The sequence below is a fragment of the Limanda limanda genome, chromosome 12 (assembly GCF_963576545.1).
Source record: "Limanda limanda chromosome 12, fLimLim1.1, whole genome shotgun sequence".
In the NCBI taxonomy this organism is placed as follows: Eukaryota; Metazoa; Chordata; class Actinopteri; order Pleuronectiformes; family Pleuronectidae; genus Limanda; species Limanda limanda.
This window is the reverse complement of record NC_083647.1, coordinates 9,260,814-9,319,206: the sequence shown is the minus strand read 5'-3', so window position 1 is coordinate 9,319,206 and position 58,393 is coordinate 9,260,814. Positions and strand designations below refer to the sequence as shown.

The 58,393-nt window shown below is 41.8% G+C and overlaps 5 protein-coding genes across 8 annotated transcripts; 4 read left to right on the top strand and 1 right to left on the bottom strand.

The window, feature by feature from the left end:
* Positions 1-3,128: 3,128 nt before the first annotated feature.
* Positions 3,129-5,292, bottom strand: fam167b (family with sequence similarity 167 member B). The gene is made up of 2 exons (XM_061082603.1): positions 4,851-5,292; positions 3,129-4,396 (listed from the first exon to the last, which is right to left on the bottom strand). Exons 1-2 carry the CDS (start codon positions 5,163-5,165, stop codon positions 4,133-4,135), a joined length of 579 nt encoding a protein of 192 aa, XP_060938586.1. The 5' UTR covers positions 5,166-5,292; the 3' UTR covers positions 3,129-4,132.
* Positions 5,293-7,430: 2,138 nt separating this feature from the next.
* zgc:154055 (uncharacterized protein LOC556036 homolog) lies at positions 7,431-13,315 on the top strand. The gene is made up of 10 exons (XM_061083164.1): positions 7,431-7,763; positions 8,663-8,771; positions 8,896-9,021; positions 10,132-10,305; positions 10,391-10,608; positions 10,737-10,898; positions 11,157-11,298; positions 12,020-12,240; positions 12,347-12,498; positions 13,078-13,315. The coding sequence occupies exons 1-10, from the start codon at positions 7,573-7,575 to the stop codon at positions 13,176-13,178; spliced, it is 1,596 nt and encodes a 531-aa protein (XP_060939147.1). The 5' UTR covers positions 7,431-7,572; the 3' UTR covers positions 13,179-13,315.
* Positions 13,316-13,893: 578 nt separating this feature from the next.
* tdh2 (L-threonine dehydrogenase 2) lies at positions 13,894-17,532 on the top strand. The gene is made up of 8 exons (XM_061083163.1): positions 13,894-14,196; positions 14,832-14,874; positions 14,951-15,021; positions 15,117-15,266; positions 15,350-15,522; positions 15,619-15,709; positions 15,799-16,068; positions 16,622-17,532. The coding sequence occupies exons 1-8, from the start codon at positions 14,004-14,006 to the stop codon at positions 16,765-16,767; spliced, it is 1,137 nt and encodes a 378-aa protein (XP_060939146.1). The 5' UTR covers positions 13,894-14,003; the 3' UTR covers positions 16,768-17,532.
* A 1,525-nt stretch (positions 17,533-19,057) lies between these two features.
* Positions 19,058-29,893, top strand: srrm1 (serine/arginine repetitive matrix 1). Of its 4 annotated transcripts, none has more exons than XM_061082362.1 (17): positions 19,058-19,138; positions 20,020-20,109; positions 21,607-21,729; positions 23,804-23,974; positions 24,238-24,338; positions 24,444-24,668; positions 24,877-25,062; positions 25,192-25,290; positions 25,452-25,660; positions 25,849-25,929; positions 26,686-26,775; positions 26,986-27,115; positions 27,220-27,306; positions 27,394-27,876; positions 27,977-28,151; positions 28,731-28,901; positions 29,054-29,893. In XM_061082362.1, exons 1-17 carry the CDS (start codon positions 19,118-19,120, stop codon positions 29,171-29,173), a joined length of 2,562 nt encoding a protein of 853 aa, XP_060938345.1. In that variant the 5' UTR covers positions 19,058-19,117; the 3' UTR covers positions 29,174-29,893. The 4 variants fall into 4 exon arrangements, with proteins under 4 accessions (XP_060938345.1, XP_060938344.1, XP_060938343.1 ...); XM_061082361.1 differs by having other exon boundaries at positions 25,171-25,290; positions 26,689-26,775; XM_061082360.1 differs by having other exon boundaries at positions 25,171-25,290.
* Positions 29,894-36,251: 6,358 nt separating this feature from the next.
* clic4 (chloride intracellular channel 4) lies at positions 36,252-56,645 on the top strand. Its single transcript, XM_061082564.1, has 6 exons — positions 36,252-36,576; positions 49,380-49,489; positions 51,635-51,760; positions 52,515-52,621; positions 53,662-53,843; positions 54,814-56,645. The coding sequence occupies exons 1-6, from the start codon at positions 36,508-36,510 to the stop codon at positions 54,976-54,978; spliced, it is 759 nt and encodes a 252-aa protein (XP_060938547.1). The 5' UTR covers positions 36,252-36,507; the 3' UTR covers positions 54,979-56,645.
* The last annotated feature ends 1,748 nt before the right edge of the window (positions 56,646-58,393 follow it).

Below are 58,393 nucleotides of genomic sequence, written 5' to 3'. Positions count from 1 at the left end.
CAGTTAAGAAAGGAGGCTATGATAGGCTCTACGTTTTTGTGTTTGCTCCTCTCTAGAACATTTGTGAGTCAGTGACCTTCAAGGTGTGGAACACCATCGACGTGGGCCTGAGGTCGTGGGTCCACGATGGGGTTCCACAGATCTCATGGTACGGTGGCCATGAGAGGTCAATACACTGTAACTTACCTTACACGTGGAGTCTATTTGCACATGTTTTCATGTGTTAAACTCTCAGGGCCTCTGTATCATTGTGCGTGATTTAAGTATGTGATAAGACTGATAAGACAGAGGAGTTCAAATAACACCAAACTAATCTTAACAGTATTCTAATCACATATAATTTAGGAATAGTTCATATTCTTGTCTCAAGCTTCCGGTTCATAATCAAAACAATAAAGCTACAGAGGCTATTTCAATCTCTCAGACTTGTGGTTTGTATCATCTGTGTGGTCAGCGAAGCATTCAAAAATAGATTTTGGCCTGTTTTCTCTAAGCAAAAGTAAAAAAAAAAAAATCAGTCGTAAAAACCATTGACCAAATGTCAATGAGTGGATGACTTTACATATCGTTGTTTTGACCAAAGCTTCCTGTCTAATGGAGGACAAACTGTGGCCACATTGGACCCTGAGAGGAGATATAAAATAATATCTGAGCTTTTGCCTTTTCTACCTCTGAGACGACGCTAAGCTGTTGACCGCATCTCTTCTCTTGTGGTGAGTGGCTGCTGCTGCTGCTGCTGCTACGGAGCGTGCACCGACAGGAAGTCAGTCCCAACAGTACAGGAAGCGCACAGAAATGTGTGCTCAGACGACGACCATAAAAATTCTCACTTGCAATGAAACCACCTCAGTTCACACGGTATAAACACATGAGGACAGGTGAAGTTGTTTCACTTTTTGACATCGACTTGAAGTTCTGTTACTGATCTTTTTATTGAGCTGAGCGACAGAAAACAAGACGCAAAGCTGACACACCGAGTTGCATGATGAAATTAAGGTGCGCCACATACCTACACCATCTATGGAGCTCAGTTTGTAAGAGACTCTTTCAGCCTTTCAGGGTATTCCTACTTTCCTTTTCAAGCACAGGCGTCACAACTTTCAAATGTGGCTGGAAATCACGTTCTGTTACGTAATCAAAATAAGATACGATCGATATGCAGTAAGTTTTCCAGCCCTCCCACCTCCTGCTTCACGATGCAGGTGCTGGCCTCTTTTATGTGAGCGAGTGTGCTGCTGATGCTTATACACTTAAAACACAAACTTTTCCAACTTCAAACAGTTTCCCAATAATCAGATAGATAAATGTGCTTTATTTGCACTCTGTTATCAGTTTCTGCTCATATAATGGAATGTGTTATTTGATGGGAAAGGGTCGAGGGAAACTATCTGCAGGGCAGAGATGAGTGGCACAAGAAACATTAGTCCACACTGTTTATTGTAACAGCATTCACTAAGGATAAAGCCTTAAGGTGTCATACCTCTGCCTCTATGCGTTCTCCATATTATACTCATTCCCACTATCACGGTCTAACGTCACACATGAGGTCACCCGTGTCCTGAAGTATGCCTTATTATGATCATATCAACAGTCCCACTCGTGCTCTCATTACGCACAAAGACCACACTCTTGCCAAGGCATATTTGGTTTCTCCTTTGACTAATTATCACTTAACAATGTCTGTGGCTCTGCACATCCCTCCAGGGCCCCATTCATATGTATGGATATTACACCAGGTCATGAAAGTCTCGTGGATGGAAAGAAGAGTCTATTGTGCATGGGGAGCTCCGGGACCCAGGTTGGATGACATGAGGAGGACCTGATGGAGCATCTGGTGACATTTGGCCAAGATAAGAATCATAGTAGAATGTACTCAGTCAGATGCACAGAATTGGTCCAAACTGGTACTTTTCAACCATGTAATGACGTATATTTTAAAGCAAGATGATACAGCCTTTTACTATAACAGATTTCATATTAGTTTGATGGCTTTTTTACTTGGAATATTGACAATGGTGGAGCTTTCACCCTGAATGCCTGTTGTTGATCCATGTAACTTTGGTGAGCAGAGACTGATAAACACAGAACTGACTGATAGTCACAGGTTAAATTGCCAAAATCAGGTCCAGCAAGTTCAAGAATATTGCCGATCTGTAGATCAGTTAAAAAGACTGTCCAAGCCTGTGTCAACAGATTGAAACGCTTTGTTTTTTACATACAGGTTAATCCCTGAATCATATACGATATCTAACTTTGACCTCAAGGGGTCTCTCAATCAAAACAACAATAAAAAAACCTAGTGGGATGATGTCATGAAGCAGCGTAGAATCATGGGAATGTTGTCACCACCATTTCTTGTCCCATAATCTTTTTGGTTCGCTTGTGCTTTTGCACTTTACTGGGAGATGACGAGAGAATGTGGAACAAATAACTGTGATTCTATAAAGCTGCTTTCAGACTCTGATCCAGTGTATGGATTTATCCCCCTGTCCTCCCCCTAAAGCCCGTAAAAATCCAGGAGTAGTCAATGTGTGAGCAAAGCAGGGGATCCCCCCATCGAATTCACCACATAGAAGTGGGGGGTTGATGATGCTTATAACGTGCGACAGACGCAAAAATGAAAAAAAGAAAAGAAATGTCACCTGATGAAAAAGCGGTGACACACGCAGAAGTCACAGACGAAGATGGCAAGATAGTTTGTGGTGATAACAGCTGATGATGGTGACAGGCAAAGCAACGGGTTGGGTGGCAATGCACCTTGAAGTTGGTTGCCACCCGCCAATAAACCAAGAAGAAGAAGAAGAAAAAGAAGAAGTAGAAGATGTAGAAAAAGTAGAAGAAGAAGAAGAAAGCAATGGGTTAAGAATATATGATATAAATGAAATGTCCTGGTACCTTAAATAAAAATTGTGATTTCTTTGAGTTTGAATATTGTTGGAAACATTTTGGGTAATGTAAGTACATATTTTAATGAAGAATTGTTGCATCGGACATGGAGCTTAACAGAAATCGTCACCACGTGTGGCTGCAGGGGGCGCTGTTCTTAAGTTAATGTTACATTGTGCTGCTTTAAACTTCAGTGTATGGGTATGCCAATATAATACAATTGCACGGATACAACAGACAGATATAGTAAAGTGTGTTTAATATTGTAGTGCATTTGCAAGAGAATGACAGTTTACATTTTAAGGCATTTTTCTTTTATTCCAATTTGTCTCATATATACATTCATTTTACAGTAGCATGATTTCACAACATCAATAAGAAAACTTTAGTATGTTTTTCTACATTCAAAACAACTGTAAACAAGTAAAATATCCCTCAAGAATAACAATTTTATTCTTCTTACTTGTTAACTGCATAACTCAATGCAGACTATATTTGGTCAGTGTCCAGCCATTCGTAGCTTACAGTCTGTGCTCTGCAGCTTCTGGCCGTTGTAATGGAAAACAAAATGCATCACATGTGACCTCCTGGGTTGTGTCACTGCAGTGGTGAGCGTATAGGGGATATTTTTAGTGTGTGTGAAGAATGGGTGTAAAAATGCTGGAGTGTGACCTCCCACCTCCTCTGAGAATACTGGTAAATGGACAGTGCACTGACGGATCAGCAGCTGGAATATGTTGCTTAGAGTGAAAGCTGTTACTGGAGAGCTTTTTTTGAACTGTGCCAAGACCAGATTCGAGCAGAAAGGCCACCTTCATGCCTTTTATTTCAGTCAAAAATATCACTAGTGATCTAAACTGTATCACAGTATGGCTTGTTTTTTGCAACCTTTACACTTCATACGTTTCATTTCTCTACTTTGGTTCATGTGGCATTGTGCAAACAACAGTCAATAGAGCAGCTCAGGCTCCATCCAGCAGGAAGGTGTGTCAGTATTAAAGAACTTTGCCCCTGCAGGTCTGTACACACAGGCTTACCCATGCACATCAAGCCATTGTGCACATCAAATGAGTCCTTTTCATTTCCACCCTGCAGTAGCTGGCAGCCTCTCTCCACTCTGGCACCAGAACACCTCCAGAGGAGTAAACAGCCAGAATAATAATAACAATGAGAATAATGTGTCTACACAAGCTCAGAGGAGTCAGAGGAGTGGACTGGAAGATTCTCAGCAACATTAATGAAGCTTTCAACACAGTGAGAACCGCCTGGAGTTGATGTTCATCTTGGTGAGGCCCAGGTGCTTCAGCGGGGTGGACAGGGCGAAGGCGGCCTTCATGGGGATGTCACACAGCAGGTCCGACTCCTCTTCGCACTCCTCCAGCTCGTACGTGGCGTTGTCCAGCATCTCCTTGTGGCGGTCGCACTGCTGCTCCACCTTCAGCCGGTGGATCTCCCCACGCAGGCGGATGAGCTGGCGGGCCAAGCGGTTGTCCTGGACTTGCATCTCTCTCTGAGGAGGAGGAGGAGGAGGTGGAGGAGGAGGAAGAGGGATCAGGGGTGAATGAATGAATGAAGGAGGGAAGAGGTTGGAGATTATGGGAATGGGCGGGGATTTGAGGAGAAATTAAAGACCAGCAAGAGTTGGGAAATTTTGATTATTTATACTTTAATCTCATTTTATCTTCTTATGCAAGCGTGTTAATCACTGGTGTGTGCCTTATGGGGGTAGCTGCCTGGGGCCTTGGGAGAACAGACATCCAATTCTCTCAAAACTATTTGTTTAGTCTAGGAGGACTACATGAAGTCACTCATACTTTGAATAAAGGTCTGGCATCCATGGAGAGGATATCACTATATAGCTATTTCACAGATATAGGAAAGATATCATTTTGTTTTGTTGGTGTTAAACAATTTGAATTTAACAAAAGTGAAAAATAAAAGCATCAGGTTCAGTGATCACTCACCAGCTCTTTTCTCAGAAACTCCAAAGCATCATCAATAGTCTCAAAGCCACAGATGTTGCGCACGACCAGTTCTGAGTTCTCATTGCGTAAAAGCACAGGCACCGAGACGGCCTGCCCCCCCGCAGAGTCCGGACTCCCAGTGTCCTTGTCCACTGGGACGCTGTCCTCCCACGGCCGGCTCTCGACGCGCTCCTGCCACTCCACATAGGACGGTCTGCGCGTCTGGAGCTTCAGCTTCTCCGTCAGCGCCTTCACGCTGTCCAGGTCCTCCGCGCGTCCCTCGCACGACTCCTCTCCAAACGCTTTAAAATCCATCGTGTCAGACAGTGACAAGATCACAAGTCCCGGGAATCCACGTCGAGTTCAGGCTGAGTTCACTCTCTGGTGTCTCAGCTCGGTGATAAGAGCGCAACAGGTCCTCCTCACCTCCTTTATAGGGAGCGACCGCCCATCCCGCAGGACGCGCATGCAGGCTGCATCATTTTATAAGCTTCTCCTGGAAGGAAGCCAGATCCCTTTGACCTGGCAGCATAGACTGCGTGTGTTTTTGTCACATATTTACTGAAAATGCTCAACGAATTCATATATTCAAGCAAATAATATCATTTTGGGATGTTTGAGTCAACATGTTCATAAAAACTGTCGAAATCCCTGATTCCACAACATCTGTTGATGACGAATTGAGTGTTGGAAATTATCTTAGTACACAATATTTTTCAGTAGCATTTTAAAGTAAGTGTTATGTCACTTTATACCTTATACCTTATAGTCCTTTTGTTTCCCCAAAAATATTTATATTGTTTTCTATTGTTTTTACACAAGTCGTAACTGTTAACCTGTAAAGTTCCTTAACTGTGTTTAAACGGTGCTATATAGATAAAGTGTATTAGGCTATTATTATTATTTTATTATTAGTAGTAGTAGTAGTAGTAGAAGTAGAGGTAGTAGTACTAGTAGTGGTAGAAGTAGTAGTAGTAGTAGCAGCATTCAGTGGTGAGGGACATAATCCGATAATTTCCCTAGTAGCATTACAAAAGTGTAGAAAAGGTCCATTACAAGTAAAACACAAGTACTATAAATAATACTTTTGCTAGAATATAAAAGTATCATTCGTAAAACGACTGAAAAGTAAAGAAAGTACTGTGAGTCCAACATTATTGCTGCGTCGATGTGAGTTGCACTTTATAATTATTTGTTTCTGTTATGTATATATTATGCATATTTAATTTAATTTTTGAAAGCAAATAACTATAATATGGAGGCCCAACTATTTCCACAGTTGAGTTTGCACATTCCCGTTAACCAGTGTAATAACTGTCTTGATCAGGTTGTATGTATTTCTCATGAATATGCATCATTTTTGTATTTCTTCTTATATCTTTTGTATATATCTATATATTACCTTTTGAATCCATTCTATTTTTATAGGCATTTATATTTAGATATTATTAACCAGGCAGAAACATTGTGGGGTTAAGAATTCATTCATGCATATGACACTGAAGTCTTTGAATATTTGATTCTGCAACAACTGTCAAATAAAAGTAGTGGCATTAAAAGTACGTTTACAAAAGTATGTATTGACTTAAAGGCTGAGTGTGTAGAATTTAGTGACATCTAGTGTTGATTTGTTTGTTGCGAATGGAATACCCCTCACCTCACCCTCCCCTTCCAAACATGACAGCAGAACTGTGGTAGCCTTCAGTCGTCATCAAAACTCAAAAGGTGTTAAATTTAACTGTAAAACATGGTGGCCTCCGTACAGAGAACCCGCTCCTCGTGTGTATATAAAGTGTTTAAATAGAAAGGGAAAAGAAAACCATTCTTACAATTTAGATGAAACACACATAGTAAAAACATAACTAGCATTATTTTATATTCCGTTCTTGCCAATAGATCCCATCCACCTAAATCGTACCATCCAGTCTTACTGGACCTTTAAACAATTTAGATTAACTTCTGAATGCAGAACTCTTCATTTTTAAGCTTTTACAAGGTTTTTTTGTGTTGTTTCTAGTTCTACTTCCGTGATTTAAGGTTTTAAACCAGCTTTCTATATGTGCGTCTGCTGCCATCTAGTGGTCGTTCACCATAATGCAAGCCGATCAGTGCTGCTCCCCTCCCTCGCTGCTCCCCCCACAGTGTTCACAACTTTTTACCAGCTTGCATGTGTGTGTGTGTGTATGTGTGTGTGTGTGTGTGTGTGTGTGTGTGTGTGAGTGTGTGTGAGTGTGTGTGTGTGTGTGTGTGTGTGTGTGTGTGTGTGTGTGTGTGTGTGTGTGTGTGTGTGTGTGTGTGTGTGTGTGTGTGTGTGTGTGTGTGTGTGTGTGTGTGTGTGTGTGACACATCATTGCTGCTGCTGCCTCTCAGGAAACGTGCACTTCCGTTTTTACTCAACCCAAGCAACTCTTTAGTTTCTCTCCCCCTACATCACCAGATCAGTGTCGAGCTCAGCAGCCACCTGAGTTTGAAAAGGTGCAGATAGATTATGTGGCCGAGTATGTACAAGTAAACATGAATCTATTAATAGCCTCCTTATCGCCAAACAAACAGTGCAGGAGCTGCAGTGTTCCCCAGCCAGCGTTGCGCACAGAGGAGGAGGATGCTTTTGCTTTCATTCTCTCAGAACCTTAGAGGCGAGGAGGGCATTTGAAGTTGGAGGGCTCCACCCGCAGTGAGAGATTTGGCTCTTTGGGTTTATCTCGTTTTTTGGGGGGAGCTGATGGAGTTTTCTGAGCACATCAAGACCGCCAATGTGGAGGATGTAGTGCTTCGGCAGCCCCTGCACCCGCCGAGCCGAGGCACCCTGTGCATCACCGGTCACCACCTGCTCTTCTCGGTCAGAGAGGAGGAGGGAGGCTCATCGCGACAGGTTCTCCTGCTCCTCAGGAACATCGATGCCACGGAGAAAAGGTGAGATCACTGCATCTGATCAAGTATGAGGATGTAAAAACAGTAGAGGGGAGAGAAGATGGTCATTTGGTTCCACGTGGGAAACATGCTCTTGTTATAAGCAGAATTAATTTATCGAGTCTCTTAGTAAGTGCTTTGTGGATGTTTTAGGACTAATTTATTCTGAGGATTTTTACAAACTTGTCCATGGTCACATTCAACAATAACTAACTTCAGGATTTGAACATTGGACTTGATTGTGTTACCTGAAAACTTTTCCAAAAAGTGTCCAAATCTGAAGAAGCCTTTTTGATGAGATGTGAAACACAATCAAGTTTATTTGTACAAACTCCCTGATACCATGACCTGTATGACTGACAATCTTCACAGATAAATAACAACAATAACTAACCAACAACAAGTTTTTGTGCCGGTGAATCATCCAACATCTAATTCATGTTATCCCTCAAATCTTTTTTTTAACCAGTGTGGAAAATCTTTTTGGCTATTCCGGCCTCTTCTCTAATGCAGGCCGCAGTGAAAGGTTGGACATTTGTGTTGCAGTGTGTCTTCCCTGTTGCTGCTCTTACTGCTCACAAGTGCTGCAGAAGGAAATGTGCCAACAACATTACAGCAGCTCTCTTGTCAGACACACACTCACACTGTGGGTTGCTTGCTTTTAACATTCTGTTGACGTTAACCCTCATGAAAGCCCATAGCTGTTACTGCTTGCAATGTTCTTTGGTCAGTAACAGAGTACAAAGGGTTGTGAAGTCATTTGTCAGCAGGCTAAAGCTCTCCTTCCACACACAGGTTTGCCTTCCTGTCCTGCTGCAATAAAGACTTTCTGCACTGCTGTTGAGTGTTGAGTGTGGACATTTTTGTTTCCAGGGCTCATAAGTGTGTATTTGTGTTTGTAGGATAGCTGGATCCTCAGGGACGATAACCATCAAGTGCAAAGATGTGCGAGTGCTCCAGCTTGACATCCCAGGCATGGAGCAGTGTCTCAACATTGCACGCTCTATCGAGGTGTCACAACTCATCAAATAATCCGAAAGAAACCTCAAACATTTCCTCTTTGCACTTTTTGCTTTGATTCATATCATCTATTTTGACGTCCTACAATGATCTGTTTCTCTCCAACTCTCTGTAGACCCTGTCCTGTCTGGACTGTGTGTCGGACATGTATCCTTTCTTCTACAGACCTCCTGATTCCAGCCTGCAGGACCAGTGGGGTCTCTCATCCCCTGAAAAGCACTACAGTCAAATTAAGGAGCTGGTAACCAACATAATAGAACTACTCTTACTTATACAAATGCTGCTGCTGTGTAAATGTAATACCACATGCATAAAATACATAATCACCCTACAGAGTCTCACAGGCAACCTTTCCCAACAATAGTCCTACACTCACATGACAGGAAAATGCCAGGGAAATGGAATGAATGAAAGTAGGAGGTCAACATTCAGGATATCCTTGTCGCTTAGTTTTCATTTGTTTTCCCCTAACTCCAGAATGTGTTGAACAGAGAGACATCTTCCTCTGGGAATAGCACGTTGCGATGGTGAAGGGAGTGGACCATGAGGGCAAGCATTGTTGATGTATTTTATAGCCACACTGTTCCCAGAACATGGGAGATATTCACGCTTGCATGTCTTTGTCGTTTCTGCCACTTCCACGGGAGTTGGGCGATTTTGTTGAGTTTGCAACTGTAATTTGTGAACTGTGACACATGGTTATTCTTAAAGACAATATAATATACTGTTACGATTTGTCAAATGGAGTTTTAAATGGATAGTTTGACTTTGTTTGAAAAAATTGGTTCTACTGAAGTCCCAAAAGATGTTTTTTTTATTCCTTTTGTTCATCTATCATCTTTTGGGACTTCTGTTTTAGCAGTTTTTTTGAGCAGAAGATCATTATCTAGTGGAAGAAAAATAGTTATCTTGTATCTTGCTTTTTTAAGTTGGGTTTATATACATTTTTTGATTTGTTCATTTTATTTCTGACTGTGGTGTTCTAATGTGTAAGATGTGTGGTGCTTACGTCTAAAAAGGTTTAAAGCACACCTTGAAAAGTCTTTTTATTAATATCTGTATTTTGTAATGGAAAATCTATCAGCTTTACATACAAAGTCACCATGATGTATTTATTGTAATTTTAGCCAAAGATTTCAGATCAGGTTTAGAGGTGTGCACCTTCTATATATTGTAAGTTTCAGGTCAAATGTCAGAAGTGAAACCCTCTCTCTTGAACACGTCAGCAGTTAGCATGTGCAGAGGGCCGTGATATATAATGAGTTTTTACAACCCACATACAACTAGCCACAGATATTTATCTGTGTTCTGTAATTGGTGTTCGTCAACCTTCTCTCTCCTCTGTTCGCAGCATGATAGGTGGAGACTGAGCACTGTGAACAGGGGATACTCAGTGTGTCCCACCTACCCCCCCGCTGTCATCGTTCCTAAAGAGATAAATGATGACGTGCTGCTAAAAGTGGCCAAATTCAGACAGGGAGGACGCTTCCCTGTGCTCTGCTACCACCACAGGAAGAACGGCATGGTGAGACGTTTGTGGGTTTCTCCTCTGGTCTGAACATTCAAACACATTGTGTCAAATAATTCCAACCGAAACTAAAACTTCTCAGGTAATCATGCGCAGCAGTCAGCCGCTGACAGGAGCCAATAGGAAGCGCTGCAGGGAAGACGAGCTCCTCCTCCAGGTTGTGATTGACAACTCCGACAAAGGTTACATTATTGACACCCGCTCTAGTCAGCAGGCTCAGCAGGCCCGGATGATGGGCGGGGGGTTTGAGTCCAAATCATGCTACAGCGGCTGGAAGAGACTGCACAAGCAGATGGAAAGGTCTGTGTGTGTGTGTGTGTGTGTGTGTGTGTGTGTGTGTGTGTGTGTTTGTGTGCACTCTAGAAGCTTTTCACCATGTTATGATTTTGATCTGTCCCATCAAATGAACCTCTCTCCCTTTCAAACAGGGGTAAAGCCCTCCAGGAGAGTCTCATCAAGCTGGTGGAGGCCTGTGGTGACGGGTCCCACAATATGGACCGCTGGCTGAGTAAGCTGGAGAATTCAAAGTGGCTGTCACATGTCCAGACTGCTCTGTCAACGGCTGGTCTGCTGGCAGAGTGTGTGGAGAGGTATGATCTTAGACCTCTGCTGTGTTTACACTGGGATTAATGTGTATTTGCTTATCCTGTTTGCAGACCTGTTTGTACACTGGGAATAATGTGTATATTCATATCATGTTTCCAGACCTGTAAATGTGTTTCCATTCAGGACTTTTTTCTCTTGAATCAAACTTTGCAGGGGGGGTTGTACAATAGATATTATTATGTAGAAAATAAGATATTCATGTAGAGTTTCTGGACTGTGGTGTGTCTGTTGGTTTTGTCCAGGGATGGTCATTCAGTTCTGGTTCATGGCTCTGAAGGGACAGATTCCACTTTGCTCATCAGCACTCTGGCTCAGCTCATCATGGACCCAAGCTGCCGCACTCTGGAGGGCTTCCTGACTCTGTTGGAGAGGGAGTGGGTGCAGGTGTGTGTCTCTCTGTGTTTGTGTGTGCGTGTGCGTGTGCGTGTGCGTGTGTGTGTGTGTGTGTGTGTGTGTGTGTGTGTGTGTGTGTGTGTGTGTGTGTGTGAGACATCTAAGTGGCGCCTGACATATTTGTTGGTTGTTATTGGCCTTATGGAGATGGAACGAAGAAGCTGCAATTAAGGATGAAAAACAACATTTACTGTGTTGTTCAGTGTAAAAACCTCCTTTTTTAGTTGCAGATCATATTCACCTAAGAGCTAAGGCAGTGAAAGGCAGTTAAGCACAGGAAGCGGGGGTGTAACATTACTGTGGAAAACAGAGGAACTAGAGTCATCATAGTATCAAGATTCAAGACACAGGAGTCATATGGAGAGGGGACACAGTTCATGATTATTGGTTATTGTAGTTGCAGTGTTGAAATACATCAATGCACGTGTAAAAGTTGACCTGTAAGGTAAGTGATCCAAATGAAATTATTTCTATTCTGTGCCCCAAGGTAAGTATGAGGCCCTGGCTAAAGGGTAAAAGGGTGACTCTTGCACTAACTACTCAAATGAGGTCATAAACAATCAATTTGGAACATAGGACAAGATGGAGAATATCCCTTGTATGTATGTTGAAAAAGGCAGAAAATGTATAAATAGAAAAATGACACGTGAAACTGCAATAAGTAGTGTGTTTGTATGTACCCTGTATGTACTGTGTGTGTTTCCTGTCTCAGGCAGGACACCCGTTCCAGCAGCGATGTGCCCACTCGGCCTTCTCCCACGCCCGTCTCCAGCTGGAGTCCCCGGGTTTCCTGCTGCTGCTGGACAGTGTTTGGCAGCTGTGGCATCAGTTTCCTCTGGCGCTGGGCTTCTCAGAGGCGCTGCTCCTCAGGCTGGCGACCGAGGCCTACGCCTCCAACTACGGCACCTTCCTGTGTAACAGCGATCAGGAGAGGTCAGCAGTACATCTCCACATATTCTGACACAAAACCTGCTGTGTCATAGTAACCGCTATCTTCACAAGCTTCATGTTACCTGATTCTGATGTCTCCTTTCCACAGGTGTTCTATAGAGGTGAAGGAGAAGACTCACTGTTTGTTCCAGGCCGTGCTGAGTCCAAAGGAGAGAGAGCCTTACTCTAACCCCCTGTACGAGCCCACTGAGCTGGCAATCTGGCCCTCGGTCCACCCTCAGTCCCTGCAGCTCTGGAGAGGTGAGCTTTGATTGACAGACATAATAAATCCTATCTTTATTAAAGGGTGTGGACTTTCAGTTTGAGAGCAGGACTTGTTAGACTAGATTTCTTCTGCTTGTGCTCAGACTGCTTTTGGGTCTCCTGTGTCTGCTTTCGGATTTCTCCTCTCTGCTTGTATTATTACCTCTTATCTTTACTTCTGTCTATAGATTCACTTCTTTAAGAGTCTCGTATGGGTGGTCCATGCGCTGCTGCCCTCCATGGCATTATATACACGCTCAGCTAACACGCGCAAAACAATGGCAGGACAATTTAATTTGTCAACACAACACGTGACCTTCTATTGGAAGCTGAAGCGCAGGAAAAATCTGTCCAAGCAACAAAATATCTCAGTGCAAGCGTGCGATTTTCCTGCTCTAAAACTTAAAGACCCTTGAGGGCCCTTGAAAGATTTGAAACAATCCCCATAGAGCTCATAATTCTTTTGAACTGTGTGTTAGCTTGATCAGTAACATTCATTCAATATTGTAGCATCTAATTTAATCACATTGAGTTCCCTGGTGTTGATTCTGACTCAAGCTCACGTCTGATCCTTAGGCTTTTTCCTGAGGTGGACCCCACAGACTCAGCACCTGGAAGAGGCTCAGGAGGAAATAAGAAACATGGTCAATGAGTGGGGGAAGCTGGTGCTCAGCTGATAAACCCCCTGAATAAGCCTGACTGTTACAATGTGCAATGCCTTCTGACTGTGAAAATATTTTTCAGAATTCTTAACAACCATTTTATTGTGATTGTTTTGGTAGTTTGTTTACTTTTTCATAAAACAGTTTTAGAAAAAAAATATTGTTGGTGTTTAATGCTTTACAAACCTCAAATTTAGAATATGTTATGCATCATTCCAGTGAGGTACTTCTATATATATTTCTGACATATATTCACCAATAAATAATATCAATAGTGGGGGGCTACGTAACGGACACACCCCCCAGTCCTGTTAAGCTCAGCTAAACACTCTTCACAATACAAATCCCTGTGCACAGCAAGTCAGCATGTTTGCACTCTCGGAGCTTTGCAGGCTGGAGACTGTAGTCCCGTTCAGTCAAGAGCCACCAGCCCGGGTGATTACACAAATGTGGACAAGAACCACATAGCCCAGCATGACTCTCCACACCTGCTTATGTATCCAGTGGTCACTGGGCGAACTGAAACGGTGACCAATCGGATGGGCTGGTGATCTCTTCACTCTAACATTTATGCCTCCGAAGCTCTTTATCAGCATTTATCTTGTGATTTAGTTTAGTGGAATAGTTTTGGATTGACTGCAACTGCTGGTGTTGGATCAAGAATCATCTGTGTGGGATTTCTGATTTTCTCAGCACACAGGTAATGTATTTTTTACATATAATCCATATATAATACTATTAAAAATTATCTTGTCTATAATTTTTTCTTAAGATATTTATCTTTAATAAATATGGTCTCATGAGGTTCTGTTTATCTTTTCTAAAGAGCTGCTGCTGGACATGCATCCGGGCGTGAGGGTCCATGTGCCCACTCTGGCCCTGCTGGGCATGTTTTGCCGAGGTTGCCTGAGCAGAGCGCAGAGTTTGCCCCGTCGCAGCTTCAGCACTTTGCACAAGCGAATGAGCAGGTGGAACAGTGTGGAGACCAGCAGCCCGCTACCTTCTCAGGAACACCCTCGTGTCCTCATCACAGGTTAAACAAATCCACATTTGTCTGTTTATAGCACATAATGGCTGCTGCTTTCTGACACTCAGGGAAGTGTGGACTTTACCTGCCCAAAAGCTGGACCCTGGAGGCTGCCATTGTTTTCTACCACTTTCACTGTGCAACCAATGTTTGGCTTCTGTTGGCAGTAGAGCTGTTACAGTTTGGGGCAGGATGCCTTGCTCAGAGTCATCTCTGTGGAGCCGAGAACAGCATAAAACACAACCAGGCACATACTAAGTTTCAAACAACAGGTTACGTAGAAGTTCTGGAGTGAAGGTTTCATATGATTCAGTGACATGAGTGGAATACTACGGACACATGCTGTCCATTCTGTCTGTTCGAGTTGTTTTCACTCTGCACCAGCACCAGGACCCCATTTTGACTCATCACAATAGAGTGCATGCACACAGTGCTAGTCACATAAAAGAGCCAATGAGTGGCACTGGGTGAGAATAATAGCCTCTGCCACTTTTTGTCCCATGATAAAGCTTTGGAACAAATGAATGCGTCTCCAGCTTAAGCATGGTGCGCCAAAAACGTTGATATCACGTTCATACTGAACTCCGGGCATGTTTTGTTTTTTTGCAAAGATGATATATTCAATGTGTCTCTGTGTACAGGTGGCCTCGGGCAGTTAGGTGTGGGGCTTGCACAATCACTGAGGTGAGTTATTCATAAATTCCTGAGATATGGCAGTTTGTGAAAGTTTGAAATTTGACATCTCCTTATAAATGTCTAGAAAACTGTATGGACAAGAGAACGTCATCCTGTCAGACATCAAGAAGCCTCCGCCTCATGTTTTCACCAGTGGTATGCAAAATATAAATACGTTTTTATGGCTTTTTGTGTCCTGTTTTTCCCTTTGTTAAAACTTTTAAATGCTCTTCCCTCTCTTTTCCCAACAGGTCCATTCGTATACGCTGATGTGTTGGACTACAAGAACCTTAGAGAGATTATTGTAAATAATCGAATCACTTGGCTCATCCACTACAGTGCTTTGCTCAGTGCTGTTGGCGAGGCTAATGTGGCTTTGGCTCGCAAGATCAACATCACAGGTCCACTGGATTGCATACGATATTTACAGGTAACACATTTTCAGAAAGATTGTCGTGTTTTGACTCTATTCTCTATGTTCTAGGCCTTCATAACGTGCTGGACTTGGCCTTGGAGAACTGCCTGCGCCTCTTTGTCCCCAGCACCATCGGAGCGTTTGGCCCCTCCTCTCCACGTGACCCGGCCCCAGACCTCTGTATCCAAAGACCTCGAACCATTTATGGCGTGTCCAAAGTGCATGGGGAGCTGATGGGAGAGGTGAAATTATTTCTAGTACACATACAAACACACTTATGATGCCATGATTGAATTTATAGATTTTCAGATCTCATATTCATGTTAATCATTCTTCAGTATCTCCATCATAAATATGGCCTGGACTTCCGCTGCCTACGTTACCCAGGTGTGATATCGGTCAACAGTTCTCCTGGAGGAGGAACCACAGGTATTGCTCAACTTAACATCTGCATATACCACACTCTGAGAACCTATATATGTGTACAGCAAAACCAGCCCAGACCTCTTTCTTCACAGACTACGCAGTTCAAATCTTCCACGATGCTCTCAGCACGGGTCACCACGAGTGCTACTTGCGACCTGACACTCGTCTACCCATGATGCACATCTCTGACTGCCACCGTGCCACAGTGGAGTTCATGCAGGCTCCGGAGTGCCAAATGTCCCTGCGTACCTACAACATAGCTGCCATGAGTTTCACTCCGGAAGAGGTGGCCCAAGAAATACGCAAGCATCTCCCCCATCTCAAGGTCACCTACAACCCAGATCCTGTCCGCCAGACCATTGGTACGACTTAACGCGTGTGGTACACACACTTTAACACAAAACCTGGATGGGATGATAAAGTTATGCAGCATATATATAGACTGGGGTAGTATCAAACTGGAATGAAACCAGTTCAGCTGCATGTAAATCTATTAAGGGATGTTAATAAGTGACATGTCCTGTTTCGGTAAAATGTTACATGTACTTTGGTATTGAAGAATCACAAGGGCATGTTTGTAATTAAAAGTTAAAACTTTTAACTTTCATGATAAAAACAGCAACATTACTGGTAAGAAAAGATTATTGTTAGTTGTGTACGTGAAAAAAAAATGTTTAAGTGATAAAAGAAATTGAAAAAAAAAAAAAACTATTGACAGTACAGTGGCATTTTAGGTACCAATCAGGTTTCAGCTTGGGCCAGTGCCCCCCTGGCCCCGCCCCTAGATCCATGGGCTCCCTGTCTTTTACGTTTTTTATCCTGTTTTGTTTTTGAATTAATTGTGCAGTTCATATCCTCATCTTCATGTGAACTACTACGAATGGTCTTAATGTGATCATGTTTGTTATTTTGCAGCAGACAGCTGGCCGGTCAGGTTTGATGACACCAACGCTCGCAGAGACTGGGGCTGGGCACCAGACTTCGGGCTTGAAGACCTGGTGTCCGACATGTTGCACTTCATTCGAAACAAGAGGACCAGTAAGGGTTTGCCAGTCAGCTAGCAAACCCTGCTCCACAGAGACTGACCAATGCCCTACCCCTACACGAACAATACACTATCTCTCACTTCACTTTTCAGAAAGTTGTCAGCCACCTATCCTGTGTTTCTCTGGAACATTACAGCAATGAGCCACGGCCTGTTTGTAAGGTGGGGATTCAGTCAGAAGCCCTCAGAATACAGTGGCCATGATGGGATTTCACAAGCATGCACACAGTGACACACACCTCAGTCTTTTTCAGGGAATAATATGCTGTCAAATCTTCTCTCCATCTTTGTTGTTTGTAATTGTGATCGTGGTACCAGCATCACTCATTTGCAAAAGAAATTGTTTTGTTAGCTTCAGTGATTTCCAAAAATATCATACAAATCACGTGCGTGGACTCACCAGTCTGTTAAATGTCTGTTACAATGTCCAATACAATATGGACCAGTCGCACATTGAAAGTATCAAAGCTGTTGGACACTTTGGTTCCATGATCATCTGGAACGGCTGGCCCAGTTAGCTCTGGACTGAAAATACACATCATGTTTTCTGGCTGTTTCATAATATCAAGTGAAAATCACACACTGGACAATAACCCACTCCCCTTGCTGTGGCATCGAACAGGAAGCCTTTAGTTTACTTTCTTCTGGCCAGCAGTGTGATTTTGATTATGAATATGCACCAATAACAAGCCTTATTGACTGTAGATTACTTTTGGAAAACTGTCTAAAATGCAGTGTTGTTTGAATCAGACTTTGAATAATAAAAAATGTAATTTACTTACATAGCAGTGATCATTATATATTGTTCAAGGTCATGTATTCAAGAGAATGTAGAATATACAAAAATATATATTATGATGGTTTCTGTGTGCAATGACTATTGTATGAGTATTTACATTTTAATGTATTGGATACTTGACTAGAACTTGATTACATTTCCGACAATAATATTTTTACTGCAGTACATTCAAAACACAACTATAAATACTATATATTATTAAATATTGCTTAGCCTCCGTATTCTATATTGATTAGGGTGGTTACCGGATGTAATTTTGAGATACTGATAAAGCATATTTAGCTATTTGATACTTCTATACCACTATATTTGAGACAATAATCATACTTTTTGCACCACTACATTTATTACACTACCATTAATACCAAATATGTTTAAATACAGAACTATTATATTTTTGAGGTGCTAGTACTTTAAAAGGTTTACTTTGAGCTATTGGGTACTTCCACTCTACAACATTTTAGGCAATCATCATGCTTTTTACACCGCCACATTTATTACACTACTCTAAATACTATATATCATAAGATATTGCTCAACTTAAGGTCTAGAATTTGCAAAAATATTGATTATAGTCTTGACTTCATGCAATTGTGAGTAGTGGTACATTTTTCACTATTTTATACTCGACTACATTTCAGACAACCCTCATAATTTGTACACTACTACATTTATTACACTACTATAAATATTATATATGTTAACATCATACTATCATTGTTTAAATTTGCAGATTCTATATGTAAAAGGTACAAAAGATTGATTATAATGGTAACTGGGTGCAATTTTGAGGAGCTGGGAATTGAGTATTTAAATTAACTACTGTTGGGTACTTCTATTCTTGCACATCTCAGACAATTTTCATACTTTTTTCAAAACTACATTTATTACTAAAGTGGTAGATTTATTATAATACCATAAATATTATATATCATTACATGTTGCTGAATTTCATGCGTAGTATGTGCACAATGTACAAATGTATAGATTATGTTTGTAACTGGGTGTATTTTTGAGGTACAGGTATTTGAGTATTTCCATGTTGAGATATTCTAGACTTCTCTTCAACATTACAGACAATTATCATACTTATCAGACCATTACATTTGTTATTGATACCACGTAAATCATGATAAATAATACATGATCAAAAGCTAAAAGATGATGCACTGTCATGGATTGAACTACAAAGCAATTTATGAAGTATAGTTACAATTGACCAGTTAAAATTGAAATAGTGCTCACCATTTAAAGCATCAAAGCATAAAAGACATTATGATATGTGATTAAAATTAACAGGAGTCATTCTGCAATATGAAGGCTTTTACATTTCAAATGTTGTACTTTCACGAAACTACAAACAGACATGTTGTCAGTAGTAGTAGTAGTAGTTGTTAGAAATATAATTTATTTAATTTGATGTGTTAACAGGTGATGGACCCTCCTCCTCCTCTGCTGCCATTACAGTACATGTAGTGCCTGTTGCTACCTCCAGGGGTGCCATCTTCATCCGGCTCGCCACACACACGTCTTTCCCAGCGGCGCTTGTTATTCATTTTCTCCGATAATGGACGCGGGATTCTTCCGCGTAAGATCTTTAACTGTACTCCTTTGCTTTCGGTGTCTTGTGTGTTAAGCTGCTTTGCCTTGTGTTGCTTGTTTAGTCCAACGATGTGCCACATGTGTTCAGGTGCAGAGCCGTACAGTCAGAAACGCTACGGTCAAGGCTTCGTCTATCAACTGGTTTCGGTCTTGGCTTTCGCCAATTGTCGCAGTTTAGCTGGGAAACTCCCAAGAGAAAATGCGCGTCTCAACAACAGTTAATGTTTATCATGATTCGTCCTTCTGCAGCGTTGCTCTGCTTACACGCCTTCAATTTACCAGGTTAATGCGCAGTAGGTCACATTTGCAGGAAATAGACGAGCCAACCTTTGCTAGCTAGCTACTTTGGCTGCTTGGTTAAAGATGGCGCCCGGGCGGTACATCGTTTCTGTCTCCATGGGCTCGTCACGACCACTGCTTCCCTTGTATTATAAAGTATACATGGGCTAAAATGTATATAACACAATACCGATGTGGTTTTCAATATAATCTCCTTGTGTTTGGTTAAAGTAGCCGCTAGACTTTGGCTAACGTTAGCCTGTCTGTGGCTAATGCTAGCCTGGATTTGAGGATTAAGTAGGCTAACTGCTAGTTTAGCTAACATTAGCTTACTGGTGTAAAGCTCATCTGACATGAGCTTCATCACCTGCACCAACATTGGCTGATAGTTTAATTATCGATATGAAATAATGTATCGGCACAAGCATTTCAGTGTTTGATAGCCTATATTGAACCATGTGCTGTTTTTGTTTTTCCAGTTTAGCCTGTTTGATAGATTGTGGTTGCATGTCTGAAGCATGCGGTGAAATATGCGTAGATATGATATTCTTGAACAAGTTAAATTAAGATGTGTTGTTTGTTCCTCAGGGCACAAGTGCGGAGCAAGACAACCGTTTCAGCAACAAGCACAAGAAGCTGCTGAAGCAGCTGAAATTTGCAGAATGTCTGGACAAGAAGGTACAAGATCATCCATGTGTTATGTTCAATGCTTTTACAAATGTATTTGTTCCTCCAGATGAGAACTTGATTTCATACGATGTGTGATTTGCCAGTCAACCTTGCCTTTAGACATGTGTTTTAGATTGAGTGAAACTACGAAGCACTGGGCTCCCAGAAGACCTCATTGATTATCTTCACTAACTTTATTAGGGCCCGAGCACAGATAGTGCCAGTGGTAATAGATTACTTTGATTCCTTTGATATCTTGTTTGTCTTAGATGTTGTAAAGGTGAAAGATTTATATGATCTGAAGAGAAACGAGTGTTTGACCTGAACAGATCTATTAGTCTATATGTAGCGATGGGACCAACTACTGGCAAAATGAAAGTAAGCCTTAAATTCGATTTACGTTAAATGTTCTTCATGTGGTCTGCACTTGATGGTGTGGACCGTAGTGAGTAGTGGTGGGGGAAAAAATCGATTCTGTTCATCATCGCGATATTTTGCGCCCGCGATACTATCGATACTGTAGCACAAAGTATTGCAATATATATATATATATATTTTTTTTTTTACAATTATATATGTAACAGCCCCTGGCTGGCAAAGCATGACGAGGAGAGTTTCAGAGTTTAAAAGATACCTAGTGTGTATGCGGAAAAGATGTTCTCCACTGCAGGAGATATAGTAACGGCCCAGAGGAGCACTTTAACATCTGAGCTTGTTGACCAACTCCTTTTTCTGAAAAAAAATGCCAATATTCCCAAATGAAATTAACATTTTGTGTCATGAACTTGCAGCCGACTGGACTCTAGTAGTACACATTTGTTTATTTTTCTCAATTTGATTGAAGCTCTAGGTTACTCTTATTTTTATGATTATTCTCAGGTTTATGTTACTCTATTATGTCTGCTTTATGTTACTGTATTGTATTTAAATAATTGTAAGTTATGTGCTGGGAGCTCAGCGTTCATGTGAGAGGTCTCCTATTCAGAAAATAATTACAAAGGTCCTGTGTCCTGAATGTTCAAGGACAAAGTTTTTGCACTACCCTTTCTTAGTTTTTGCACTTCAGTTAATGTGTAGAAGACAATGTTGTTCACAGAATTAAATGTGACATTTGAAGTGAGGTGAGTAGTCTTATTTTCCAAATTTTTTGTAATGCCTTTGAATAATATGGGGGATATGAATCGCAACATATCGCATAATCGAATCGCAATACTTGCAGTATCGCAATACTATTGAATCGTAGCCCAAATATCGCAATACTATTGAATCATCACATTTTTGCCAATTCCCACCCCTAGTAAAGAGTGATTAGTGGGCAGGGTTTGGCATTGCGTGATGGACACAGGAAGTGAATTGTTATCCTTCCCGTGGTGCGCCGTGAGCCGTTTCGCCCGATCCCCGACCTCCCTCCCCACAGCCACATAGGTCTCGTGTTCGCAAGTGCTCGGGCCCGTTTAGTGCTGCTTCGTTGCCCTAGTTCATTTTGTTTTATTGTGTCGGTCTTAGGTGGACATGACCAAAGTGAACCTGGAGGTCATCAAACCCTGGATTACACAACGAGTGACAGAGATTCTTGGGTTCGAGGATGACGTCGTCATAGAGTTCATATTTAACCAGCTTGATGAAAAGGTAATATCTACAATTGTGTGTGTGTGTATTTGTTCGTTTCAAAACTGTGATAGCTTTGAGGGCATTGTTTAGTCTATAAGATGGGATATACTCAAATGATTGCCATCCTAGTCAAATTGAAAGTGAATGGGTACAGTAACAATTGGTTTCAAACTCATATTTGATGACATAACTATGTTTTGATTTCATGTGACAAGTTCCTTTATTTAGCAGTCTTCTAATGATGATGTGATTTATGATTTAAAAGGCCTGAACCAATATGGATGTAATACCTTGCACCAACACCTAATTAGCTCTCTCCTGAGCCCAAAGTCACTGAGCCCAACTCTCCCTTCATGATGCAGTGTGTGGTTTGAGGTGAGTTATATGCAGGGGTCAGCTATATCATGTCAGTGAAAGACATACCTGAACAATGCCATGATCATATTATCCGTAGTTATTTGTAATGCATCATTTAACTTACCAGATAAGTGTAAACGTCACAGGAATTGTAAACTGGAATCAGGAATGGTTTAACAATGTGCCATATCCAATTGTTAAGCGTAATGGATCAACTTTATATTCTTACAGAATAACTTAAACATATCTTAACACCAAGCTGAAATGCATTGTTGCAAGTGAACATTTCACATTTTTGGCACCTCTGTTGGAGATGGTGTGAAGTGTCCTGTTGCATTTTTAACCACACAAGTGATGTGAAGATGTCATGAACATATATCTCTGCATCACTGTATCCAGCTGAGAACGTACGACTGGACGTCAGCAAAAACAAGATATTCAGTAGATTAAGATATTCTTTTAAAAAGACAATCAAACCCTCTTATAATAGGCAACATCTCATTTGCATTTGATCAAATGTGTAACAGACTTAAAATCTTCAGCTATAACAAGCAGTACTTTCCATCTTGGTGTTAAGCTACATTCACTTTTTTGACCTTGTAAAAATCCTTTTGTCAGTCGAGCTGTATTGCTGAGGCTCACTGATGTTATGTATTTCTTTTTGAAGTAAGTATGTTCTTAATCCAATAGTCATATTGCTACTTAACTTAATAGAGATACATTATGTCAAATAGTTAATCATACTGCCCCACTAAGTGATTTACACATATTATCCTCAATTGATTGATATTATCAGGCTTGGGTCTCATAATATATTTGTGAATAACTGAAATTCTCTTGAGATGCTAAAACATTTGTACAAAAATATGATTAACAATAATTATGCCTTTTGCTTGCTATGAATTTTTTGGGTTGGGTGAACTGTTGAAGCTAAGTTTAAAGGGTACTCTTGCATAGTCATACAAATTTGATAATTGAATTTGATATAAGCGTATATGGCAGTTATTCTTCATAGTCAGTTGTTGAAATAAAACTTCGTTTTGTGTGACTGTGTACTCATTATTGCTTGTTCGTCTCTTGCAATTTAGATAAATGATATAACATTAAGCTCAAGGTGGTTGAGTCTCAAGCAGTAGGGAGGCGGAAGCAAGCCAAGGGAGCTCCGTGCCCACTGATCCCACGGGACTCACTGAAGACACCGGAACTGTACTTGCAGTGTTGGGTTTTAATGCACTCTGTATTGTGGCTATTTGTTTAACTCCTAAAGGGAAGACTGGAATATAGTGGGTGGGTAGGGACACAAGAATGTAAAGTAGTGGGCATAGCACTGAGGAAACCCAATATCTAAGTATTTTTTATAAAAGGCATTTTGTTATTATATTTAATGTATCTGGGGAACAAAATCAGAACTATGCATAACAGCAGTCTTGCATGCAATTGTTATATCATTAGATACGTCTCTCCTCAGCTAGCTCACATTCTCAGTTTGAGTTTGTGAGTATGATTTTAAATCAGTTTTATTTTGATAGTCCAGTATTGGATCCAGGGACATTACATATCTAGTCATTACCATAACATGTGTTGAGTATGTTAAACTGTATAGTAACAGGTTTACTTTAGTGAGGACTAGAAGGTAGGAAGCCCCATATGGTGGGTCCTACCTCCCCCTGATTGGCACCTTCTATCATTTCAATGCCTATATGGCTTCTTTCCCCCCTTCGTGTGTGTGTTGCAGCACCCAGATAGTAAGATGATGCAGATCAACCTGACAGGCTTCCTGAATGGGAAGAACGCCCGGGAGTTCATGAGGGACCTGTGGCCCCTGCTGTTGAGTGCCCAGGACAACATCGCTGGCATACCCTCTGCTTTCCTGGAACAGAAGAAAGAGGAAATTAAACAGAGACAGGTAAGCTTCTCCTTGAGATAACCTGCCAAAATATAGCTGTACGATGTAGAAAGGTCTAGTAACCCAGACAGGTAAAGAAGGTGGTGTAAATGAGTCTGACTTTGGAGAAATGTTTTTGAAAAATATAGAATAATATGTCTTAAACGGAGACAATAAAACTGAACATAGTGTTGGACACCACAGGTGATTATGTTTGAATACTGCTGAATGTTGTTTCTGAAAGTGATGACGTGTACGATCCCTTTTACTTCTGTTTTTGATAGATTGAACAGGAGAAGTTGGCTTCTCTTAAGAAGGTGGATGATGAGAAGAAGGAAAAGGAGAAAGAAAACCGAGAGAGGGCTCAGTCAAAGAGTCCAAGAAGGTTAGAAAAACGTTTATTTATATTGGGATTGGTGTATAGAAGTTGGATTTGTGTATTTATGACAGAAATGGAAATCTTTTCCTGGTTTGCCTCCTTTCTATCCAGGCGGAAGACAAGGTCACCATCACCACGCCGAAGATCGCCAGTGAAGCGCGACAGAAAACCTAGCCCCTCACGCTCCCCACGTCGCAAATCCAGCCCAGTTGGTGGCTCTTCACCCCCTCCACCCCTGATGCAGCTGCCCACAAAACCTGTAGAGCAGCTTGTGGAGCCAGATACATCAGGAAGGTCAATGCCAGAACCAGTGGTCCAAGAAGCTTCATCCACCTGGTTTGTACATTATTCCCTTTGCTTCAAATATCAAGTCTCGTCTTAATGTTGGTCTTTTTTCCATTTTTGTTTAATTAGTTGCTTAAGTCACGATTGAGTCAGGTTTCTAGGTACTGTAGTTGTTTGTACAGAGCAGATTTGTTTTTGGGTAACAGTAATGATGTAACAGGGGAAATTTGGAATGTAAACTTTTGTCTCTGTTGTGTAGTGACACAGTTTTGGAGGTGGTGAAAGCAGACTCAGTAATGGAAGTCAAAGAACCCACCCCTGAGAAAGTTCTGAAAAAAGAGGAAAGACCGCGGTCACGGGAAAGGGACAAGGAAACCAGACGGGAAAGGCCTCATCACCGCTCCCGCTCTCATTCACGCTCTCGCAGACGACGCTCCCGTTCCAGGTAATTACAGAAATGTATGGTAAACCATATGATGTGTTATAGTCTTGTCTCTGAATGAGAACTTCAGAGTTCGAAAACATTTTGAATTTGCGCTCTTTAACCTTTCAGATCTTTTTCCCCTCGCCGAAGGCCCAGTCCTAGGAGGAGAATGTCTCCTCGTCGAAGGAGTCCTCCCCGACGTGGCCCCCCCAACTCCAGAAACAGACACAGGCGCTCCCCAGTCCGTAGGTCAGTGTGAAAGCCTTTGTGCCGGTTTGAACCCTTACTCTTTTTATTTTAGTAGCATATATTGCTACAAGGTGCTATTGTGTTTATCATATCTTGACCATGCAAAAAGACTTTGGACCTTAGCAACACATTGGAGAGAAAAATGTTTTTGTGTCCTGCAGGAGGCGCTCTCGCTCTGCTTCATCCTCCCGCAGCAGCTCTGCACACTCTGGCTCTCCTAAAAAAGTGATGAAAAGAATATCTAACACACCACCTCGAAAACAGCTGCAACATCGGGACACATCCATTAGCCCTGCAGGGAAGGAAAGACGGTCACCATCTCCCAGAGGGAGAAGAGGACTGGGTTCAGCTTCTCCACCCAGATCATCTGGTAAATATTCATAATCCTCGTTTTCCATATTGGTTCTTAGAAATTTTATATAATTTAAGTCTTGATAAATTCTTTGTACTGTTCTTTTAAAATGGAAGGAGTTAGAACAAGCTCATTATTTGAAATGCTTCATAATTATAATAAAAAGTATTATTATATACCAAATTTCTTGGTGCCTTGTTTTTAAGGTTTAAAGCGAAAACCAGGAGGAAGGGGTGATTCTCCGCCTGATAACGCCAAGGCCAGACATTCTGATGGTTCTGACTCCGGTAAGAGATACTTTATTTTGAAAAACGAGTTAAATTACTATTAAACTCTTATTATTAAAACTAATAAAGGCCTTTCACCTCATCGTTCCCAAACTGAGGTGACTAATCATAATGGAGACCCCAGCAAATTTGGTTTGTCAATAATGGTCACTTTTTTTCTTTCTTGGCTTATAATCAGGAGGGGTTTAATATGGATGTTTACCTGTTAAAGTGTCATTGCAACTTCAATGTGATAAGTGATTAAATTGTTGGTTTGTATACTTTCCATACTTTGTGTATTCAGTCTTATTACAAAATACACACTTTAAATCTTAATGCCAATAACATGGAAATGATTGCAACAAGAGCACTAAGTTTGTTCTCTGTGCAGAAAACACAAGTTGACATTTCCACAGGCTTGAGTCTCATGTAAACGTTACGAACTTCTTTCCAACAAATTTCATTCGACGGCCTTAAAAAGTAGTTTAATAACCTCATTACTGTGCTTCCATTTAACATGCTCAGATAGTTCTGTGTGATAATGATGTATTGATCCAGATATTTAGTCACTACAAACTGATCAAACAATATACACCAACACAGGGGACACAAGTAGCATAAATACATGGTCACTTTGCACTATGCAATGTTGTAACCTTAAGAAAATAAATTTAAATAAATAAAAACAACTTTTTTTCTTTTATCATTTGTATCCATGGTAGTCTGTAACACTGGTTTTGTAAAAACTGATGGGACACTCAATGCTCTACATTTCAGAAGAGGGTAAAAATGAAAAAGGGGCAACAGCAGATCCGGTGCAGCAGCAGCGACGTCAGTATCGCAGGCAGAATCGACAGTCGTCTTCAGGTTAAAAGCGTTTTTATCCCTGTACTTTCCTTTCCTATACCCAACCCCTCTCTCTCTAACCAAGTCTTTGTCTGTCATCTTGTTACTTATTGTCTCATGGACTTTTGCAGCTGTGTCCTAACACCCCCAACCTTGGTGTCTTCTCCTCACAGCTTACAGTTGAGGCTACATTTGAACCGTTGCTGATGCTCTTCATCTCTGTGTTTTCAGATACCGGGTCTTCCTCCTCAGCAGATGAAGGGCCAAAAAGGCCAACAGCAGGGCCAGCTGCCAGAAACGGTGAAGTCAGGAGGAGACGTACACCTTCTCCGAGGAGGCGACACAGGGATCCATCTCCAAGGTCAGATACTAAGCAGAGAGTTTGCACTGAATGGTTAAACTTCTAAAATCCAAATTGGTAGTATCTGCATATGTTCTTATAAAGTATTTTTGTTTTCCTTGCAGGAAAAGACGTTCTCCATCTCCTCCACGGAGACGTCGCTCCCCTTCTCCCCCACGACGCAGAAGATCTCCCTCTCCTCCTAGACGCAGGTATAAGCATAAGCATGTGCTGTCATTTTGATATTAATAATTGACCATTCAGTTTTTTTTTGATAATTAAAATGTTGTGCTTCTTAGGTCTCCTTCTCCACCACCTCGCCGCCGATCTCCATCCCCTCGGCGTTATTCTCCCCCTATCCAGCGCCGCTACAGCCCCTCACCTTTGCCTCCACAGAAGAGGAAGATGTCCAGCTCTCCTGCAAAGCGCTCTTCCCCAGGAGGCAAGCGACGTCCCTCCAGGTCTCCCAAGCGCAGAAGTTCTCCTGGTCCAAGGAGACGCACACCTCCACCCTCCTCATCACCACCCAGACACAGGAGGAGCCCTATGTTGCCTTCTGGCTGGCAAAGCAGAGATGCGCGATCCCCTCCTGCAGCAGCAAACCGCCTGTCCCCATCCCCAGTGAAGCGCGGTCGCGTTGTCAGAGATTCCACTAGCCCCCAGGCATGCTTCAAAACCTCCAGCTCATCTCCATCTAACCAGCGGAGACAACAGTCCCCTTCACACAGCGGCAAGCCCATCCGCAGAGTGTCCCGCACCCCAGAGCCACGCACCAATCAGAGGTAAACAAGGAGCAGGCATTTGTCAAAAGTCAGAATTGTTTTATATTTTTGTTTATGCAACATTACTCTTTAAATGTCTTCTAATGTCAACCATTTCCAGCCCCCAGCCTATGAGGAGAGCATCTTCCAGATCAAGATCTGGTTCCCCTCAACCAGCAGCTCAGAAACGTCCAGCCCCAGCATCTGGCTCCCCCTCACCGTCACGCTCAGCCAGTGGCTCCCCCCCACCAGCCAAAAAGGCCAGCAGCGGATCTGGCAGTCAGTCCCCAAGCAAGGTTCAGTATTATATCATATTGACCTTTGGTTGTCTTAGAAGTATTAACCTCTTCATGTTTATAATTAAATCTTTGATATTATCTGTATTTCTGAAAAACCTTGATTTAAAAAAAAAAATATATATAAATTGCCTAATTTATCAAAACAATGATTTGTTAGTTACATCCACTAAAAGTTTCGTTCAGCATCCTAAAAGGTGGTAGTTTTAAACTGACCTTTATTTAAGATGATTATTTATGAAGGCAGATAATTATGCAGCGAAACATTTTTTTACAGGATGATTATCTTGGCCATCTAGGTATCCAATGTCAACTCGGTCCTTTCTTCATTGTGTTAAATACTCCTCTAATTATGAAATATGCTAAATCATCCCATCTCCTAAACAGTTATGACCTTTAATGCATCTTGAGACATAAAAACAAATTTACTTAATTGATGAACATTTCCTAGAGCTGTTGAGTGAGAGCCCTGCTGTGGCATAATCCCCCTTTGGCATAGGAACGCTGATAGTTCATTCTTGTTATGCTGGTTTTAAAAATCATTTTGCTGAGTCCTCAACGATGTTCACTTTATTGCAGAACTCTGACATTGATGGCAGCTTAAAGAAAAAGAAGAAGAAGAAGGAGAAAAAACACAAAAAGGAGAAGAAACACAAGAAGCACAAGAAGCATAAGAAGGAGAAGAGCGGTGCCCCTGGTGCTGGAGAAGGACAGGAAAACCAGGGTGTGGAGGATGGAGATTCAAGGAAGGTACAAATTAGTTTCAGTGATTTTTAGAAACCGAGGGCCTCATATTCCTGTTCAGAAAGTGTGAAAAATAATCTGACTATTTTGTTTGCAGGGCACCTTCATTGTTATCTGAGCTGCAAGTTGAGTGATGTATTTCATGATTGTGCATTTAGGAATCGGAGAGTGAAGTAGACGACAGCCTTGACGACCTGGAGAAGCACCTAAGAGAGAAGGCCTTGCGCTCCATGAGGGAGAAGGGGAAGACCCAGATATCTCCATCACAAATGTCCTGAAACCAAGGAGCTTCATCACTTTTGAATTTTCCTCTTTCTCTTGATGTTCGTCATCAACCTGGTTCAGCTTTAGAATGTACAAATTGATAATTCTCGAGTCTTTTTTTTTTCTTCTTTTTACTGGTTTGGTACATTCTGAAGAGTGTGTTGCATAAAGAGCTTGATTTGTCAGTTGGTGTATTATCTAACGTGTAAAGAAGCTTGTGTTGTCCTTTTTAAATTGTCGAGCAGGGAAATGGACGAATCTCAGAGGTTAGAGTTGGGCAGGTTTCAAATATTTTCCACAGCCTACTACACAAGAGTTCATTGAGAAATGATTGCATGTGCAGTGATTGTCTCTGATGTGCATGAACCACTTGCATTACTGAGTGTGAGGAACCATCGTACAGTAACCTCCTGTTACTACTGCCTTTCAGTAGTGGAACCAGTGGCATAGCTGTTAGAGGCTCTAACAGAATGTCACGTCCCACATTGTAACTTAATGTTTGGCATTGTCTAACCTGCTGTTTATTTCTCACTTTGAAATTTTGTTGTTTTAAAACTCAACCAGTCTGAAATTAAACTGAGTCTGCTTTAATTTCCCAAATTAATAGATATGCAATTTTACGTTGTCACTCTTGCACCAAGCTAATCTCTGTGGGACTGCTCTTTGATTTGTATTTAGTAACCCTGGCTCTTGTCATCTGGTCATCCTTTCGAAATTAAAACCTTTTTATAGGATATTTGTAGTTTCATTAATTTGTGATCTTCTCTGTCTATTGTTTATCATAATATATAGATTGAGTTTAATAAGGGGAAAAACATGAAAGGCATACATGGACTTAACTAGATTTTCATTCACTTCTCAGTAACACATTCAAATGAGGTATGTGTGTGCTAAACCAAAACATCCAATGGCACAACAACATTCAACATGTCAGAAAAATATGTCCTACAAAAAAACTGCTAGTTTCTTCATCACTGTAATAATATATAGGAGTGAAAATTACAGTTAACAATGCTCACCCCCCCATCACTTGAAGTTAACCCCTGACTGATTTCTCTAACTGAATTGTTTTATTAATTACAATTGGCAAATAATCCAAAGTAAAATAGGCAAAGGGCTAAATTGATTAAGAGGACAAATTTACAAATGCAACTAACTAAATATAACGTGTTTTCTTAAAGAGGACTATACCGCCTAAAGAAACTGGTGGATTGGGATGGTCAGGAAATGACAACATTTTAAATAAATGCAGAAATAAAAGATATATACTTAATATGATTTTATTTGTATAAAACTACAATTTATGTATTTTTGTCCTCTGGGAAATTAAGGCAAAGTTAAAGGCAAACCCTTTGTATCAGTCAATATCAATATGTGTTGCGTCATTATTTATTTTAGTCTCAAAGAATGCTGGAGGTTGTGTTTTGAAACTAAGAGCAGAGACACACTCACCAAACAAAAGATTAAAAGAGATTAAGATACATTTATTTGTCCCAAACACATGCACAGACATGCACAAGCACACTCATGCAAGAAGGGAAATTTAACCTCTGCTTTGGTGCAGGACACACAGAGCAGTGGGAAGCCATGTACGGCGCAGATGTTGGGGGAGTAAGGTGCCTTGCTCAGGGGCACAAGACAGGGTAGGGAGAATCCTCTTCGAATTTTGGACAGATCAATCCAGGTTCGTCTTTTTGTTGTTTCTCCGTGGAGTCGAGAACCAGACACGAACCAGAGACCTTTTCTGCCACTAGTCCACCGCCTCTCCCTTAGATATTACAAACCTGATGCAGATCAAATGTCTTATACCTCACTGTGCTTGCACAATCCATCAGCAATATATCAATATATATTGAATTGATATTGATGAAAATTATATAGCGATTATATGATATTGTTTATTGATCAGTTCTAATCAGCCAAAATCAATAATTATAACATTATTTCCAGGGCCGGCCCTGGCAATGTTGGCGCCCTAGGCGAGATTTCAAATTGGCGCCCCCCAACATACACACGCAAACTGTCATGCATCCACAATAACTTTTGGACTGTATACAGATGCACACACAGGCAGACAAAATTGTAAGCTATAAAAAACAATAAAAATAAATAACAAAAAATATAAAGAGTCCAAAATCAGCTGTACTGATATCATGTCATGTCGACACAAATAAACATTAATGATGTCCACAATCGGGGTGATTCTTACCTCTAAATTGTTCCTTCTTCTCCTCTACTTTGCGGTGCTTTCTGAATTATGCACCTGATAATTTAATCTTTTTTTGATTCATCTTTGACTCTAACGGCAGTCTGTCACCGCAGCGTGTCTGTTCACACAGGGAGCCCATCCAGGAGGATGTTTTAGATGCTGGCTTGCCTGTCCACGGAGCCACGGATGGTGACATCAGCAAATGTCCCTACTATGCTGCCAAAATGAGTAGTTATTATACTTATCATTGTATGCATCATGCTGCTATGAGGAACTGTTGTGAGGTTGTTGTTGTCAAGGTTTGTTTTTCTCTATTTGTGCATCCAGCGGCGTCGAGTGGAACGGCATATGCCAGTCAACTCGCCATGGCCGACCTCTGACACCCAACGGGACAGGTTCTGTTTGCGACTTGTATTGCTGCTCTGGCTGGATTCGCTGCATGGTATCTGATGTGATCCCGCCTCCAGCCTGTCATTTTGCTGCTGAGAGAGGGAGAGGGAGGAGAAACATTGAAGGAAGCCGAATAAGGAGATTGAGACCATTTCATAGTTTAATACAAACATTCTTTAGGGGTCCAAGCTAATTCAATATTGCACTTAAAAACTGTAACTGGCTATACAGCTGACAATGATGCACCTATATACATCTACATATACACAAGTACAGTTCTTTTTTTGTGTCTGGAGTCGCTCCGTTGGCGAGAAATTATCTCCAAACAGAAGTTGTTCGGACCAATCAAAATGTCAGGGCGGGCTTTATACGATGATGGACAGATTATCAACAGTTACGTCATCAAAGACTGCTTGGGTTGACTTTGTTTTCCAAAAACATGCCTGCCTGGAGAGCTGAGATGTGTAGATGCTGCCATTGAGTCTCTGTAAGTTCTCCGTGTATCCTTAAATTATTTTTACAACACCGGCAAAAATCGTTCTTCATCTTCTTCTTTTACTTCTTCCAGCGTGCGTGCAGTTGAGTTCTGTTGACAACAACTATGCGTCGCTTTAAAATCCATTCTCATATTTCGTAATTCATACTTGGCCTCCAGAAAGTTGTGCACAAGTGATAGGAATCTGAAGCTGTTTTTCAAGACATAGCAGACCTACACTTTGACAAGTGCATGTTTTATTAAAACTATTTCAGATAATTGAATGTCTACTGATGCATGTTGAAATGATTCAATTATTTGCTTTGGGTTTTTAAGCTATATTATGATTAAGGTGTAAACAGATAAGTTTGAGATGGAAATATTCTTCTTCTAATATTAATGGTTTATCTAAATTCTTCTAATAGACCTGTAGTTTATCTACTTGATGGTTACTTATGTTCGAGGTAGGTCTTTTAACATCTCATTTGTTTTGAATACACAAGTATCCACCATCGCTACAACTGGGTACCCATCGTCCATATGACTTTGACGTAAGTTTTCTCCTGTTAGTACAAAATTATAATACAAAATTAATTACACTGCATGTGTGATTTATTTTAATTTTCACCCTGACACAGTATGCTTGTTGCACATAGAGTACCAAAGGAGATGTGTTGATAGTAACATTTAAACCAGGATGCTGTGCTCTCAACGCATACTGCATGTGACTATGCAATATTCTTTCATTAGCAAAGCTCATTCAGGACAACAGCTGGAGTGCAGCTGTTTGGTCACAGCCATGGAAACCTAAGGAATGATACTGATGTGTTATGCATTCTCGTTTCTCAGGTTCCTGCTGCATAAAGATGGCAATATAGTATGATGGGCATGGACTGCCTGATATAACCCTGTAGTGTCCATGTTAATTCATTTTCATGCCAGTGTTTTTTTTTTAAATGCTAAAAGTGTTTTTGGAAATACAGAAGGGACACATACTTGAATTTCAGGGACGCAGGTTGAGCAAAGTGTTACGTGGGGAGGACTAATTTGTGTTGGTTTTGAATTCTCTTGCATTTTCATTAACCCCAGTTCTTAAATCCCTTTGTGTGTCTAACTGAACAGAACTTTATTAGTAACTGAAGAGATAGAGTAACCTTCATGGTATGAGAGGGAAAATCCAGTAGTATATCCTGCTGCTAACGGTGAAATGAAACTCCCTTCTTTTTTTTCTGTTCATGCTGAAATAAAGTGGATTCACTTGGTCTGACGTTTTCGATCACATCTTTATAAAACACCTCATTAGCTTCACACTACAAACCCTGTGGGGGGGGGGGGGGTGTTTTTTGAGACAGGATTACAGATTCATTCACTAGACTGGCACTCAGTAGAGCTCAACAGAGCCGTACAGGTTCCTTCTACCAAGTTTTGTGGTTTTTGGTCCAGTAGTTTATTACATGTTGACTGACAAATCAGAGGTGAAAACATAACCTCCTTAGCAGAGGTAATAAAACCTCCACACATTTATCAACGAAATGTCACCAACAATATTAATAATTAGAAACACAACAGGAAATTAAAAGTAGAATGAAATGTTTCTAGAATATCTAAATAGTTGACGGGTAATTTTCTGTTGGTCGACTTATCAATTAATTTGTTAAAAGCTAATTTTCGCCTGCTACTTAGTCTATAGGGTTTTTATACTGTGTTTTATTTACATTGTATATATTGGCTTATTTTTGTCGTGCACTGGTTGCTGGTTGTACATCAAATTGCCCTTGAAGGATAATAAAGATTTTCTTTTATGGACAGCTTTAGTTAATCACAAGCTGCACAAACCAAGCAAGAGCAGCAGAGGAACCCAGCAGCCAGCAGAGGGCAGCCTCAGGACATCGCATTGAAACCAGCAGCAGCAGACTGTGATTCTTGTAAGGCGTCAGAAGACAAGTTTTGAAACTACTGGGTTATTCTCTTACAATAGGTTTTTAAAGCATGTTAAATCCTCCAGTATCTAAAATCCAAAAATATAAAAGTAACTTCTAAGTAAGGTATTAAGGTAGAAAATATTTTTTCTGAAGTGTGTATAAAAAGCAGCATAGAATGACACGAACACACACACACGATAATTTGTCCATCTTCCTAGGGTGCTTAGTTCCACTTGGGAGTCAGCAGGCGGTTTGGCCTAGTGGGTAGAGTGGTCGTTCTTCAACACGAAGGTCGCAGATTCGATCCCCAATCTTTCTTGTCTTCGTGCCGGCAATATACTGAACTCTTAAAATTGGCAGGATTTCAATCACTTATTTTTAGCAAAATATATTACACTATGTAAATTTAAATTAATTAAATATAAAAAAGAAAAATCAAATTAAATTAAATGAATGAAAAAACAACAAAAAAAAACTGCGCGCGCAATTCCTGCACAATGGGCTTCTGCGCAGGATGTGCATTTTTAAAAAAAAAATTAAATTTAATTAATTTTTTTTTTATTTTTTATATTTTATTTGAAATGGTTATGGTTCATTTTTGTTTTTAAATTGACATATTATTAGATATTGTGCAATGAATAGGTGGTTGAAGTCCTGCCAACTAGCCTGAGTGCCAGACGAATTTAGCCCCGCCCACAACATTTTTTGGTCGGGAAGGTCGGTCTGGAGTCGCTCCGTTGGCGAGAAATTATCTCCAAACAGAAGTTGTTCGGACCAATCAAAATGTCAGGGCGGGCTTTATACGATGATGGACAGATTATCAACAGTTACGTCATCAAAGACCGCTTGGGTTGACTTTGTTTTCCAAAAACATGCCTGCCTGGAGAGCTGAGATGTGTAGATGCTGCCATTGAGTCTCTGTAAGTTCTCCGTGTATCCTTAAATTATTTTTACAACACCGGCAAAAATCGTTCTTCATCTTCTTCTTTTACTTCTTCCAGCGTGCGTGCAGTTGAGTTCTGTTGACAACAACTATGCGTCGCTCAACATACGTCACATACTACGTTGGTCTGATTGGTTGTAGGTCTATCCAATTGAGCTAAGAGGCATTTTTTTCCTGGTTCGGTTGAAACACGCCCCATAATCACAGCCCAATGGAGCGGTCTCAGACTCATATTCTGACTAGAATCATGAGTATGACAACGTCAGGCTACCTGCCAACACACAGCCTGCCAAACTGACCCATGAGGTCGGACCCAGCTCCTGTGTCCACTGGTGTCCTGGTTCCACCCATGGCAGCGTAGTGGCGTGGGGCTGGCTCATCCCTGCGGCCCAGGCAGCGCATTTCTCCGCGCTGGGTCAGGGCTAAATGATGCTGGTCTTCACAGGTGACTGACCTACGCAAGCCTGTAGCCGCCCCCCACAGGAGATTATGTGCTTGTGTGTGTGTGTGTGGCCGCGGCGCTTCTCGGTTCTTCGCGGCATTAAGCTGCCAGTGCGAACATGGGCAAGGAGATAAGACGGACCGCTTTTCGCGGCGCTTCTACCTCCGGTGCGTCCCGGGGTTAGAGGATGATGGTGTGACGTTAATATATTGTTTTACATTGCATGTGTCACGTCATGATAATTCAGTCTCTTGTGCCGCGCCCTTGGCATTTTTCAACCCAGGCAAACGCCAGGTCGCCTGTACCAGGAGCCGCCCCGAATTTTGCTCCTGAGGGAAGGTTGAGGTTTTAAACACTGATAAACAAAAAAACATTTTACAAATCAGAGGAAGATTCCCTTATGTATTGTGTTGCTATTAGTGAACATTATATTTAGAGAATTATGAATACATAATTTGATTTGTCAAACATCTGAACAAACGTGTCCCAGGACTTCCAGAGGAGACACCCGGAGCACTGCTTCAGTGCAGCCGCTGAGTGGCTCCCTGGCCCGGCGTCCTCCTCCTCCTCCTCCTCACCCTCCTCCCAGCAGCCAGTCCCCCACCCCTCCTCACACCCTCCCACATTCTTCTGTGTTTGCGCTGCGGATGACATCACGGCTTTAAATATTCCCGTTGCTTCTTTTTCCAGGCACAGTTCCTCTCAGTCAGCCCAGGCACACACAGCCTCCTCCCCGGCCCACACCAGCGCTGTAACGGACCCACGCTGCCTCCGCATCCCGCTCTGCTAACGACACTCCCGGGCTCCGGCTCCTCCCCGAGGGAAGAGAACAGGCGCCTCAGAGAGAGAGAGAGAGAGAGAGAGAGAGAGAGAGGAGGAGGGGAGCTGGAGAAGAAGTGGACCGAGCTGAGTCGGGCGTGGTAGCGAAGGAAAAGCTCTTTAAGTTTGAGAAGCAGCAGCATCCACCATGTCTCTGTCGGTGCCGCAGAACGGAGTGAAGCCGGACAACGAGCCCGTCATCGAGCTCTTCGTGAAGGTAAGAGAAGCAGGAGAAGTTTGTCTTTCTCCCCAAACCTCGTTAAACTTTGAATTTAACAGCTTTATTTCTGCTTCGGGAAAAACGGGGATACGCGCTTGTTCTATTCTCCCTGCAAACAAGGGGTTCGTTTGGCTGGAAGCTACTTGAGCTAGCCGGGGGCACTAGCTCTCCACTCACCCCGCGGAGGGGGTTTGGTATTTCAATGGAATCGCTGTGAGCAGATGTTCTGTGATGTGAGTGAGAAAAGCAGGCTGTAGTTTGTGGAACCCTCTCTGCCATCGTGGCCATGTGGAGCCTGCAGTGTCACCCGCAGCCTCCTCCTCCTCCTCCTCCGTCTCCCCTCCCTCCTTCAGGCGAGAAGCTGGCCGCTAACTGGTTAACAAAAGCCCGGTAGTGGTCCTCAGCAGCCCCATACAGCCATATGACACCAGATCCTCTGCTGCACATGTGTTGTTATGGCTCTTAGTGGACTGGTGCAGTATGGATTTCGGTGGGGGTGCAAACGGCCATTCATTACTGGTCATTGGAGTGCATGTTGGGTGTTTGGGTCATTAGTCAGTGTGGCAGCAAAGATCTGTGAAGGATGGACTGGTGTGGGGATGACCTTGATGGAGACAGATTACCTTGAAGACAAAGACTTGGGCCCTATTGTCTGTGCACGTTGCATGCAGATGTCAATAGGGATTCCTTACATTGGCTGATATTTAATGCAGAATTGTGCTATTTCTGGGTTATTCAGCCCATTGATATTTGTAGACACACCAGGGATCATCATCACTCTATTAACACCTCTGGTTTACCTACATCTATACTCGTGCATCAGATTGTCTCTGCCCCAGTGGTGACAGCCATGAGGATGATGATGGTTTGTGGTGGTGGTGGTGGTGGTGGTGGTGGTGGTGGTGGTGGTGAAGGAGGCTTGTGAATTTCTTTTCTTCAGCCTGATGCCTTGCAGGGCGGGAAAATGGCAGAGGAGAGAAAAGGGGGAGAATGGGGGGCTGGCAGGGGGAGGGGTGTGAGGCTCTGCATGGCTGAGGGGGGGCGTGTGGGTGGTGCTGCTGCAGTGGGGTCTCACCGACCTGAGACACTTACAAGTGATGGTGGCTGCTAGCACCCAGAGAGACGTTTTATGTAAATGCAGTCCGAAGCAATTCAAAATCTCAGATCTAGTGAAGGGACTTAGGGAGGTGGGGGGGTGTGCCCTCTGCTGAGAGCCATTCCAGTGTGACTTGAATCTGATCATGCATTTGTATCCTGGCCACCGTTATATTTCTTCTTAGGATGCGTCTTTGGACTTTCAGATTTGTAGTCTTCAACTTCTGTAGTTTGAATTCTGGTGACTTCAAACAGAGATCCCGCACTTTTCCAAATGCTCCCACTTTACTTGTACTGTTCCTTTTTGACTCTGTTGAAGAGATTCTTTGTTTTGTGAGGGCGATGGGAACAAACTTCTCAGCCTAACTTCTGGAAGTGCATCTCACAGCCTTCAGGAGAGGTTACATCATCCCCAGGCCTGGACATATGTGGGCAACACCCCCCCTCAGACCCTCCCTCTTTGGACTGCACAGCTCGCTGGGTACAGCAGTTTCTTCCATTGTGTGTTTTCTCGATGTGTCTGCGTTGGTGCCACGCTGGCCTGGTCGCTTTTATCCCTCCAGCACGTCTCTGTGTTAAGCACCGTCGTCTGACATGTCCACATCTATTATTGATGCCGTTGTTCTCACTGTGCAGTGTAGAACACGGCCATGGGAGACAATGGCAGGCCTGCAGGTTGCTATGGGCACGCTGCAGTGAGCCGGGCTTCTGGGAACAGCTGATAAGGAGCTGTGTGTGTGCTCTCCTGGCTCAGCAGTGTCAGATCTGTTAGGGCACCGCCACATATCAAGTTGACTAATTACACTCTTGAGTGCATGAGCTGCCTCACTGTCCGTCTGTATTGATTGGGCAGCGACGACATTGTTTACCCACCAACAGAAGCTGACCAACGCAGTTTAGAGACACTCTGATGATCTTTTCTATCGGCTGTGTTTACAGCAACAGTTGTCGCGCTGCTATGGGAACACTTTACATAGTTCGTCTGTGTGGGCGGGGAGGTGAAGCGCGGAATGGCCACTGTTTATTGCGCCTCGTTGCAAATGAGCACAATATAATGAGTGTTTAATGGAGGGCCGACCCTTGACCACATCACACGACAGCAGATTAGATATTGTTTTACACACGAGCAGCGATCAGTGTTGGAGAGCTGGTGAAACTCTCATCCAAGCACCCCCTCTGTTTTACTTGGAACCTCCAAACATCATATTGTTAATTTGGCAATATGAAACCATAACTCAGATTTTACTGTGATAATTGTGAGAGATACAACTCTGACATGAAACATAAAAAGGATGTTTCTTATTTTGTTGAAACATCATAATGTAAGATGCACGTGGAAATCTCTTCTAAACCAAGGTCCCTCCGTTTCACTGCATTGATCATAGCACAACCTGATTTATGTGATTTTTTTCTTGAAAGCTGCTCTGACACAACTTAGCTTGTTGTCTTGTGTTAAGTGTGAAATGTTTATAATTCTTGTCAGTATAGGACCTTGTCTGCGCCACTGATAGATGTTTGAACGTATATTCTCCCCACCTGACCTTTAAAAAAAAACAAAAATTGTTTTAAAAAAGATCTCCATCATCCAGAAATGAACACAAAAACGACTACAAACGCAAAAACAAGCATTGAGGGCCAATGGGTGTAATCAGACCTAGCATCAATAACCAAAGAAGAAAAAAGGTATATAGCTGCCATTGTTGTTGTTTTTGGCACCTTCTCATTACACAAAGAAGTGGGCATGTGCAAAGAAAGCTGTAATTTTATTGTTTCCTAAGCACTATACTTTAACATGAACACGGTAGCCAGAGCTTTTAGAATCTGCACCTTGGAAGGTGCCATAGAATGTCGAAACCTAGAGGGAAAAGTTTGTTTTGCAGAAAATATCCATATTAGTGTGAACAGGGTGTAAAACTAAAAGTTTTGATTACGTTTCTCTGATTCTGTTTTTCACATCTTACAAAGTTGCTCTGAATTAATTCAGGGCAGACAAGTCACTTGCCACCATCATCTGACTGTATGGCAGTGAACTGAATATACATGAGTTAACAGAAACAGCCGGGCTTTATCTGTTTGTGAATGCGTCTCTTGGCTGCCACTGTGCTCGGGTCATGCTGTGGCCTGCAAAGCCTTTTGTTGCTTCCGAACCTCTATGTTTTTGCTAGCAGTGATTGCACAGCCAGTGAACGTTTTGGAGAAGTGCTTTTAAGTCTGGCTGGCATAAGAGCCCATCTGCGTTTGTCCCTCAGGACAGACCCATAGGATCAGTAGGGTCGGTCTTACCAAAGCAGCACTTCTGTCACAAGGATGATCAGAATGAATAATGTGAGCACCCTCCGTGGAAGCAATTAATAGTCCACACACACTGCACTGTTAACTCAGATTAACCTTATTTTTCCATTCACATTAGAAGCCACAATGGCACTGAGTAGAGGGCATATCTCTGCCAAAGCCCAACAGTCCCCTTAAATTCTGTCAAGTTGCACCATATTGCGCACACACATGGATATCAGTCTCCTAAATATGAGTTTTTTTTTCATCAAAATTCGTTAACTACTCCCATGTAAATGAATGAAAAAAGTAAAACAATATGCTATCCCACAATATTTGAGAAGTAAATAAAATCCTGGATCCGCCCACTGATCCGGATCCGCATCAAAAGTCTTTTCTTGGCCCATCAATTGCTGACAAACAAATGAACCAATCAATAAATAAAGTAACAGACAAGGGCTGAAACATGAAATCTTTGGCAGAGGTTATGAAATGGTTAATGAAAAAAACACATCAGCCACGAGGAGTCTGTTCTGCTTAGGTTTACTGAAAAGGCCCAGTTAGGAGCTGCTCATGTCTAATTGTTCTGTCAGTTTCACCATGTGACAATCAGAGTTACTCCTCGTGATCTGCTGTTTTTATGGAAACACAATGAGCTTTTTCAGCAGTAACTTTGCTAAATGCAGTTGCATAAAATTGCATGCAAGGCCAAGTGTTACATTTTTTTTTACTAGTGCACAGTAAACTATAGGCAACCTTTGGTTGATGATGGTAATAATACTGAGTATACTCAAACCGGCTTGAATTTCAGAGACAATATTTGTACTGTTTGCACGGTCCTTTTCAGCTATAACTAGAAGGGCAATCAGAGAGTCTATACCTCAAAGGACAAATGGCCACTTGCATACATGTATTGAGATCATATACATCTGGATTCTCACCAAATTGCTTCTGTTTATAGATATTAGCACTCTGTACATGCTTCAGTTTTTCTTAAAGATCTCTTATTTTTTGAGAAATTCAGAAATGTTTTTCAAGAAAGCCATAGTTTTCAAGATTAAAGATTGAAAATGTTTTGAATCTGATCCAAAAGTGAATGAGTTCTTCCTCGACCACCCTTCCACCAAGTTTTGCTAAAATTTATTTCAATTGTGTCTACACAAACCTGCACAAAGACAAAACTGCAATGGAAACATAACCTCCTTGTCATATAGGTAACAAACCCTTTCTCTCTCCCTTGTTTCTATTCCTGGCAACTGAAATGAGTGCTGCTTCTTTTTTCATAGTAAAATCAATAGAACAGTTTATTTTTCCCGTGTACAGCAGTGTGCAGTCAGCATCATGAGTTAGGGGACAAAGATTAATTGCCTGCTGCTGTTGTAGAGTGCTGTGCTGTTACTGTGTTTTTGCTTTTTGCAGCCCCCTGCCTGTCACCTTTTCTTCTTTGTCACGATGAGATTGACGGACTCCCTGGAAACCGGCCTAATCGGTCTGGCAGTGTGTTATTACACCAATTCCAGGAGGGGCTGTGCAATTACTCTTTGCCTTTTTATGGAAGATAATTTATGTTCATGTCTAAAAAATTATAGGCTGGATCATCGCTGCACTTGTGGACATGAACCTAGTTGTGCCTGATTTACTGTCTCCTCTATTATATCATGTTGTGCCGATGCATCCAGAGGAAACGCTTAATTCAGTCTATTTGTGCTAGAGCTTGTCTCATCTGTGCTGCCTGACCAGGAAGCCTATGACTTATTTCTCCTACAAGCTCAAAGACAGGAAGTGAGGTCAACCCAGAAGAACACAGATCTGAGACATTGAGGATTGAATTCAAATTGGTGTGTTTCACTTGTTAGCTAATACGATAGCACAGGTCACTGCAGCAGTCTTAACTTGCAGGGTCAGGGGAGGAAAAACAATCCTCTGACCCTACGTCTGCCTCCTTATTACATCATCTTCACTGTAAGAAGAGGTGTGTGTGTGTGTGAGGCCCCTGTAAATAAGAGAAATCCGTCCTGCTCACTACACATGTAACTCAATCAGTCTTAACATCATCCAGACTGCTTGTGTTTCACGTGCAGCGTCCTTCATGGCAGAGCCCACTGACATACATGTACAACAAAGTGCAGTACCTCATCCTGGAGGGTAGGGTGACAGGGGGAGGATTATTGTCCCTCCCTCCATCAAGGCACAGTGACAGGTAGCCCAAATCAAATTTGTCATTGAACCCTGAGAGGATACGACTTATGGAGCTCTTTTAATAATTAATGTTACAATTCCAGTCAGCACTACTACACAAACAGCTAATATTGATGATTTTACTCTATGATTTTTGCTGAAATGACTTCCAGCTTTACACGTGAGCTGTTCCTCAACTGCTTTGCTTGTTTGATTTTCACAATGTGAAAAACAGACTGTTACTGAAAGAAAACTCAGTTGTGGGTAGGAGTGAAAGTGAGACAAGAAAAACCGTCAGCTCAGCATGATGAGGACAGTGCTGGTGGCTGTGGTGCAGGCTTTGCTGGCATGTGTGATAATGGCATGCTGGCGCTGTGTTTGTGCCCAAGGGAGGTTCACAGCTGCCATTCAAGACATTTGTCCGGAGGGAAAGTCTACAGGATTTATTTGGGCTTAAATCAAAATTTTGCAGAGACATTAACTTTTAAAAGTCTTATTTTGACTATTTCATAGTCAGAGCACACAATTGTGAGCACGATTGCGTTGTAGTCTGGATTGGTAGAAGCAGAGAATTTTAAAAGATGACGCAGACACCCACGTGTGTCTCTTACTGTAACAGTCCCACTTGTCATCGGTAAATGCAAATATATCCCTGTCTTCCTTATCGCCTTATCACTCATTTGTTGTATTTTCGGCAACCAAATGCAAATTGACAATCTGCCCCTTGTTAACACTGGCATGTACATGACCATGTGAATGTGTGTTAATGTGGAGAGACATTATTTTGGAATTGGAGCTAAAAAACTGGTCTGAACAGAAGTTGTTTTAAAAAATGTAAACGATTAGGTGAACGTAGCTAGAGACAAAAGTGGTTTTTATGTATGTGAGATTGTATAACCTAGTCTTCAGTCTGTGGTCTACGATGAGTTAGGGCTGACTTCAGTCTGCTGCTTGTTGCTTGTGTGAAACACTTGAAACAACAAGGCAAGGATGACTGATGTTTCAAGCTGATCTCCTACAAGTCTGTTTGTTTTTCCATCATGTCGGATCCCTTTTACTCATCACCAGACACTCATCCTGTGTCTAACTCAGTTTGTCTTTTTACAGGGAGGTTAAATACAGTGGTTCTATCATCACTGGCTTGACTAACATCGTTGCCATAGCAGGGATATGCAGTAAACCTTTTTTTAGACTTCAGATTCCCTTTTTCCACATAACCGATGGCTCTTAAGACGGCCCTCATGTGCTTGGGCCTCATGCACAGTAGCCCTGTGTCTGACCGGCCCTGAGGTTTCCACTGAGTGATGTCAGCCTGAGTCAGAGCCACACCAAGGAAGTGATGGTGTTTCCATGTTCCTGCAGAGTCTGACTCCTCTGTACACTCATCTCTCTCAGGACTCGGCTCTCATCACCCACCCTCTCCAGCCCTAGTCATACAAACATGAGGGCAAACTTCAACAAAATCGGCCTGTACCACTTGTTTAAACTGTTTAAACCGGAGTTTCCATCGATGAGTTGATGAACTTAAAGGTCTCACACCCTTTTTTTCAGTTGATCCATTGAAAAACAGAGTAAGGCTGCAAGTAGAGGATTGGTTGCATTTTTTGCTTTGATCGATCATCAACGTTTCCAATTATTTATTTTATGAATGGATTAGTCAAGTTTTGTTTCAGTGCTATACTCCAACTTCTGTAGCCTGGTGGATTTTCTAAAGCCTGATATCATGAATACTTGTTTCTTAAGGCATCTAAATACTTGACTTTAAATACTCAATCTAGTACTTAACTTAAACCTAGCACTAAAAGATATTGGCCTGATTTTTCCAGTCGCAGACAAGTTTTGGAAGTCGCAGTTTTAAGCCCTAGATCAGAGCCAAATCTTCATTCAGCAGTCTGCAGTGCCGTGTGCAAACTTTTAAAAAATGTGGCTTTGAACAGTCTGTACTTCATGCTGATGACCTGTGTTTTTAACCTCTGTATTTGCAAGTACCTACCCCGCTGACATCCCTTAATCACTGCTGCTGTTCTGCTGCTGGCCCTGACCTCTGACCCCCCCTTTGGAATTGGATGTATGACACAGCGTGTAGATGTCAGGAACCTAATTTACTTTATTCCCCCAACCTGGCTCATTTTAGCAAGATAATGCTGTCTCAGACAAATAGATTTGAGTCAACCTCCTCAGTGTAGTCACAGCTCTAACCTCAGTCCAGCGTTTTTTTCTCGTCCAGCTAACAGGGCGAGGCGTTGCCATGACGTTGCTAGGGCTGCCCACTCTCAAACAGACATTCCTGCTGTGTGTGTGTCGGAGCAGGAGGAGGAACGCTTGTTGCATCGTCAGTCAATTCCTTATTCGGTCAAAGTGTGGCTCGAAATTGCTGAGCAGCCCACCTAATTTAGAATATGAAGTGTGCCGGGGAGGGGAAGGCACAGCCCGTCCATGTTACTAAAATTAAGCCATGAGCAGAGACTGGGAGGACCGTTCCTTGGCTGAACAGCATCCATTGTCCCTGACGGCCGTGACTGTGATCTCACATCAAATGAGTAGAAGTGTCAGAAGGAGAAGTGGAAGAATAAAAGAGGAAGAGTAGTTGAGTTTAACCGCTCTTTAGTTATGGGACTTTTTCAAAGTGCACATACCTTAAATTGCATACGTGGCCATACTAGTTATGGCCTTGCATCATCCTTATTACTCTTAAGTCAGAGGAAGTGATAAGAGGAGTGATCTCACCATTACGGAACATTCTGTGTGTTTCAAAGAGACGACTGTCCCCCGGTCTGACTGAGGCTCATTGTGTCGCTGTGGGGCCATGCTGTCCTCTGCACTGCCTCCTAGATAACATCCGACTTGAGCCCGATAAACAGCCGCCGCTGGGCAGCTGTTTGTTTGGTATTAAATAAGCAAGCGTCTGTTGACTCAAACCCCATCCATTGAGCCTAAATAAAACATACGAGTCTGTTAGCAGTTGTCAGCTTGGGCCAGACGTTGTTGTAGCAGTTCAATATCGGGGAAAATTTCATTGCAGCTGCTTTGTAGACTTCTCTGTACCTTCTCTGGAGTTTTTCCTGCCAGCCTCCTAGTAAAAACTTTGGATTATGACAGCGTGAACCCATGAGAGAATACAGCAAGAGATAATCTGGAGGATTCACTATGAGTCTGGGCATATTGATGACATCTCGCAACAGATGCAAAACTGAGAAAAAAACCTAATATCTCAGGATGAAAAAAATAGATGGCATACACGTAAACTTTGACCACAAAGATGTCAGCTTGGAAAGGCAATGAGATTCAAGAGCTTTTGTTGATGAGGGCTGATGTCAATGTGCTGCAAAACAAAAACAAGTGATCTCCGCAGCAGCAATAATAAGTTATGTCCTTCTTGCTCCTGAATGCTGCGCCACCCTGAACACTGACTGGATAATCTCCTGCTTAGCTCTCTATTAGTGAAGATAAACTCTTTGCATCCCATTATCCAGAGTTCACAGCTTATGAATCTTACTATGTGACTGTTTCCAAGATGTGAGTCATTTACCAGACAGGTGGTAGAACAGCAGGCTCCACACAGGGCGCTGCTCTGTGTTCCTGGGAGTGCTGCTTGTATTTGGAACCGAATCACTGGTTCACGTCTTGGAAAAAGTTCATCTCTTTCAACTCGTGTGCTTTTCCTTACAAGGGCCTGTTTGAAACAATTTCTTGCCTGGCCTGTGTGTTTTTCATTGGGGTGTTTTTTTTTTTAGCACTTGCTAACTGGTGACTTTCCCAAAACTCTACAAACAATAACTGCTTTGTGTTGTTGGTGTATAGGATTTTCTCCAGAAGCCCTTTTCTGAATGTCACGCTATAATAGTGGCTCTGTGGAAAGTGTTGGTCTGGTAGAGGAGACCAACGTCTTCAGGGGTGTCCTCACCTTCTTCAACTTGGGTTTAGACCATAAGCCTCAAATAAAAATCTAGTTTCAAATATTTTCATTGATCAGCTGAGGTCATTCTTTTGGTGTTACTCAATTTTGGTTCACCTAAATTGTGTTTACACTTTAAAATGTAGGGCAGCTCTTCCTTAACAGCACAGCAGTTTATATGATGGTGGCAGCGGAAATGCAGGCCCCACAGGCATTATCACTTAAACTAAACAAAGCTCCCTCTTTGGCGGGAGTAACAGGACATTTCTGGAATAGTTTGTCTCTCCTCCCCCAAATGCCCAACCCCCTCGGCTGACGCCACAGAGGGGCCCAGGAAAAGGGGACAGGAATAAAGGGGGGAAAAGGGAAGAAGAAAGACGCGTGCCAAAGAGTAAACAGCCACCGAAGCATGCTGTCTTCCATCTACCTTTCAATGAAAGCATCTAATATTGCTTCTTCTCCTTCATGTCTGTTAGCACTACCCATGATCTCGAATTTCCTCCCTATTTCCTGTAATATCTCTGTCTCTCTTGCTGCATCCCGGCTCTCAGTGTCTTCTGCAGAGGGCTGCAGTCTGACCTGCTGCACACTCCGGAGGGTCGGAGCCTTGCCAGACTGAGAGAGAATAGAAAAGTGTAAAATGCTGTGGCCTTCTTCTTCTTCTTGGACACTTGAGACACAGAACTTGCGTAACTGCTTCAAAGCAGCTCCTTCTGTTCATGTCCCGTAAAGATGTTTTGATTTACAAGTATAATTGCATCGTGTGGTTCGAATTTGTTTGCAAAGAGGGCTCACTCCAGACGGTTTACCTGTGAACTGGTAATCCCCTTAACGCTGTGTGCTCTACTTTCCATGTCATATGTGTCTGGCCATTGCCATGGGAACAGTTGCTGTGCTGCATGACCACCCTAGATCCAGAACTGAATGGATCTCTGTGGGTGCAGCGCTTTGGGGAAAATGGAGTAATCATCCCATTGATGTGTCTCTAGTCTCCTAAGGATCAGCTTATACTAGTGTTAGTGTGGTGACGGCCGTGAACCATGATACCCCCCAAACACTTCACGGCCAAAGCTTTATATTGGATTTGAATCATGTAAAGTGAAAAAAAGGACTTTCATTTGCCGAACAAAGGCAGTGATCTAATCCATGCTTTTCAGATATTGAATTCAGAGGGGGGAAGAGGCGGCGGGAGAGGACAGCCGCAGTACAATGGGAGCCAGCAGGCAGATCAAACAGAGCCATCCCACTGGGTGTCACACAGGGGACAACAGCAGCACCAGCAAGGAGCTGCCAGACTGACTCAATGCTCCAAAACAACGTCTGCTATTGACGACAGTTCAGAACCTGCATTTCAAATAGGAAACAAATATTCTTCATTCATAGTTGTTAAGCCAAAACTGTTGTGTCCGTCTTATCTTTGTAAATCTGTCGGCAATTTTAGCTGCTTACAGACATGCACTGATGTCGGGATATTTTCCTGAAATTTTCTGGAGAGGCACAGACCAGTTGCTCCGGACACCTTCTGGTCTTTCTCCTGCCAGCCCCCTAGTAAACATTTCTAGAAAAAGTGAGCGCACGTGAGAATACAGCAGGGAAAGTTCCAGAAAATTTGCAGCAAGGGAGTGGGAGTGCTCATGACATTTCTAACATGCAACAGACATGAAACTGGAGCAATACAAATAGCTGGGGAGGAAAAAGAGGTGTCATGTACCAAAGACACAAACAAAGACATGAACTTGGAAAGATGAGATCTGAGAGTGTTTGTGCTTAAAAGCAAAAACGCTGCCTCCTACATGCTCTGTCCAGACGCCACCCTTCGTCAAGATGATCTCTGAAAACAGTGTTTGTTAATAATTTGCAAAAACAGTTTATTTGTGTATGTCCTTTGCATTACACATACACTTTGTGCCTCCTGGGGTGGTAAAATAGCAGGAAATATTCTGGTGAGAATTGAAATGATTGACGACACACGTATGCAGAGAAAGAAACGATATTCAGTGGTTTTCACCGAGGCTCTGCTACAGTATTATGCTGAGTGAAGAGGTGCATTCCTCAGCGCAGATACTTGAATGACCTCCAAGTATGTCCTTGTGAATAGATGAATACGGTGCATTCTTTCTAGGCTTGCCATGCCTGGAGAATGACATACCTCAACAGGCTTGGTATCCGCAGAGCGAACTCTACACCAAGTCTTCAGTAAAGGCTGTGGTTTTAGTATTTAAGAAGTGAAAATGAAAAAGATTTTACTCTCGGAGCTAATGAGAACAAGAGTATTTCAGTTTCACAGTGATGGCCCTCAATTTTACCAGTCTGCGGTTTAACTGAAAATTGAATAGGTCGTCTTGGAAGGGAAAATAACTCTGCCAGTCAGCATGGCAGATCTCATTTAGATACTGGGCAAAGCTAAGTTAATCAAATGAAATGCTTTTTCTGCCCTCTGATGTAGAAGCCAAACCATATTTGTCCCTTTCTACGCTCTCTCCCTACATGGCTGTGAGATGAGAAAAGAAGTGCTAATGAGGAGAAATGGAGACTGGCTAGAGTGCATGTCAGAAGAGGTGGATGGATGGTGAGATGAGACGGAGATATCGCAGTTTGCAGCATCCTCCCATAGATTTTCGGATTTATTGCTGTGAAAGGGCAATATAAATCTCTGCTTTTGCTGCTCTGATCCTTTCATAATTTCAGCCATCCAAAAAATAATTCAGTTACAATTCCGATTTTAATGCTAAATTCTCATCTCAAATCTGGGTCCTGTCTGAATCCGGAGGGCACACGCCGCTTCCATGGCTCTCAGTCCCACCACCACCAGCACTCTTTCTTGTCTTTGTGCAGTCAAGCAGAAAAGGAAACAAGAGGCCATCTTAGTCACCCCTCCACTCCAGAAGGTTCCTCTTACTCTTATTAGACGTCAGTTTGGCAGATTAATGGAGGGGAAGTCTGCTGGAGCAGCTGAGACAAGAGGATGGTCCCCATGTAGTCTTTTCCCTTCTATTAAAGTGTTTTCAGGGTCCGCCCTTGATGTGTATGAAAGAGTGATTGTCTGAAATGGGCCCTCTTTGGGAGAAGGCAGTAAAACGCCCCCAGGGCCATAAAGGTTGTGCAACAGAGATGTGATTTTCATCACAGATAATCAGGACCTTTTCTTCAGTTTCAGCCCCAGTTATGAGCCAAGTGTTATCAGTCGAAACTTGTTACAGATGTTTTTTAAGATCTTTGTCTATTGCCTTGCGTTTTTATGTGTGTAATCATTAAACCCAGTACTTCTTGGTTTGTGTACTCACTGATTCTTCAGGACTGATACCTATGACATTGCTGATAGTTGATCTCCTATTCTAACGATAGTTTCTATTTATTTAAGGCGGGATGTGATGGAGAGAGCATTGGGAACTGCCCCTTCTCCCAGAGGCTCTTCATGATCCTGTGGCTGAAAGGAGTCGTCTTCAATGTTACCACAGTGGATCTCAAGAGGTGAGTCATGCTCCTCTTCCTCCTGGTCTTATCTTATTCCTCTTGTTCATTTATGCTCAACATACGGAAACATACAGAGCCATCTGTCTGCACTCTGCGTTTGTTAGGGGTTGTCATATTTGTTTTGTCGTCACAACCCCTCAACTCTGTGCTGCCGTCCAGTGGATGTTTTGCTTAAAATCCGTTCCTAAGTAATGGATCCATGGAAGTATTTGGGAAATTGAGGTTATATCATTTGTAAACATGTGTCGTCTCATACGTAGAAGCAGAATAAATTGGCGTTTACTCTGTATGATAGCTTCACACCCATTTTCTGGGCGTTTCCATGAAGGGCTCAACAGCTCCGTAACACTTTGATCGCGCCCCACCGCTCTACATACTCTGCGCTTCACGACTACTTATTTGGTTTTCCCATGACCCTTTCCCAGGATGGAGAGAATCAGAGGAAAACAAACACACAGACTCTAGAGGGGCTATTTGAGGTTCTTCGCTCCGCTCGCTTCCTGCCTAGATTTTGGTCGCCAACATGTTATTTTTCATGCCTGGAATCAGAAAACCCTGTGATCCTCTGCAATTTTCCTCCCAGCTGCTGGGGAACGTGCTTTCATATGTGGATTCCAGCACTAACAAAGTTCTTTAACCAAAACCCCACTATGTTCTGTCTGTGTGATTCATCTCAATGGTCTACTCGATGTTTTTCCACATGCTAAGCCAGGACGGGCGAGTTCCAGATTATGTTCAGCCAAGGCTGTTGGTCAGATGGATGTCTGGTTGCTATGGTTTTTCTCCGCCATGTATGTTTGAATATTTCTGACATTTTATACCAGAGGCTCCTCCTGTGCCACATGTAGATCACTGGATGCTAAAAATAAACAAATAATGTCCCAGATGAATGTGCCCTCTTTCAACTAAAAGGAGGAAAGCAGTATTAATATGCTTATTTAGTAGTTTGGTTGTGGTGCATGTTTGCACGTTCAAGATGAGAGCAAAGGTTTGGACACATTTGCATCTATTTTACCTGTGGCCGTGTGACACGAAACAGAGTGTGCTGATATCCTGTTCAAGGCAATGGGGGATGTCCGCCCACTTAGAAGTGTCAGTTTACCCCTTGCGCCTCAAACAAGCCTTTGTTCAGCTGAGGGGAAAACTTAACTACTTTGTTTTTATTCCCCTCTAGAGGCAAAACAGATTCAGCCTTTGCTTTTTATTTCCCCATAAAGACTAAAGAAGGTGAACATGTTGTTCAGCTTCTTTAGTCTTTAGTCAACATAAAACGGCTGTGTTGCATAAGGAGGCGTGTGTTTGCTGTATTTACGACTCTTTTAATTGTCGTGTTTGAAATGAAGGACAGTTCTTGTTGTCACACCTGCAGAATGACGTGAATGTCACACTTCATGTCCCTGAACTGAGATATTCTTTGTATCTCCTGAGTTTATGTCTTCTCTTGGCTCAGGGCAGTCGTATTAATATTTGTCTCTGTGATGAAAGTCTCAAGGAAGCTTCTTACCCCCTCCTCGGTGATATCAGAGGTTGAGGGGAGCCACTTCCCCTTTCACATGCCATAGACATGAAGTCATTTCCCCTTTTTTTTTTTTTGCCCTCAGATGACTTGTCCCAAGACACGTCCACAATTATACACACTGCCACAACACAAACCTGGTTTTTGTGGCTAATTATATGAGAATAACAATGGATTCGCACTGTCAGCTGGCGCACACCCATCTGTTGTGTTATGTTGTCTTTATAAGCATCTGGGTTCTGTGGATTTGTGTTCACACCACTCACTCAACACATGCTCATTTTTGTTTGTGTGTCAGTGTCATCTGCCTGCCAGAGACATCTGGTACAAAATGTGCTGGTTTGAAGGCTGCAGAGAGAGAAAGGGACACACAATCACACTCGTGGAGACAGACACACCCACACATGCACAGTTGAAGACATAGCAGCTGTAAATGGATAAAGAGGAGGGCTGATTCATGTTTTTACACCAGAATAAATCCGACCAGTTATGAATCTTGTTTCATTTACAACCTTTTATCACAAACTCATTGTCAGTTTTTAAGGAGATGTTTTTCGTGGTTAACACGGCGTGCTTGCTTCTGCTAGCTTCAGTCCACTGATGTTGCCCCATTCTTTGTCATCCAGGAAGCCAGCAGACCTCCAGAACCTGGCCCCCGGCACACACCCGCCCTTCATCACCTACAACGGCGAGGTCAAAACTGACGTCAACAAGATCGAGGAGTTCCTGGAGGATGTCCTCTGTCCACCCAAGTAAGAGTTTTCTCATCCCTGTGTCAACAGTTTGCCACACCTATATTCCAAACACACAGTGCAGTTCTGTCCTGTGAGTGGTAGCTTATCAACAAACGACATCAAAAGACCGAAACCAACAACAACAATTTGTCTATGTCATCATACTTTGTTAGTTTCCTCTGTAGCTTTCAGCCCAAGGCCTTTTATTCCTCATGAAGACATGGACAAGGCAATATAATTTGTTCAGTACATTTCACCGACAAGGCTATTCAAAGTATTTTACACAAAATATAACCGTAAATGTAATAATTTGTAAAAGGAACATATGACAATAAAATTAATTTATAAAGAGAATAAAAAAAAATAATAGAGTGAAAGTAACAGTGCAGTGTAAGAAACTTGTCGTCGTATGATTTATTAAAAGCCAGCTGGAAACAGGAGAGTACTTGCTCAGGCAGATATGATAAATTGGAATCGATATAGATAAGAGAAGCATTTCCCTGTCTCCATGTTCAGTATTGACTCTGGGGAGAGAACATAGACTCATCACAGACGATCAGGGGGGAGGAGTCTGGATGTTTCTTAACATAGCATATTTGGTGAATATTTACAGCAGCAGGTTCGATGTGCGTGGGATTGATATAAAAAGTTAATTGCACTGCTGTTATTGACTAAACAAAAATATATAATAACAAAAATGCATAGTAACATCATATTCTTCATATTTATGGACCTGTATGTTAACTTGTACTGAACGTGTGTTTGTATGAAGGTACATCAAGCTTGGTGCAAGACACCCTGAGTCGAACACAGCTGGTATGGACATCTTTGCCAAGTTTTCAGCTTACATCAAGAACTCAAAGCCAGATGCAAATGAGGGTAAGTTGCCTACATCCGTTTGTGACACACACACAGACACACGCAGAGTAAAGAGAGTGGATCCAGGAACCTTCCCATTGTTCAGGGAGTTATTGGTTGCTAGGTGACATTGGTAGCCCTGCCCTGATTGGTGGATTAGGACTCAGGAACACAAAGCCTTTGTTCTGCTGCCTCCTCCTGTCCTCACGCTCTCTCTCTCACCTGGCGGAGCTTTCCAGAAAACAACAGAGCAGCTGTCCTGAGAACGGACCATAGCAACCTCTTAACAATCTCATCTCTCCAGTTCTTGATTTACACACCCTGCTGTCAAAGAGAAAAGCTGCACCATGAAATAACCGATGAGATTATCGGAACAATATGAAAAATATGTACACTATTGACTTGAGTCCTGCGTGAAACCATTTGTGAAATAACTTCCTGGGAAAGATGTGAATAATCTTCACAAACCACCAAGATTTTGTATCATGTTGTCATTGGCTGTTCTCCACCCTGAGAAAATACTGCACCACGGGCAGCTGGATGTGAAAGACAAGGCTATGTCAACAGTTGGAGGCTGAATCTCATGGTTCCGTGATAAAGCAACAGGTCAAGTCTGCCTGTGGACAACTGAATCTAGAACAGAGTTACATTAATTTCATATTTTCCTACAGCAGAGTAAAGTATTAATTATATATTTATAGATGGATAAATAAGATAAAGCAGAACACCTGTCTTATCAGACCAATGCAAATGTGTGGTCAGGAATAAGCTTCTCAGAGTTTGTATTTATAACAGGGCTCTTGTATTCCACAGCTGTTGTAATGGGTTGGGTCAGATCGAACAGGTGCTGATGTTACAGCCACGTCTCTGCATGTCAAATATGTGGTAAAATGCTGCCCTCATGTGGTTGCTCAGCAAATAGTTGAAGCAGCTGGGGAAGAGGTCTCAGGAAAAGTCAACGCTGACAGAAGTTGATGATCTGCTCATCCTGAACATATAATTAGATTCATATTAGTTTATTGTGGTTTTTAAATAATATTTTAACATTCTTTGTGCTGCAGCTCTGGAGCGCGGGCTAATGAAGATGCTGCAGAAGCTGGATGAGTACCTCCGATCACCACTGCCCGATGAGATCGACCACAACAGCATCGAGGACGTCAAGGTCTCCAGCCGCAAGTTCTTGGACGGCGATGAAATGACTCTGGCCGACTGCACCCTGCTGCCAAAGCTGCACATAGTGAAGGTGAGGGAGGACACACTTTTAACTGTATAATCAGGATTTAATAAGAATGTGTGTTGTTTTACACTTGGTGAATAATTGTCTCAGCGTAGTTCCACTCAACTTTAGATCTAATCAGACAGATTATGTGAAAGACCCATGTACCCTTCAAACAGATTAGTAATTTAGTGAAATCTCTGCTATTGTCACAATGAACCAGAGATACTATCATAAATAAAAAAAATTATGATGCTGATACCAATCTGTGCTAATGGTGATTTCCATTATTAATTATCTGCCAGCTATTTCCCACAACACAATGGAAGGAAATGATGTACATTATCAGAAAATAAAAATAAATATTTAGTTGTTGTTTTTCCTGACTTATCATCCAAAATCCAAAGATATTCAGTTTAGCAGGTTGGGAAAAAAATTATTAAAAGAAAACATTTTTGATCTTTTGATTTATTAGGTTCTTTGGGATAAGTGACTTCAACAATTAAATTGGTAACCTTCAAATTAATGCAAATATATTTAACTCTTGTTTAAACTGATTGTTCAAACATCTCTAAGGCAAAATGGTCATTAGTCTTTTCAAACTTATTTTTACAGCTCTTGAATTTAAATTATGGTATCATTAATCATGAATTAATAAAATAATCCTACATTAGTTGTAGTTTTTAAAATAATTAGTTATTTCTAGGGAAGCAAGGGTAAAACATTAGTATAGAGAACAATTTGCGGTTTACACAAAGTTTTAAGGCAGTTTTTTTTGGTAAAAAGTGCAATTATTTGACAGATTATATATGGATTTTAAATGAGCTCCTAATTGATGCAAAGAAATAAAAACTATATCACATTATATAAAACGAATTGAATACACACATTCCAAGTAAAAAAAATAAAATAAAGAGTACGTAGTTTAATTTGTAAGGTTATAGTTCAATATTATTTCATTCCATTCATGGCTCATGACACCTTACTTTCCCTGCAGGTGGTGGCCCAGAAGTACAGAGGTTTCGACATTCCCAAAGAGATGACGGCCATCTGGAAGTATCTGAACATCGCCTACACCCGCGAGGAGTTCACCAACACCTGCCCCAGCGACAAGGAGATTGAGATTGCCTACGGAGATGTAGCCAAGAGGCTGGTGAAATGAGCCCCTGTGTCCTGACCTCCTCCCTCCGCCGCCCAGTAACCACCATCCTCTTCACACTCCCCTGCACCTCTGTCTCTCCTCAGCACCGGGACTGATGTGCTTATTCACGAGAAAGAAAAAAAACAAACTCTGGACTTCTTTTCCTTCTCTTCTTCATTCAAAGCGAATGTATGAACCCTTCATCTCTGTCTCTCCGCCTCTCTGCCTTCCCCTCAGATTTTGATGATCTCTTTATTCGGTACAGCAAAGGTCCGAGTTGTTCCAATGTTTTCCACCGGAAAAGAGATGTGTATCAGTGCTTATCGATGTCGGGAGCCTCATCACACACGCTCCCTGATAAGTGACCTTCAAGCTGACCTTCTCTCTGCGTTGACAGGGAAAGTTCAAAAGCTGTTGTTGATTTTCTGTTTGTTTAATATTGAAGATGCTCTTTTCTAGGTTTGGTATAAGAATGAAACACTGAGAAGCTGTTTATTTTTGTTTCCTATCTTTTGGCTTATTAAGAGGCGTTGTAAACAGTGTTGAAGCTTTTTTTTGTTGTTGTTGCTCAAGTATTTGACAGGTTTAAGTTGAAGGGAATCCAAACCTGAGTGGTTGACATATCAAGGAAGAGATGTTTTATTTTATTGTTGAGCTTGTTTCAAAATAAATAATTGTAAGCGCAGGTAAAGCTATCTGGTATTCATGCTCTGATTTCCTCATTGCCTTAAATGGGCAAATGTCTTGTAGCTCGGCTCAGTAGAATTGTAGGAAGTTTCCTGTAACAGCTGCAGAAACAACTCAGGAAAAATACAACCTGAGGTTTAAAAAAATATAAACTTTGTAGCTTACAGACTTGTTCAAAGGTGTGTAGATAGTCCAGCCTGGCCTTTTTTTTATTATCACCACATTGCCATAGAAAATGACGCTAGCATACCTTTACCGCTACAGTAAGTGAGTGTATTACACATTGCAGACCAAAAAACGGGCACATTATTTCTGTCGCACTGTGGATAGAATGACAGCGATAAAAACTAGAAGTCAAAAGAAAGAAGAAACCACAATCTCTCTCTCTGTCTGTTTCTCCAGAGTGAAGAATGCTAATGTGTGGGCAGGTGCCAGGAAAGGCAACACTAAAGATATTTATGATTTAAAAAGAAAAACAAATCAAGGAGAGGGTAGCAATGACATACTGTGTATCTGATTGACTTTCACGTTCTCTTCAGTATGTAGATCGATCTCTTAAGGTAGTGAATGTACGTTGTCATACAGTAGCTCCAAAAGTGCTCTAGTGCGGAAAAAAAGCAAAACATGTTTGTTCTTTTGCTTTCTCCCGTTTGCCATGTTTTTGTTATGAAACAAATTTGATAGAGAGAAGAAGATGTGTAAATAATTTTGTTTTGATTGCTCAGATTTCAACGTGTACATTTTATACACGTCATCGGAACTTTGATGGAAACGTCGCCTGCTTGGATTTTAAATTCTTGACTAACCCATCTCCTCTTTGCCTTACTCGTTTTCTCTCTGCCGATGTTTTGCAGGAAGGTTTTTTTTTTCTTTCAGAGATCATTTCATCACAACGTGTGTGTGAAGTTGTACAAAGATAAAACATCCGAGCTATGTCATGGCTTTTTTTTTTTTTTAACAATATTGACTGAATTGAAATAAACTTCTTATTGGGACTCTGACTTGTGTTATTGTGCACACATCTTTTCATTTAAATGTCTCTCAGCCAATTGGCCAGAGGCCTTATATTTTTGGGTTGTCTTTCCGTCCTTCTCTCATTCTTGTGAACACAATATCTCAACACCTTGAGTGAATTTCCTCAATTTTTTGCCTCGCAGATGCATTTTTGTGTAGTGCTTTTCCAGTCTTATGAACCACAAAAAGCGCTTCACAGTGCAAGTAACATACACCCATTTTACAGCACTTCCAAATGCAGCCCTCCTTATATGACACACTCACTGCGGCCTTACAAAATCTGTTTTTGGTCGTGTGAATGCAACATCTAAGGAGCACATACAGGGAATCTCTTCACATTTATTACAAACATTCACTTGGACTCAGATAAACTGACTAGAATTTGGATGTCAGCGGTCAAGATCACTCTGACCTTACAAACCCTTTTTGCCTTGTGAACACGTCCTCTAAAGAAGCCATCGAGAGGGTCCTTTCAAAATTGGCCCAAATGTTCAAATAAACTTGCAGATTAACTGACTAGATTTGGGTGGCAAAGGGTCAAAGGTATAAGTGACCTGACATGAGTCTGAAAAAAACTGTCGACTGGAATTGCATTGGTTGTTGAAGGCATACAACTACATGGCAATAATTGTAGTTTAGAGAAGGTTGAGTTGTCTTTAGCTCTCAACTTTATTTACTATCTTCATCTTTAAAGATAAATGTTCAGTTTATAATAACTTCCCAATTGGAGCAAGCAGCCCTTTAAATTTAAATTGACAGATTATGTGACATCACCAGGTTTATCATGACTCACTTCAAAAGGCTCCATTACATGAGAAGCCTGACTCCTTATAAAATGAACACGTTATCCAAACTTTTATCTCAACTCCTTTACAGTGAAACTTGAAAGTTCTTTCTTGGCCTCAGGGTGAAGTTATAACAGTTTTCCAAAGTTGGCTCTAACTTGTTGTTCCCAAAACTTCAAACCACATCTTGTGGCCGTCTGCAGTTGTCATGGTGATAAGAAATAAATAACCCCATCAGCTGAGGAAGGCCTCAAGAGGAGGTCGGACCTTATCTCTTTGCAGTTGCTTTAAAGGCAACTCAGTTGACTGCCTTGTTTTTATCTTTTTTACCTAAGGTTGTGTTTTTGCCTGTGTCTGTTTGTGTTTGTGTAGTTTAATTGTATTATTTATTCCAATATTAACATTTTCCTACTGCAACAAATATCCTCAAAGGAAAAGGCCTATTTCATGTAAAATGCTGTTTCACAGTGTGACATGAAAGTTAATGAAATCTCATGTAACACATTTCTATTCGTTTTATTCTATGTCTGTGTCATGCCAATGCATGTGGCCCATCCTTTGTTACTATTTGTAATAATTCACAAACACTCACATCTTTTAGTAACAAAAAGAAAGAAAATAACACAACAAAAAAATCTTTCAAACTGAGGCTTCATTGTCACATCTCATAACAGCTTTAGAATCAGTTGACAATGACACTCAATAGAGTACGTAGCTCCACCAAGGCCCAACAGTCCCCTTTTAACTCCACATTTAAATTCACCATATCTGGAATTTTTAGTTGACCTCTACCAAATTGGACACCCTCATAAATATTAGTCCACTAAACATGGGTTTTTAATGATCCTCACAAATGATGTTTCTCTTTGAAATCAACAAAAAAGGGATGTGGCAAGAGTTAAAAAAAACACGTTTTCCCCGGATTAAAAAGTGAATGGGTTCTTCTCTGA

Coding starts and splice junctions, on each gene's coding strand:
- fam167b (XM_061082603.1), bottom strand. CDS start 5,165: ATGGATTTTAAAGCGTTTGGAGAGGAGTCGTGCGAGGGACGCGCGGAG. Junction 4,397..4,850: donor AGTTTCTGAGAAAAGAGCTG/GTGAGTGATCAC, acceptor CCTCCTCCTCAG/AGAGAGATGCAAGTCCAGGA.
- zgc:154055 (XM_061083164.1), top strand. CDS start 7,573: ATGGAGTTTTCTGAGCACATCAAGACCGCCAATGTGGAGGATGTAGTG. Junction 11,299..12,019: donor TGGAGAGGGAGTGGGTGCAG/GTGTGTGTCTCT, acceptor TTCCTGTCTCAG/GCAGGACACCCGTTCCAGCA. Junction 12,241..12,346: donor TGTAACAGCGATCAGGAGAG/GTCAGCAGTACA, acceptor TCCTTTCCACAG/GTGTTCTATAGAGGTGAAGG.
- tdh2 (XM_061083163.1), top strand. CDS start 14,004: ATGCATCCGGGCGTGAGGGTCCATGTGCCCACTCTGGCCCTGCTGGGC. Junction 15,022..15,116: donor GCCTCATGTTTTCACCAGTG/GTATGCAAAATA, acceptor TTTTCCCAACAG/GTCCATTCGTATACGCTGAT. Junction 16,069..16,621: donor TCCTGTCCGCCAGACCATTG/GTACGACTTAAC, acceptor GTTATTTTGCAG/CAGACAGCTGGCCGGTCAGG.
- srrm1 (XM_061082360.1), top strand. CDS start 19,118: ATGGACGCGGGATTCTTCCGC. Junction 25,661..25,848: donor TTCTCCACCCAGATCATCTG/GTAAATATTCAT, acceptor CTTGTTTTTAAG/GTTTAAAGCGAAAACCAGGA. Junction 28,902..29,053: donor AGGATGGAGATTCAAGGAAG/GTACAAATTAGT, acceptor TTGTGCATTTAG/GAATCGGAGAGTGAAGTAGA.
- clic4 (XM_061082564.1), top strand. CDS start 36,508: ATGTCTCTGTCGGTGCCGCAGAACGGAGTGAAGCCGGACAACGAGCCC. Junction 36,577..49,379: donor TCATCGAGCTCTTCGTGAAG/GTAAGAGAAGCA, acceptor TATTTATTTAAG/GCGGGATGTGATGGAGAGAG. Junction 53,844..54,813: donor CAAAGCTGCACATAGTGAAG/GTGAGGGAGGAC, acceptor CTTTCCCTGCAG/GTGGTGGCCCAGAAGTACAG.